General features: G+C 34.7%; 10 protein-coding genes and 1 non-coding gene across 13 annotated transcripts; 4 read left to right on the forward strand and 7 right to left on the reverse strand.

The window, feature by feature from the left end:
* The first annotated feature begins 6,856 nt into the window (after positions 1-6,856).
* Positions 6,857-9,826, forward strand: LOC118063295 (lipid phosphate phosphatase epsilon 2, chloroplastic). The gene is made up of 4 exons (XM_035077309.2): positions 6,857-7,404; positions 8,165-8,390; positions 8,930-9,003; positions 9,414-9,826. The coding sequence occupies exons 1-4, from the start codon at positions 7,090-7,092 to the stop codon at positions 9,636-9,638; spliced, it is 840 nt and encodes a 279-aa protein (XP_034933200.1). The 5' UTR covers positions 6,857-7,089; the 3' UTR covers positions 9,639-9,826.
* Positions 9,827-10,520: 694 nt separating this feature from the next.
* LOC118063294 (putative pentatricopeptide repeat-containing protein At3g47840) lies at positions 10,521-14,289 on the reverse strand. The gene has a single exon (XM_035077308.2). It carries the CDS (start codon positions 13,782-13,784, stop codon positions 11,643-11,645), a length of 2,142 nt encoding a protein of 713 aa, XP_034933199.1. The 5' UTR covers positions 13,785-14,289; the 3' UTR covers positions 10,521-11,642.
* A 221-nt stretch (positions 14,290-14,510) lies between these two features.
* LOC118063340 (DEAD-box ATP-dependent RNA helicase 16) lies at positions 14,511-21,329 on the reverse strand. The gene is made up of 14 exons (XM_035077362.2): positions 20,995-21,329; positions 20,667-20,918; positions 20,457-20,585; positions 20,039-20,139; positions 19,719-19,833; positions 18,697-18,828; positions 17,803-17,868; positions 17,461-17,640; positions 16,410-16,505; positions 16,047-16,184; positions 15,385-15,467; positions 15,142-15,179; positions 14,832-15,046; positions 14,511-14,728 (listed from the first exon to the last, which is right to left on the reverse strand). The coding sequence occupies exons 1-14, from the start codon at positions 21,217-21,219 to the stop codon at positions 14,639-14,641; spliced, it is 1,860 nt and encodes a 619-aa protein (XP_034933253.1). The 5' UTR covers positions 21,220-21,329; the 3' UTR covers positions 14,511-14,638.
* A 778-nt stretch (positions 21,330-22,107) lies between these two features.
* On the forward strand, positions 22,108-26,346 carry LOC118063302 (GTPase ERA-like, chloroplastic). Its single transcript, XM_035077316.2, has 9 exons — positions 22,108-22,604; positions 22,691-22,836; positions 23,558-23,698; positions 23,773-23,886; positions 24,443-24,568; positions 25,055-25,153; positions 25,264-25,365; positions 25,599-25,679; positions 25,999-26,346. Exons 1-9 carry the CDS (start codon positions 22,262-22,264, stop codon positions 26,083-26,085), a joined length of 1,239 nt encoding a protein of 412 aa, XP_034933207.1. The 5' UTR covers positions 22,108-22,261; the 3' UTR covers positions 26,086-26,346.
* A 4,595-nt stretch (positions 26,347-30,941) lies between these two features.
* Positions 30,942-33,445, forward strand: LOC118063069 (mannan endo-1,4-beta-mannosidase 7). Its single transcript, XM_035076976.2, has 5 exons — positions 30,942-31,419; positions 31,516-31,710; positions 32,054-32,176; positions 32,318-32,520; positions 32,797-33,445. The coding sequence occupies exons 1-5, from the start codon at positions 31,096-31,098 to the stop codon at positions 33,257-33,259; spliced, it is 1,308 nt and encodes a 435-aa protein (XP_034932867.1). The 5' UTR covers positions 30,942-31,095; the 3' UTR covers positions 33,260-33,445.
* Positions 33,446-33,732: 287 nt separating this feature from the next.
* Positions 33,733-37,306, reverse strand: LOC118063068 (uncharacterized). 2 transcript variants are annotated; one of them, XM_035076974.2, is made up of 4 exons: positions 37,012-37,306; positions 35,629-36,469; positions 34,665-35,108; positions 33,733-34,145 (listed from the first exon to the last, which is right to left on the reverse strand). In XM_035076974.2, exons 2-4 carry the CDS (start codon positions 36,458-36,460, stop codon positions 33,976-33,978), a joined length of 1,446 nt encoding a protein of 481 aa, XP_034932865.1. In that variant the 5' UTR covers positions 36,461-36,469; positions 37,012-37,306; the 3' UTR covers positions 33,733-33,975. The 2 variants fall into 2 exon arrangements, with proteins under 2 accessions (XP_034932865.1, XP_034932864.1); XM_035076973.2 differs by having other exon boundaries at positions 35,629-36,464; positions 37,012-37,305.
* A 4,805-nt stretch (positions 37,307-42,111) lies between these two features.
* On the reverse strand, positions 42,112-42,510 carry LOC118063353 (uncharacterized). Its single transcript, XM_035077375.1, has one exon. It carries the CDS (start codon positions 42,508-42,510, stop codon positions 42,112-42,114), a length of 399 nt encoding a protein of 132 aa, XP_034933266.1.
* A 7,213-nt stretch (positions 42,511-49,723) lies between these two features.
* Positions 49,724-50,389, reverse strand: LOC118063344 (uncharacterized). The gene has a single exon (XM_035077367.2). It carries the CDS (start codon positions 50,285-50,287, stop codon positions 49,964-49,966), a length of 324 nt encoding a protein of 107 aa, XP_034933258.1. The 5' UTR covers positions 50,288-50,389; the 3' UTR covers positions 49,724-49,963.
* Positions 50,390-52,314: 1,925 nt separating this feature from the next.
* LOC118063343 (pentatricopeptide repeat-containing protein At5g66500, mitochondrial) lies at positions 52,315-54,833 on the reverse strand. Its single transcript, XM_035077365.2, has one exon. It carries the CDS (start codon positions 54,549-54,551, stop codon positions 52,944-52,946), a length of 1,608 nt encoding a protein of 535 aa, XP_034933256.1. The 5' UTR covers positions 54,552-54,833; the 3' UTR covers positions 52,315-52,943.
* A 248-nt stretch (positions 54,834-55,081) lies between these two features.
* TRNAL-CAA (transfer RNA leucine (anticodon CAA)) lies at positions 55,082-55,165 on the forward strand. Its single transcript has one exon. It is a non-coding gene; the product is annotated as a tRNA-Leu (tRNA).
* A 6,149-nt stretch (positions 55,166-61,314) lies between these two features.
* Positions 61,315-67,896, reverse strand: LOC118063291 (uncharacterized). Of its 2 annotated transcripts, XM_035077305.2 has the most exons (8): positions 67,362-67,896; positions 65,598-66,639; positions 63,059-65,534; positions 62,853-62,950; positions 62,701-62,766; positions 62,525-62,614; positions 61,996-62,172; positions 61,315-61,553 (listed from the first exon to the last, which is right to left on the reverse strand). In XM_035077305.2, exons 1-8 carry the CDS (start codon positions 67,745-67,747, stop codon positions 61,518-61,520), a joined length of 4,371 nt encoding a protein of 1,456 aa, XP_034933196.1. In that variant the 5' UTR covers positions 67,748-67,896; the 3' UTR covers positions 61,315-61,517. The 2 variants fall into 2 exon arrangements, with proteins under 2 accessions (XP_034933196.1, XP_034933194.1); XM_035077303.2 differs by having other exon boundaries at positions 63,059-66,639.
* Positions 67,897-69,300: the final 1,404 nt, after the last annotated feature.

A 69,300-nucleotide genomic window follows, 5' to 3' on the forward strand; every position in this document is an offset into this window, starting at 1 on the left:
AAATTCAAAACAATGTACAATCCAAGAATGAAATATATATATTTAAAAAAAAAAAGGACTAAAAAAAAGCAGAATGCTATTGTGGTTCACAGAATTTTATGAGTGTGTGCATGGTATATTTGCTATGCATTTATTTTGTTAGTTAATGATATTTATGCAATCTGTGTCATTCTTGCGAGTCTTGGTTTAGTAATGTATATATATAGAATGAATTTGATTTATAAACCATTTTTAGGATCTAAAATATATGGTTATAAGAGCCTTTCCGAGATTGAATTGTTCAAGGTTCGAGTAGTTGGTGGAGGGTCTGGATATGTATTAACCTAATTTTTATTTTAAAAAAAAAATTCTAACAGTATTATTTTGATAAAAAAAAAATTAATTTTTTTACTGACAATATCAAGGATAAGCCTCAAGTCAGTTGATTTGTCAAATTAAATTTTAGGCGGTGGGTTGCAAGGTTATTTGACAAGTCCGATCTCGAGTGTCTTTATAAACCTCCAATCAAAAATAGATAAATTTAAGTTAAATAAAGTAATTATTAATTAAAAAATAATAAATTATAAAAAAAAATCTTATCAATTGAGATGGATATTTTTAGAAGATTAATTTAAAATTTTAAAAAGATAAAGTAATAAAATAGTATGTGAAATATTAGTTAACGATAAATCATGAAAATTCCCGAACTAGGTAAAATATAATAATTTAAAGGGGAAAATTTTTGTAAATTGTATAATATTATGTGTAAAATAGAAGAAAATATTAAATAAATCAATGCATGATTATTTGCATAAAAAATGTCGAATTTTAATGTAATTCTCGCGCACAATCATGATATTGGGACTAAAAATGGTAAAAAAGTTTAGAATATTTTTTTTATGATAATTATAAATATGAATCTTCAAAGAATTAGTCTAAAATCTAAGATAATTTAAGTGAATTATATGGTATGTGAAATTCAGATTTTTAATGTAAAATTTTTAATTATTCAGTTTTACAATATTTAAATGTATCTCTCAATCCAACCGTTGAATTGGACTTACATTTTACGCGAGTGTCTTAAAATATTTGTTTTATCTTACCTTAAAATTTAAGATCAATCAACGTTTGTAAAGGTTTTAAAAATAAAAATACGGTGTCAAGTCAATGCAATAAATTGAAATTTAAGAGGTAAAAGTTTGGGATATAAATAATTATTAACTCATGAAATCTAATGTAACTATGCTTGCTGTTAGTGTTCATTAAAAAGAGAGAAAGAGGCTTTTTCTCATGTCTTTCTTTAAAAATAATTTGAGAAATTTTTTGAAATTGTTAGATTAAGCTAGTAAATAGGTTTGTTAGGTAAAAAAAATATATTTAGACGGAAATTAAAAAATTTGGTTGAAAAAGAGGAATTTAAAAGACAAGTATTAATGATGAAGAAAAAATAATAATTGAAGCATTAAATTCAACACAAACACTGTTGTACAAAAACCTTGGATTTCTAATATCCACTCATTTGCGTGTTTTACAAAGATAGTACGGATTTAAACACTTGTATAATGGCGAAAGTCCTCGGAAAAAGACGTACGAGATAAAAAAAACACCCTTCTATCATGTCAGCATTAAAGTTTGATGAACAATTCAATAAACAAAACTTGCAAGTTATTACGCCGGTTTATTTTTGTATTTTAAAAAAAATTAATGTTTTTAAATTAATATATATTTTAATATTTTTAAATTATTTTAATGTATTAATATTAAAAATAATTTTTAAATAATAAAAAAATATTAATTTAATTTATTTTTAAATAAAAAACAACATTAACTATATTTTCAAACATCATGAACGTTTTAATTGAAAGCTTTTACTATGTGCTCCAAATGCCTGATGGCTCTGGGTTCAACAATTATTTTATAATTTTATAATTTTTTTTAATTTTAAATTACTTTTTTTTATATTTTTAAATATTTTTGATGTATTGATGTTAATAATAAAATTTAAAAAGTAAAAAATATTATTTTAATATATTTATAAATAAAAAAAACATTTTAAAATGCACACATAGCACGTAAACAGCTAAACAATCTACGCCAACGTGTGGTCTGTGTCAAACAGCATCTATCAAGAACATGCCTCCTTTTCTCTTTCAAAAAAACAGAAAGAAAGAAAGAAAAAAAAGATTACCAAGAGTAAATAATGTGCGCCTGAACATGATAAGATGCAGTCGAGGGCTTTTCACGTGAGCTGTGTCCCATTCGTATATCTTGCTTACCACATTTTCAGTGGTCCATCTCCTTTTGATTGATTCAACACTATTTCCATACCCAACGGTGTGTCTTACTGTTGCCCCTTTCAAACCCTTCTTTGAGCTGCCCCTGTTCATGGCAATGGAAGATTTAATAGGGACAGTGGGTAGCTAGCAGTGGTAGTTAGGGGGTTTGGTTGGGATCATGGAACACTGTTTCTCTTCATAAATTTGAGACAAAAGCCTTGGCTCTTGTTTCTTAGTAGATAATTCTTTAGCTGAGTTCCAACGAATGAGATTATACCCTAGTCCTTTATGTTTTGAAACATGTAACTTAGTACTAATTAAACTCTTCTTGCTGATCTTCGTCTTGTTAAAACGTTAATTGGCTAGTTTTTTCTTAATTGAGAAATCTGGGTTCTTGAGAAAAATTAACCAACATATATATATAGTGGGGTCTTAGAGAGAAATCAACTGATGTTTTACGGCCAACAAGAAAAGGTTAATGGATGCTGTCATAATGTTTTAAAATATGAAGGACTAGGTTACAATTGCGTTAAAGATTCAAGAACAATTCACTCCTTCGTTTTTGTCAAGAAAAAAGAAGAAGAAGCATTCAAAGCTGCCATAGAATGGAAGCAGGCACCTTGCGTGCACAAAAACTTAAGCATCACGTGGCTCTGAAACCCAGTGTACGGTGAAGCTTTGACAGGGTTAAAATAGTATCTTAGAGAGTCCCTAGGCCCAGTTACCTGGTCAAGTAATCGTAAATAAATGAACTAGCTATTTTAAATTCCTTATTCTGAAAGAGGACGTGTTTCTGCAGCAAGGAAGGGGGCTGAGAAGAAGGAGAGCTTGTGTCTGTCAGACGAGAGATTTCGAACTACTACATAAATACTGGCTTAAAAGCTGGATTCCAAAATCAATAAATTTACGTTCTTTTGTGTGAGCATGAATTGCTATTGCCACTGTTGCTAGCATGTCTAAAGGAACAAAAAGAAGATGGCCATGGATAATTAGATATCGATTAGAAGGAGTAGGGTTTAAGCCACGTAAACCAAACCTTTACACATAAGTGATGATCCCTGGAGATAGTAATGTATCAAAGAAATGAAGGTATACATTGAAGCGTCGAACACACTTCACATCCTTTTGAAGGAAGATCGTATTGTTCCAAGGTAGGACACACTTGCTGTAGCAAACTCCTGTATATCAAGAAGCTCTAGCTAATTGTATATGCATTAAAACGGATCCAAAAGAACCACAGATTTTTATTTTCAGAAAAAGAAAAAAGAAAAAACCATTCTTGCATTTAACAGCTCTAGACCAATCCATTAATTCCAAGTTCATTTTTCAACTGGATCTGTAATTAAATCATCCTGTGAGACACAGGGTGCCACAGAAAATTGCGTGTGTTCCTTCCCTGTGATTTTATTTTTCTAATTTAATAAGAGGGTTGATGGGTTTTGGATCAATCTTATATGTTAAACAAATCCAGCTTGCGAGGCATTAAGACCGCACAAATTGCGATTTGCATGTGTTGCTTCTGCTTCTCTAAAAGCTCCAGACAAAACAGGATTTGTTAATGTTAATGACCAAATTTCCCAGGCATTAACAGACGGCCAGGTGTTGACCGTTGCCAGAGGGTGAATGTTTTTGAAACAGGAAGAAGTTCCAAAGAATACATATGTCTCTCCATGGGCCGCGGACCTCTGTCTTCCTCTGTACTTTGAGATCGAGTTTGACAGTCTGATGGACACTTCTTTAGCGTGTATTTCTCCCAGATACAAAACAACATCATTTTCTCCTTTACATCTGCTCCCTCCACAGAGCACATCTCCTGCAATTTGACTAATTATTTTCATCAATTTCCAATACCTTGCGTCATTACCTGAGATTACAGTTAAACATTGCGAGAAATAAAATAAGAAAGTATATGATAATATTTATTTTTCAATTAATGATAAGAAAAATAGATCTCTAGTGCGATTAGCTATGGTGATTTTAGTGGTCTCTCAATATATCCAAGGCTCTGCAGTTTGCAGTTTGAACTTTTCTGCTCAAAACACAGCCAAACGTTGCAGTTGGAATTTGGAAGGCAAGATTTTTTTTATGCCAGAACGCTAAAGCAACAGCAACTATATGTGTATCCATGCTTTTAAAGTGTTTGTAGTTATTGTTTTTTAAAGTATATTTTTTTAATATATTAAAATAATACTTTTTATTATTTTTTAAATTTTATTTTTAACATTAATAAAATAGAATTTTTTAAGAATAAAAAATTCTAAAATTTAACAAACACGCGGCACAGCTAGTAAACATAGGCTCGTGACTTATCTGAACTCTACACTTAAAATGCAGAAGTTGCAGGGAAGCTCCAATAATCTTACTTTAGTAATGCATACACATAATAATAGAGTAACTTTTATATTTTAAATAACTAAATAAATATAGATTGTTTCTTATTAATAAGAAAATACATTTTCAACTATACATATTAATCAAATATTTTTTTTTTAATATTAACAAAAATTAAAAGCGGATGTGAATTTAATGTTCATTTTCAACTATACAACTATATATTCACTTTTGTAATGCTTTTTTTTTTTAGTTTTATTTTTAATATTGAGTTTGTTAAAATTAAATTTTATAATTTTTTTTTATAAAGTTATTTTAATCTCATAATATGGAATGTAAGTTAATCTAAAGTTGACTCATGTAATTTTTTTTTTTATCCTTTAATATCATGTTGATTTAAGAATTGAGTTTTATAATTTGTTTTAATTTTATTTTTATGAGGTTATCTAAGTCTTATACTCCGGTTACAGATGTAGAAGGTTAACTCGGCTTGATTGAGATTTAAGTTTCAGAATTTGTTTTAATTTATTTTCTATAAGGTTGTACTGGTTTCATGACCCGAGTCACAAGATTGACAAGTTAACTTAAGTTGTCTCGGGTAATTTATTTATATATTTTTTAATTAATTATTTTTAATTTTATCATTTAATATTTGATTGATTTAAAATTGAGTTTTATAATTTATTGCGATTTGTTTTATGTAAGGGCTCCATTTTGTTCCATATAAATTCTGCCAACTTGGCTTTATTCTTCTTCTCTTTTTGTGTTAAAATTTTAATAATAAGAGGTGTTTTCTATATAATTTACATTATCCCAGAAGCATGAAAAGGAAGAAATAAACAATTAAGACTAAAAGGTGACAAAAAAAGGGTAGTGTAGTGCTGGGAAATTGTTTCCATGGAATCTGCTTAAAGCTGCGTGCTTCTGGCATGGAATATGATTTTCAACATCATGTCTTCGAAAGGGATTTTGATTCAAAGCAAGTAGTTTCTTTCTTGTTCTTCTCCCGAGAGAACATAATCATACTTTTCTTGCCCATAGAGAATATGTGTAAAAAGAATAATTAACTCATTGCACAACTTTGTTGATTCTTTTAAATTTTTAGTGATTTGATTGAACTTGATTTAAATTTGTTCGAGTAACTCTAATTATATATATATATATATATAATCACAAATATTATTTTAATAAAAACAATGTATTTAAGTTGATTTAAGAGTTGTATTTAAAAAAAAAATATTTTTTTTAAATTAATATTTTATATTTTTTAATCATACTAATATAAAAAATAATTAAAAAATAATTTTAAAAAACAACAGTAAATATACATGCAAACACCCTTTAACAACCTAATAACCCATGTTTTTTAAATCATGTAAAATAATAGTGGCCCCCAGTCAAGATTATCACACGTTGTCAACCCCACCGAAGTACATGATAACACAGAACACGATATCTTTAGCATCATACACAATACTCTTTAATCTAACGATAGATTATAAAAGAGAAAAAAAGAGATATATTTTAAATTATTATTTTTAGAAAGATAAAAAAAATAATTTATTATTTATTAAAAAGAAAATAGTAGCCATCAAGATAAAAAAAATTAAGTATAAATTTAACAAAAATTAATTTGATTGCATCTGTAATAAGAATGCCAAAGTTATATATTTCATTTTTAACAACATTTATCAATTGTTATCTATTTACATTACAACACATTGTTTTGGTATTTTAAAATTGAAAAAGTCCAATAAAAAAATTAGTGTCTTAATTTTTAAAATAAAAAAGCCTTATTCTCTTTTTTTGTGAAGATATTTTTTAATAAAAAAAGTCTTATTTTCATTTTTTATGATGTTTTTCTATTAAAACATAGTTATTTTTTCACATTTGATAACGATCTTAAATTCATTTAATACAAAATAATTGCATGGCTCTCTCATCATACATTTAAAAAAATGGAATTCAATGATAAAAGATCGTTTGAAAAGAGATTTAGCTTTAATTACTCCGTTAACTAATATGAAAATACATTTTAAATAAATAAAAAAATCCACATAATGTATTTATTTTTTTTAAAAAAGTTCTTAAACTTATAAAATTATTGATTTGGCATTTTCCTTTTTAAAGTTTTTAAGCGATTTTAATATAGTGATCTTAAAAATAACAAAACAAGAAGAAAAATCACTAATTAATTTAATCTTTGCAAAAACACATACTAATTAGAGTAGTAAATTAAAAAAAAAAAAAAAAAAAAAAAGGCATTTCAATCCCTTGTTGGAAAATCCATGGCTACAAATCCTCTTTGGATGCTAAACCTGACAATTCATGGCCGAAAACAGATACCCAAACCAACTATTTATTAACAACCAGTAGATCTTAAATTCCACATGTACACTACTTGCTTGATCCTGCAATATAAAATTCCAAGAAATGGTCCTCTCTACTTCCACTACTATGTTTGCTTCCAAGCTCTGGTTCTCTGCCATTATCTCTCACAAAAATGATGTCAACTCCTGCTATTCTCCACAAACCCACTTTCAAATCCTTGCTTTTTAGTCCTTTTAAGCTTAATCAAGCGAAACCCATCTCGTTCCATCGGTTTCCTGCTTCAAAATCTGATTTTTTTAGTTCAAAGAATAAAGCTTTGTCAAAGAACATGACTGAATTGGTCAGAATGTCTGCCTTTGGAGGTGGTAATGGTAGTGACAGTGAAGAAAGTACAGGGTTGTTTCAGCGAGAAGCTGTTATTGATGGGCTTAACGAGTTTCAAAGTGGGCTGTTGGCTGATGGACTTGAAGCCTCTCTCAACCGCCTGGTTTGTGTTTTTCTCTTTGTTTTAGTTGCCTATTTTTAGTGCTTTTATTCTTTGTAATCTAAGTTGTGTTTTTTTTTTTCTTCTTCTTGATTTTACGGGTCTTTTTTATAGTAACTATGATTTAACATGTCGACTAATTGGAAATGAAAGCATCAAATTTAGTTACTTTCAACAGCATTTGATGTAAGGCTATTACAATCAAAGATCAATCTGCTTGTCTTTCTAATTTCAGTTACTGTCTGTCTGCATTTCCTTCTTTATTGGTCAAGACTTGTGAAAATGGACACAAATTGCACTTCCTTTTTTGTCTGGTTTGAAGTGAGACTTGTGCCCAAAACAGCTGAAGTTGTGGAGTTGATGTTGCAATTGAAAGATGTGATTAATTCAAGGAAGATTGGTTCCTGTTCCTAATTCTCTACTGGAGCATTTGCATTGAGAACGCAATTTTTTGGCAATCATGGCATGAAGTTATTACAAAATCTTCTTGGCTGGATGGTGTTTAGCATTAGGAATCCTCTATAGCTGCTGTATACCAGATTTATGTTACTTCATATCTTTGTTATATTTATATGAGGTTCAATTCAAGGAAGTGGCTATTTTTATAATTTCAAGCATCTAGCACCACATTTGACTACCACTGCCATTCCAATTTGTTTTGTTATTGTCATATTCTGCAATATTCCTCTGTCAGTATTTGAATTTTGGCATTCGAATGTAACAAATCCTCATGATGTTAGTCGTACATTTGTTGTTGGTACAGAGCAAATGGCTTGTAGCTGCTGTATTCGGTGCTGTCATTCTTTGGAGGCATGATGCAGAAGCCATATGGGCTGTTTTGGGGTCCGTTGTAAACTCAATCCTCTCTGTAATCCTTAAACGAATATTCAACCAAGAGAGACCCGATTCCACATTGAGGTCTGACCCTGGGATGCCATCTTCACATGGACAATCCATCTTCTTCACTGTGGTGTTTGCTATTCTGTCAGGTAAGGTCCCCTCTTTACTTGACATGTTTGCTATTTATCATGCAACTGACTATTTTAGATCAGCAATTGCAAAATCTAACTGAAGAAGCTTCATGATAACTCCATCAATGATGATGGCATGCAGTGTCGTATTTTTGTTCTCCTCAAATACAAAGGATGATCTGGGTTAGTTCACCTCAGTTTTAGATAACACCAGGAAGCCATGTAGAATGTGCTTGTATAGATACTTGGATAATTAATGATTGATTGGTTAACAAGTCTTTTCTCTTAGGACATAGAATAGATCTATGTAGTTGTGACAAGGGAAGTAAATGAAATGATATCTTATCTCCCCATCAACGTGAGCCTAATCTCATCTCTTACAAAATGGAGCGACTTTCAGTAATCTATATACTCTCTCTTCTTACGATGTGGCTACTTACTGTTACAGATGTTTTTTGCATGTCTGTGTTTTTGGTCTTAATGAATTCTCCTTGGTGAATTGTCAATGTACTGATTTCATTGCTGACATGCATTGCTTGTTCTGTGTGCTGTTGCAGTTGTGGAATGGCTAGGAGTGAATGGATTTTCATTGATCCTCGGTGCACTTATCCTGGCATTTGGCACATATCTTGTAAGTATCATGTTAACCCCCTCATAATACAGTCAAATTCAGCACGTGACAAAAATTTGGTCTCACTTTAGAGTTCATAAAAAACAATCAACAATGTAGAAACCTAGTGGCTTGCAAATTAGGAAAATCACTGCTGATTATGTGAAGCCTGTGAACTAGTGCAAGGTACTTAGTATGCTTTCCAAAGCCATTCAAAGACCAAATAATAGGGTATAGAGGTTGGAGCTTATGACAATTGTAGATTTTTTAACTTTTTGCCTATGATTTGGTAAGAATTTATAAAATCTATGTGGTAATGACCCCCATTGGTTGAGCAAGTGAAATGCCTTGGTCAAAGAAGAGATGGAGCATAGTAAATAAACCAAAATGGACAGATTTCTAATTTTTATCTATCATCATCTGTTTTGTAGACATGGTTGCGGGTCTCACAAGGACTTCATACAATCAGCCAAGTTGCGGCTGGTGCTGCTGTAGGATTCATTTTCTCCATTTTTTGGTTCTGGTCATGGGATGCATTTGTGCTTAAGGCATTTATTTCCTCTCTTCCGGTTCGCATAATTGTTATTATAGCAGCTGCTGCATCCTGCCTGGGTTTTCTTGTATATGTTATCCGTTATTGGTTCAGAGATGAATGATGAATTTTTAAATAGTTGAATATGATTACACAATTTACAAGCAATTCATTCGGAGCAAATCAGAATATCAAAACCTGAAATAGGGCTTTATGCAGAAAATTTAGAGTCTTTCAATGCTGTTGTCCACTTGTAGTGAAGGAACCTTCATGAACCAACTTTGAAAGCAAAGAGGTTGCTTTATTCTTCAATTTTTTTTTCTCTATTTTCAGTATATTAGATGTGTTTGTATGCTACTACACACTATACAAAACGTCCACTCACCATGATTTTGCACCTTCAACTTTTTATTAAGCTAGGTTTTGCGGAAAGATCCTTGATGTGCATAACCACCATGTTGTTTCAACTTAGAGGTGTTTATAAGTGTGATATTGATAATTTTTTGAAGTGATTTTTATTTGGAAATGTAGTAAAACAATAATTTTTTTATTTTTTTAAATTATTTTTAATAACTAGAAATGATTTGAAAATACTAAAAAAATAATTAATTTAAAGTAAAAAATAAATAATTTTTTTTTTTAAAAAAATAAAAATAAAAAACAAAGATGTTCTTGTTAAACAGTCTCAATACAAAAAGAGAGCGGAGGCTAAAAGAAAAGGAAGAATAGAGTTCCCATCTCGACGGGAAAAGGATAGATAGCAACTCAAAAGAGAGATGCTTGAATGAAAGGAATTCATAGGGCTGACCTCAATTGTTTTGGAACTAGGGTTATGTTGACTTGTCTTGGCATCTCGGAGTTTGGCATTATCTAACCACCCATGAGGAAAAAGATTTTTTTTTTTTTTTGGTAGACATAGTTGAACACGAAGGAGTGCACTGTGCACATAATCAAGAACAGGTGCTTCAAAATATCTAAAGCAAAATCAGTGACCATCCAAGAACTATTAAAAAAAATGAATACTTTCCACATGATTTAGATGAAATGAAATCTGAATCTGACTAGTGGAAAGAAAGCAAATCATAGCCTCCCATTTCATTAATCACTATAAGACTTTAAAGTGCACGTGTGTTAGAATAGTTTCCCTGACATTGCTCTGAAGAAATTTCACGCACAACGATCTTACTCTGCTGTAAATTTTAAAATGATCAGGAAACCCTGCACATCATTTATTCAATAACATCAATCTTCTTGTTTCACTTCAAAAGCTTGTTGGAGTACTGGAAGGACATTTACTTTGAAAACTTGGGACATCTTGATATTAATGTTGTTAGACAAAAAGGGTCAAGGAAAATACCATCGACAAAAACTAGTTCCACAAGAAGGTTAGCATTTTGAACCTTCAATTTGCTGTTGTAACACTACCATCTTCCCTTTTAGGTGGGATAGGTTATCACCACAAGGTCCACAGCAAATGAGAACATGGCCTTCAGAAACAGTTGGATTGAAACTGGAATGCTCTTGTCCAGAATGCAAATAAACTCTTCACGCAAGATCATGGGCAGGAGATGGGATTTTTCTGAAATTGAAAGACTCCTTCCCTTAAAGTGCAAGGTATAAATGATAGAAGCATGCCCTCATATTCCACTGACCCAATTTTTGGTGGATCAGCCTATGACTATTCTTCAGCTTGGCAGATTCATTTGTAAGCTTTAAGCTGCAGGAAATGATAGTGATGAATTTGAAAATTAGGTCTCTCTGCTATGTGCCGAAATCAGGATCATTTCCAGGAGTTTCTGCATAAAATTCCACTTTATCAGTTGATCGACTTATGGCTTCTGTTCAGTTTCGCAGCAGGATCATTTGTAACTTTAATCTGCCATAAAATATAGCAATCCCAGGACATGCCACCCCATAACAAGATGCATCTGCTTTCTGCACTTCTACTTCAGTTCATCCTTCAATTGATTTACTTTTTGAAGACAAAATCAGATTCCATTTATTGTTTTTGATTTGTATCAACACTCTGCAACATCCTCGCCATTGTTAAGGATCTGCAGCTCCTAAAGAAGTGATTAAAATGATTTAACAGACCAATAAAATCTGCATTGTTATAATGAAGTATGGTTCACCTTTGAGATTCCTGAACTTCATTAAGAAGAAAATCCATTTCCTGCATACGCATTTCTGCTTGGGATGCTAGTAAATCCAACACATCATATATATATTCACCCTCTGGATGAGTCCGATCACCAGACACAAATGCAGAAACTCGATCCTTAACCTTAATCCAAGACCATCCTGGTTCCTTAACTACCCCCTTTGATTTCATCATCTTCCTCACTTCTGCTGCTTCTTTCCACTTTCCTTTGGCAGCATACATGTTAGCCAGGGTAATGTGTGTCACTGCACAATTTGGATCTAATTGAAGAATTTTTTCCGCTGCACGTTTTCCACAATCCACATCACCATGGATTCTGCATGCTCTAAGAAGAGTAGACCAAACAACATCATCACGTTGAAATGGCATGCTTTGGATCATGCTCTCTGCATCATTTAATCGCCCAGCTCGGCATAGGAGATCAATCATGCATCCATAGTGATCTTTTGAGGGACAAATCTGGTGGACCTTGCTCAAAGAATTGAAGTAGTGGAAACCAAGATCAACCAGTCCAGCATGACTGCACGCAGCAAGAACCGCAATAAAGGTCACAGAATCTGGCCTCAATCCAACCTTGGGAAGCTTCTTGAACAAATCAATGGCTTCCTGGCTGTATCCATGTTCAGCATATCCATTAATCATGGCTGTCCATGATACAATATTATTATATTCTGCCTCGTCAAATATTTTTGAAGCTTCCTTTATGCTCCCACATTTTGAATACATATTGATGAGAGCACTTTGTACCATGGTGTTCTGTTCTAATCCAACGCACAAGACATGAGCATGGAGTTGCTTCCCTTGCTCTAGAATTGCCATATTTCCACAAACACTCAGCACACTTGCAAAAGCAAACTCATTCGGTCTTGGCCCTTCCCTTCTCATCCATGATAGATAATCAAATGCTTCTTCTCCACAGCCCCCTTGAGCATACCCTGAAATCATAGTACTCCACGAAATAATATCTCTTCTAGACAACCCTTGAAACACAGTTGAAGCCAAATCTAGCTGCCAGCATTTCGAATACATGGCCATAATTGAATTGGCCACAGACAAAGAATCCACTAGACCTAGACGTATAACATGTGCATGCAATTGTTCACCCCATTCAATTCTTCCAAGAGTAGCACAACCAGAAATGACAGCTGCAAAAGTGAACTCATTAGGACTTACATCTGTTTCTCGCATTCTTCTAAATGCTTTAATAGCATTTTCCTCCTGACCTATCTGCACATTCGACATTATAATCGTCGTCCACGAAACCACATCCCTTTGTGTCATGCTTTCAAACAACCGCAAACCATAATCCAATTTCCCACACTTATTATACACTGTAGCAAGAGTGTTAGCCACAAAAGACACTACAATAAAACCTTTCTTCAATGTTTGACAATGAATCTCCCTCCCATAATTCAAAGCACCAGAATCAGCACATGCCTTTAACGCACTAGAAAACGTGTAGGTATCACACCCTACCTTTTGTATCCACATATCAGAGAAATAAGCCAAAGCCTCCTTATTATAACCGGCACGAACAAGCCCAGCTATGATAGCAGTCCAAGATACTACATTCCTCAAAGGCATCTCTTTAAACACAAAACAACCTTCTTCAACTTTACCAATTTTCATGTACATATCCACAAGTGCACTCCCTACAAAAACTGAGGTAACAAAATCAGTTTTAACCGAATACCCATGTAATGACTCACCAAAGCTCACACTCATATTAAGCCCACAAGCTTTGAGTGCAAGACTAAGAATAAAGGGATCCATGTGGAGAACCGGCTCAACCCACATTTTAGAAAACAAAGACAAGGCTTCTGTCGTGTTCATACCATTGACATAACCAGAAATTATAGTAGTCCATGAAATTTCGTCTCTTTGAAGCATTTTATCAAACAGTTGACGTGCATTGTTTAAATGACCTGTTTTCACTAGATTCTTCAAAACTAAGTTGATTTCTTGCATGTTTAAGTGATTTTCGATCTGGGTTTTCGGGGGTGAGGCTTCTGGTTTTGGATACGAGACGACGAGGTATCTGTAATCTGTGCAAACCATGGTTGATACTGCACATAGTCTTCTAACATGAGACCGGACTGAGAGAAGCATGTTTCTTTCAAGGAAAAGAAGTAGCCGTGCCAAGCACCAGACTAGCCCGCGTTTAATTACTAGTAGTTAATATTTAACGTCAGATATTATAGTATTAAAATAATATTTTTTATTTTTTAAAATTTATTTTTAATATCAATATATTAAAATAATTTAAAAATATATAAAAAAATTAATTTTAAAAAACAAATAAAATCTTTAACAACCGATTTGAGCCGTCTTCTCACTCCTTTAATTCCGAGAGTGAACCTGCACTCGCGGGTACAAATTAACTTGTATTCAGACTTGATAGGCCCCTGAGCCTTGTATGTGTGGGAGAAATCACTGCTTTGATCTCCTCACAGCAACTAAAAACTACACTTTGTGTTATTACCTCTTCCTGATTTTGATTATATATATATATATATATATATATATATATTTTAAAAAATAACTTTCATTACGTTCCTGAAAAGACAGTACCGTAATCATTTATAAATATATTTTAAAAAAAAACAATGTTCATCTCTTGTGAGCGGTATTTCATTAATTTGTTTATATTTTAAAAAATATTAACATACGGTTATAAAAAATAATCTAAAAAATATAAATAATTATTTTAATATATTTATAAATAAAAAACAATTTAAAACAGAACTATGATGATAATGCTGCTGGATTGGATTCAAATCAGGTGTTAAGCACGCCTCAAGCTTGTTTATGGCAATAAATTGCACAGCAGACGGCGAAAACGAATAAACATGGCCACCTGTATATAGATTTAGGGCATTCGGAAATTGAAAGAAACAAAATTTCCTGTATAACTAGTCATTCATACAAAATTGCATGGTCAAGGCCTGAGAGACGGGATTTTTTTAGAGATTTTTTTTCTTCTTGTGTTTATGAGTATCATCCCCGTCTTTTCCTTCTCTCTTCATTCCACCTTTGCGACCTCTCCTCGGCCCCTGAAACCAAAATAAAGCATTATAAGCTTAGCATTTCCAACCACTACTTAATTTGACTTTGAAATGAACCAAGGATTCATGGTTGAAGATGAACGTAATTTACCTCAGCAGAGAAAGACTTGAGGGGGTCTTTGTTTTTTCTGAAGTTTCTCTTCGGTCCTTGGCGGCGAGCAGAGTTGTTATTTCCCATTGCAGCTCTCGTAAGCTTCACCATCTTGCTTGCTTCCTTGGTTGTTGCATCCAATAAGTAGTCAGGCACATCAGAAAGATGTGGAGCAGGGGGCTTCTTGCTCAGAACTTTGTCATGTTTTAGAAGATCTGTTCCAATACAAATTCAGAGCTAAGAACTTCGACAAGTAGTGAAGTGAGGGAAGCAGGACAGTCAAAATAGACAAAATTAGTAAGTGCATCACCTAAATCCCTTGGATTGACTTCAAAATGAGCCTTCAACCTGCACAAGAAAACATAAATTGAAAATGAAAGGTCAATGCTCGCATACAAGTTCAACAGATGTTTCATAACAACTAAAAATCTCGGAAAGATGAAGGGATCTCATGGGATAGAACACAAAAGTCGATTATATCAACAATCTGTGACATAGGAAGAGAAAAGTTGAAAATGAGCAAGAAATTGGACAGAGGAAAGCATATACTCACTTTTCAGAGTTAAGAATTTCATTTCTCAAATCCTGAGCGCGTGCTTCTCTGACAGCAATTTTTGTCACACTCTTTGCTGTGTCCTGCAAAATTAATCTCTACCCATTAATTATGACCTTTGCTTCTTTTGGATGTAATTTGTCCAAATTTGAACCGACAGGAACACCAGTTTAAAAAGGAGACCAAATCACAGGAAGCAACTATGATCACCAAGACTTCACCTAGATTTCACATGCACCATTCATTGAAGAATCTAGGGAGATCACAAGAAGATAAAAATAAATAAATAAATAAATAAAAGCATACCCTTCTATTGGTATGCTTTGTAAGGAGGAAAAAAATGAGGAAAAAGCTATTCTGAAAGATAGAGTGAGACATCCAAGAGAACTAAAACACCCATGCGCTTCTTCTTTTTTTGGCTACAAGGGAGATGCTGGAACCTGAGACCACTTAGGGGGAGGGGAATAGATGCCAGTCATTGGCCTCAAATGGACTTCAGCATACACCTACCACAGCTTGACCGAAAAAAAAAAAAAAAAAGCACTACAACAACACCATCCTCTTCTTAGTGGACATCACATGAACAACGAAAACTCAGTCTTGTATCTTTTATGATCCAAAATAGAAGTAATGTGATTAAGTGAGGGAATCAAAACAATCACCTCGGCCCTGTACCGTAAAGACTCCACTGCATTCTTTGTGAGCAAAGGATATGGAGAAATAACATTCGATTCATTGTTTTCATCATCCCCTAAAAAGGATTTTATTTCTTCGAGAATTTCCATCTCATCTGGAGAAACCTATCAGCAGATCAAGAATCAGAATGGCTAAGTATTGGAAAAGCCATATATATATATATATATATATATATATATAGTTTCCTATCAACAAACAGAGGAGAGAATAAGAAAACAAAAACATAACTTATTCATCTATACAAAACGATTACTATATCTTATGCATGGACAGGTCTAAAGTCATTCTACTCAGATTTCAATAAATCTTAATCCTCTGCGTCAACTCACCAGAGAAACAGAAGCACCAGTACTGTAAGCTCTTCCAGTACGTCCAATTCGATGTACATATCCGGCAGCACTTAGAGGCATATCATAATTTATAACCTGAAATGAGAGAAGGGGGTGGGGGCAAGAAAAGGCCCCCACATATTAATAAAAGCACACCCAGAAATATAAAAAGGAAAGGAATGTTGGTTGAACACAATATTTAGCTATAATAATTAAACCATATACAATGAAAATAATGCAGATCACCCCTATACATAACTAAAACAGCAAAAAACTAGCATAAGAAACATAGAACACAAAAATGATCTTTATGGTGATAAAATAATAGTCAATAGTTTCTAGCATAACCTAAATCATACACTCCTGTGATGCCACAATGGGCTAACTATTAGAAAAGTAGTTTGTAGAAATTGGCCATAATGTCAACTAACTATTAAATTCAAAATTTGGCATTTTAGGACATTGAGTATATGATTGGGAGTCCAATCCAATAAGCATGAGTAGATGACCTCATTAGTTTAAAGCAAATTATAGACCCCAGATTCTCTTCCTCCCATTCTTTCAAATGATTTGATTAAAAGAACACAGAAACTCGATCTGAAAATATGTTATTGCTAAAAAAATATGCAGTATTTTAAATCAAGACTAACACAAAATGATGAAGGGAGAATAGAAACCATCACAACTTTTAATTTAAACTAAAAATGATTTTATACATCAGGTGAAAGCAACCAAAAGATGGTTAATCTGTTTGCTAACTTGATAGGAATGTTCATTCAAACCCCCTGTGACATGATGATATTTGCAAAGATGAAAACATACAAACATTGTAGCCCAAGTCATCAGATTTCCATAGCATCTCAGACACAAAAAAGTACAAATTTCAAACATGAGAATCTATAAATGAACCTCTTAAGTCTATTTTCTAAACAGATCATCTTCCAAAATAGATCAAACAGCACAGATACAACAGTCCAATAGAATATAATACTACAGCCTGCAGAACTGCATTAACAAAGCCTATCCAAAAAAAAAAAAATCATTAGCTTACCGTGTGTACATTTTTGAAGTCAATTCCCCTCACCACTCCAAATTCTGAGTCCAACTTTTGCTTGGCATGCTTTTTTGATTTTCTTGTCTCAGTAAGACTTCCCTCGTTGGCTTTTTCCTTCTCTTTTGTTTCTCTGTCATCCGTTGCAATCAAATAATCAAAAAGCCCAGCATTGAATTCCTGAAAACAAGCCGCATAGGAAGCAAAATGAGCTACTTTTAAAAACAATAACCAAAATTTTGGTCATAAAACCCATACTTGGAACCTTCAAACCTCAAACCATCATAAACCTTGGCTTCCTATTTGTGTTTTAAATTTTCAGAAATTGTGAACCTAACATACCTCTAGGATATGGAGACGAGAATTCTGCGGCAACTCAGCATTTAAAACAGCAGACTTTATTCCAAACTGTGGAAAAATAACCAAGGACATCAATGATTGGATGAAGATACTAAACCAAGAGCATTACAAGAAGTAACACAACTACATTAGAACAGCATGTGGAGATTAATAGTTCCACCCAATGGGAGCAATAGTGAAAATAAAAACAAGTAATAAACAAAATTCGATGCCTAGCCTTCATTAGTCTTTCAACTACATAAGGCAAATGGCATCAGAACTTTTAAGACATAGCAACGTTGAAACACCGCCCCCCCCCCAAAAAAAAAAAAAAATAAATAAATAAAAAACATAAATACGGATTTCAATTAATTTTGATGTAGAGCTTCCAATCACCCATGCATGTCATATTGAGACACAGATCCAATATTGATAAAGATAAAGATTGCAGAGGATTGGTTATATAATATTGCAAAAATGGTAACAGAGATGCAATTAAGAATACACAATCAATGATAAATGAGATTGCATTTCATCCTACTAAATTAGCCAAAATCAACAGCAAATTACATCTCGATTATTTTTTATGTAGAGCTTCCAATTACTGATGCACTTCTAATATTGAGACACAGATCCAAAATTGATAAAGGTAAAGATTGTACAGGGTTGGTAATATAACATTGCAAAACAAATGGTAGACTATATCCCAGGTCAAAGCTTTTTGACTACACAAAGTCCAACACTTCACATCATAGGTGCAGCACCTCACCCATACAATATCCAATATCTCAACAAAGAGACAAGTTCCTATGTATCAGAAGCAATTATTTTCAAAATCAATGATGAATTAAAATAATTCAATGGATGCCCAGTAAAGTAGTCAGAGACTGAGAATACCTTCTCTAAAAACAATTTCAATCTGAAACTCATATCAATGGCATTAGTAAATATCAAAACTTTTTTCTGAACCAGATCCAGCTTCAAAAGAGCAAGAACATGAACTAACTTGTCACGATCACCACATGAAACCTGAAAAAGATATGAAAGAGTTGTAAAGCTTATCAATACCCTTGTTCAACCATATATTAAGAGGCTCAGATGATTGATAAAGATAAGAAACACTAAAAGTCCATAAGACAAACCCATAGGAATCATAACCAGAAGTTTTGCTTTGACAGATTCTGATATCTACAAGATGACAGTAATGTCAATGCGATACCTGACAAGACACATGTAACTACATGTGCTCCACCATTACCTAGGTTTTGGACCTAAACTGACAAGTTTGGTGGCAAATGTGATATATATTACCTAGGTTTCTGTGCCAGTGGCTGAATGCTGAGAACTAAGGGTCGTTTAATAGGTGGAGAAGGCATTTAATATACGGGGAATTTTGGGTTTTATGCTAAATGACAAGATGATTAAGGGCTGATTATGATGAGAACTAGAGGGAACTTGTTTGAATCTTAAAAATCCCCCTCTTCCCCTCCCTCAATAAAACCTTGTGCGATGGTAGAATCCCATTCTTGAATGGGGAGCGGTAGTTTATGCTTTGCTTTCTATTAATTACTAGAGGCAAGCCAGTGGTAGTGTGTATATTTTTTATTCTCTTTATATTCCAATCTTCTTTTAGCTGGTTCCCAAGGATTACAGAGGGATTTCAGTTTAAGGTCAATTATGTTATTGTCAGTCTCAAAGCCAAATATAACCAAAGTTCCATCTGGCGCTGCCTAAAGAGGAACAAAAATTCCATCTGAAAGTTGTTTTTATCTTATAGATGCTTTAGTCTCCCAACAATAAAATAAATAAGGGTGCAAAATAATTCACAAAAAATATACATAGGTCACATCAGAAAAAAAAAAACTCAAATGGAGCAATCTCTTCTCATATCCTCCAGAAAAGGCTATAGAATTCCTTACCCAAAATTGCTGAACATTTTTGGGGATAACTTCATCCTTGACACCTTCAACTTCCGGCAAGGTCAAAACATATGGATTATGCAGAACAAGCTTCTTCAGTTTGTCGACATCAGCACTGAAACAACAAATGCCAAAATAGAATACATGAAATCTCTCAATCGAAGAGTAAGGAGCATACAGACTTCATTTTATCAATATGAACTTCGATTGGGTAACAAAGATGAAAGGAAGAAAGTTTCGAGACTTGCTAAAGTATAAATTGAGGGTACCAAACAAAACATAAGTAAAAGGAGGGAGGGAGAGTGCCATAATCAACACACCTTGATGTCGCAGACATAAGAAGGCATTGACAACGCCTTGGGACAAGAGCAGTAAGAGCTTTGAGATCTTCTTCATAGCCAAATGACAACAAGAGATCTGCCTGAAAATAAATAGATATTAACGAATCATTCAAGGAAACATATAGCAGATGTCTTTTTTAAGAGATTGATAACTTGGTATCTGAAGGTCCATCCATAAGAAGGTAGAAGAAACTGTAGAAGTCTAAATTGCACACACATAGCAAATGTACTCGATCAATATCAATAGACATGTGCTGTCATTTTCATCAAAATCCCATTATTTTAACAAATGCAATCTAGTTGAATCCATACGATCTATTATCATCAGAAATCCCAACTTCCATCTATCATGAATGAATTACAATGATAAGCATCATCACAAACACCAAGTTCTCACCTCATCAAGAACAAGAATTTCAAGTGAGTCATTAATAGATTCCGATTTTAGTACACCAACTGACAAGGACTTGGCTACACAAGAAGGAGTAGACACCAAAATATCGGGCGGTCCAGCCAACGCGTTCCGCTGCAAGCATGCAAGCTAGCAGTCAACCAATTATGCTGAATATCACTAAAAATTAAACATGTAACTTTTTAATTAACCAACCAAATCAGAAGCAGGCATGTTGCTAGTCAACTGAACAGCTTTCAATTGAGCTTTAGAGGAATCAATCAGCGACGAAACCTCCTTATAAACCTGTTGACATAACTCTCCACTTGGAACCAGAATAAATGCTGAAGGTGAAAGCTTTTTTCGACTCGAATCAGCCGTACTGAGAAGCTTCTGAAGCAAAGGAAGCAAGTAGGCTAATGTCTTCCCTGACCCTGTTTTCGCCCGGGCAACCACGTCTTTCCCTTGCTAATGATATTCAAAACAATTAATTACAAAAATGAATAAATAAATAAATAAAAGTTAAAAAGAAAAAGAAACTGACAAGAATTAGAGGAATAGCGACGCGCTGAATTGGAGTGGGCTCCGCAATGCTAATTTCTTTCTTGTTTAGGGCTCGAATTAGCCTAGGGTCTAACCCTAACTCTTCAAAGCTCCGTGCTTCGTCTTCTTCTTCTTCTACTACATCCGGTTCCTCGTTTGATTGTATTTCTTGTTTATGTTTGCTCTCTTTTTCCTTTTTCTCTTTAGTTTTATCGGCCTTCACCATTTTTAAGTTTACGCAGACAGATGGAGGGGAGGAATATTAGGGTTTTTGAGGAGGAAGAAGGGTAGAAGGGTTTTAGAATTGTGGGTCGGGTTTTATTTAATTGAACTAATCAACTAAGGCCCGTTTTTAATAAACATCAAAACTGATCCTTTTAAGGGTCCAATTTCCTTCAAATATAATATGTTTGCTTGTTATTTAAATTATTTAAAAAAAAAACTTTTAAATTATTTCTTATATTATTTTTTTAGGATAATTTTGATATTTCGATTTTAAAAATAAAAAAAAACTTATTTTAATATATTTTTAATTAAAAAATAATATCATAAAGATATCATGTATTACATTACTAAATATATATGAAACAAGTTGTATTTATTTTTTTAAAAAAAACAAGGGTAGTTGTTACTTGAGATTGATTTGGGATAAATCCAACCATAGTTTGGTAATTTAAATTAGCCTCATATTTAAAAAAATATAAAAATATATTATTTAAAAAAAATAAAAAAATCATCAGATTTTTACCGAATTTAAACTAAGTTATGAATTAATATAAGTTTTTAACCATATTACATTGTATCAAATATTATTTTTATTTTTTATAAAACCGGACCAAGCATAACCATAAAATGACTGTTCCTAAATTAATTTATTTGGCCGGTTTAATAACTAAGTATAACTTGCAACTTGCAAGAGTATACAAAGTACAAACGTGCAGTCAAAGGTTTTTATTAAAAAAAAAAAAAAAACAATAACCCGACATTCTAACCGGGCAGGGATTGTAACAATGGGCCCGCATCCAATCTAAACTGTCGTTCTGGGAGGCCCAGCCCACATATTTCCTTTTTCATTCTTATAGTGAAACGACATAGCACGAGAAACAATTGGAAATAATGATGGAAGCGCGCAATACAAAACGACGACGGATGGTTGTTATCCAGTAGTAGCAGTAGCAGTAGCAGTTGAAAGAGAAGGTGGAAGAAGAGGAGGAGGAGGAGGAGGAGAGGAAACATTGAAAGAAGAAAAGCTCGGCTTCAAAAAAGGAATGGAGCTAGTAGCTTTAAACCTCTCTACAAAAATTCCAACACAAAAACCAACCTTCCTCTCTACAACATCAAAGAGTCTTCTCTTTCGCAATTATCATTACCAGTTACGAAGAAGAGCAAGTAATCAATTTCGATTTCAAGCCAGGAATAAACAGCAACAAAAACTCTTGATAAGTCAAATAGATTCGGAAAGTGAGCTGGAATTCGACAGCGATGAAGACGAGATGTCGTCTGGTTTGTTATCACTAAGCGTGAAACCAGACAGGAACATGGCTTTGCTTGACGATTACGAGATTGAAGAACTTGCCTTTCATGATTCCTCCAATTCTAATCATCGTAGCGGTCAGTCAGTTACTGAATTTCTTTTTTATTATTATTAAAATAAAACAAAATTTGGGTAAAAGGATGGAAGGATTGTGGTGATGTAGGGTACGTGGCAGTGGTAGGGAAACCGAATGTAGGAAAGAGCACGCTTTCGAATCAAATGATAGGACAAAAGTTGTCGATTGTTACTGATAAACCTCAGACTACTAGACATCGCATTCTTGGTATTTGTTCCGCTCCAGATTACCAGGTTTCCTATTTTTCTTTTTCTTTTTATTTTTCTTTTTTTGGGTGTCTGTGTTTTGTATCGTGTTATTTGGTTGTGTAATGTTGAATACTTGCGGAACCATTGTCAGAAAATTGAAACCCAGAATTCCCAAAGCTGTTTGAGTTAATTTCCTCTTACAGAGTGGGGCATTAGAGTAGAAAGTTGTGATTTTTAGATTTTAAATATGATTTTATTCTTCTCTGTGTCTTACTTCGTTCTGCAACTATTGCCTATTGGATTTGGTTGTTTGTTGTGTTTTGCACGATATAATGACAATTTTGCCAGCAGGATAGGTAAAATCATCTTTCATGAATTGATGTTGAGTGTTGAACAATTTTTCCTAGGGTAATGTTGCGTTGGTTAATGCCTTTTAGCTTGTGCATGTTATAATGAGAAGCTTGCGTTCCTCCTTGTTGGAAGACATGGTGAATGGTCTTTAGATATGTAGGAAAACGATTTGTAAGAAAACCAGAACCATTGAAAGAAAATTTGAAATCTCTAGGCTAAGCATTTGAATGCCTGGGTTGTTTTAGATATGAGCTAATCATATTTTTCTTATAAATTGTAAGAAATATTGTAATGATGCTTTTTTTCACTGTTTAGGTTACCGCTTTAGACAAAAAAAAAAAAAATCAATGATACTTAAATACATGATTGCTTAGTTGCTCAATGTGGATCTCCTGACCGAAAGGTTTGCTTGCAGATGATACTTTATGATACACCAGGAGTTATCGAGAAGAAAATGCACAAGTTGGATTCTATGATGATGAAGAATGTTAGGAGTGCTGCCATCAATGCTGACTGCGTGCTAGTTATCGTTGATGCTTGCAGAGCACCTGAAAAGGTATGCTAATTGTTTGTGCAATTATTTGCAGTTCTTTCTTTCTGTTTTTCTTCTAAATTCCATTTCTTGATTAGATTGATGAAATGCTGGAAGAAGGTGTGGGAAACCTCAAAGACAATGTGCCCACTTTACTTGTATTGAACAAGAAAGACTTGATCAAACCTGGTGAAATTGCAAAGAAACTTGAGGTTAGATCTTTTTGATTGATACTTATTTTGGCATGATAAGTTGTCTTCATTATTTATGTTTGATAATTATCTTTCTTTCTTTCTTTCTTTCTTTCTGGTTTATGACTTTTGATCATTATTACGCCAATTATAAGATAATTTGCCAAGTAATGTAATTAAGAGATAAAGGGTAGATCAAACTTGTCCTGAGGTGTCACCTATTCTTCTATATCTGTGATTGCACTTACCTACATTTAGATTCTTCTGACGTTGATAAAATATCCTGTCCATTAACACAAGAAAATCATAAGTTAAATGTATGGTCAGCCGATGCATTGGCTGTAAATATGAATCAAAAGTTAAATCTTACATGTATTTTGGTGGTCGATATCATATGATTGTAATGATTTGTGCTAAATGCAATAGTGCTTATGATAGCAAATTGTCAGTGTCATGTTGGATGTTCTATGGTCTTGTCTTGCCAGAGGAATATCTACTTTACTAAAAAATGGTATTTTATGTTTTCTATGCTTCTTTAAATAACTCTGATCCCTAAACAGATTTCACTTTTTTGCAGTGGTATGAGAAATTTACAGGTGTTGATGAGGTCATACCTGTGAGTGCCAAATTTGGTCAAGGAGTGGAAGATATCAAGGAATGGATACTTTCAAAACTTCCCATGGGGCCAGCTTATTATCCAAAGGTACATTGAACTGAACTACATGTTTCTTTTCTCCCCTTTTTTCTCAGAGTAATTTTTTTTTCTGAGTAAACGTATACGTAGTCTCTGGAGGTAGTTAGTGGTCTACTGTGGGTATTCCACCTTAAGTTAATCATTTGAAGTTAACGACATGAATGAAACAGTATATTATCTTGAGTGCCTGGTCCGCTAGTGGTTAATTAATTACAAAGTATGAGAAAGCAAACCAAGAAACTTAACTTCCATTTTTGCCATGCATTACACCTAAAAGAAGCCAGCAGTAAGTAATTCTGTCGAACTTCCATTATTTGAGTCTTCTCATTGGTGCCACTGACATGGTAAGACATTGCCTTGTTTATTCTTGTCTTATCTGTTTGTGATTGCAAATGATATAAGCAATAGTGCCATCTGTGGTTGGCTTTGGATTGTTTTCCTTATTTTCCTATTATGTTTTCACACATAAGGCTGTTTTTGCTTTGACATTCTCAGGACATTGTTAGTGAGCACCCAGAAAGATTCTTCGTAGCTGAAATTGTAAGAGAAAAGATCTTTATGCAATTCCGCAATGAGGTTCCTTATGCATGTCAGGTAAACAATGGTGTCCCAAGGTTGGCTTATAGCTTCTGCTCCCCAACCCACCAAAACCAGATTTAGTTGATGAATAACGATGAAGGTTGGTTTCTCTGTGTACCCTGTAGGTCAATGTGGTCAGCTATAAAGCTAGGCCAACAGCCAAAGATTTTATTCAAGTGGAGATTGTTGTGGAGAAGAACACACAGAAGATCATTATCATTGGAAAAGTAAGCTGGCCTTTTAGTTATGGAATGGATCATGAAATGGCAAGCTGTTTTCAAGTGCATGTATGATTGTATATTAATGAGATCTCAAGAAGCTATTGCTTGACTTTGTATATCAGAGATTCAATCCAAAGATTAAGTGTGTGTTCCTGTAAACACGCATGTGCATAACATTTTGTGTGGTTCTTTTTTTTTTTTTTTTTTGGTCTCAATTCAAGTGCACTTAACCACTGCAGGAAGGGAAGGCTTTGAAATTACTTGCCACAGCTGCTCGGCTGGACATTGAGGATTTCCTTCAGAAGAAAGTATATCTTGAGGTAAAGAGTTGCTCAGTAACAACTTCATAATCATCAGTCATATATCGTTACTTGGCCACTGTCTTGTTGATTGTTTAGTTTACCTTTACATGTTTCTGTGCCAGACATGTAAAAATAAACATTGACACTGTTCCCTTCCCTCCAAATATGAGGGTAAATACAGAAAAAACAAATACTAATTTCCAATGTGAGTACATACCTGAAAGCTAACTCTGTTTACCGAAATGTATGTTCTTATTCCATATTGCATTTTCAAACTTCAGTGTTTTGAGATTTTTATCTTATAATTTACCAAATGCATGACTCATTTTTTAAACAGATAGAAGTGAAAGTAAAAGAGAATTGGCGGCAAGATGAAGGGCTTTTGAAGTACTATGGCTATGGTGGGCAAATCAGCGCATTATAGCATGAAGTTTTTATCAATTTGTCTGCATTCAACCGGTGCAAGTGAAGCTGCCACACCATTGTAAAATTGTTACATAGTTTTCATTTCATTTTTCCATTTGCTTTGATTTTTTTCCAGTTAATAGAAGCCTTGTCGATCCTCTCAGTAGTTAGGACAGCTATTGTTGTAACTTGTAACCTTCGCTGGAAAATTTTGTCCGTCCATGGGCGTTGCTCTGCCCCATTCTCTCTGCGTGAGCGAAAAACACCAGCCATTTCTTCTTGTTGCTAGTCAAGTTTGAGACAGTAGCTTCAAAGGGGGCACGGCTATAGATCTCGGGCCAAATGGTTTGACCTCATGGGTGACGCCCTTTAGAATTGAAGCATCCAATCTACGAGAAAGGGTGTGGGTCTTTCCCCTCTAGGGTTAGAAAATACTAGATTTTTTAGGTTTTCTATAAAGATTATTTTTTAGGTTGAATCATTTTTTAAACTATAAAAAGTCAAAGTCAAAATTTGATGCATACCACCTGAAATATTTAAATGATATTGATGTATTTAAAAAAAAAATTAGACAATACATTGAATTGATTCAAATTAATTATGGTTAATTTATGAAACTGCCATTCGAGGTATAAGATTAACCCTTAGATCTAAACTAAACATTGTTTTGCTTTTAAGAATGTTTTAGTAATTTAATTGTACAGCAAAGTTATAAAAAGAAGGTAGTTGCCCTGACTAATTCTGACTAATTCAAAATGTCTAATACACGGTAAATAAGGGCGAGTGTGAGATTTTTTAAAGGACAAAATGGTAAATTTATTGTTTCAATTCATAACAATTGATCCAATGAATCTTTTAAACATAGGTTTTTAAATTCACAACTCATGAAACATAGACTTGGATTTAGTTAAAATTAAATTAGCCAACAATTTTTTTAAAATTATTATTGATATTAATTAAAATACCAAAATTTCCCTTAAGATCAAATGATTGTAATGAAAAATAATAATAATATGAGCAAGCTTTAAAAAATTTTATTTTAAGGGCAATAAAGTAATTGCATCATTTTTTGAAAAGTAAATTTATTTTTTAAAAAAAAACCTGACCCAAGTTAACTGTTGTTTTACTTTTAAAGGTATTCTAGTAATTTAACTATTCAACAAAGTTATAAAAAGTATTACCTTGATCAATTAAAAAATGTTTAATTCACAATAATTGAAGGAGGGTAAATGTTAAAAATTTTTTAAGGACAAAATAATAAATTTATTGTTTCAATCCATAGTAATTGGCCTAGATGAATCTTTTAAATATGAGTTAATTTTTTAAATTTACAACCTGTAAAATCATAAACTTGGATTCAATTAAGAAGCTTAATTATTAACCAATTTAATATTATAGGATGAAATTAAAAAAAAATCTCAATTTAAAAATAACAATAAAAAAAATGAGTATCAAATATGAAAGGAAAAAAAAAAAGAAGGCTAGTGAAATTGAAAAAAAAAATTAAAAAACCATCTAAAAAAAACAGCAATAAAAAGAACATATACCAAATTTGATAGACTAAAAAATTAAAGGAGAATTAAATTTTTTTAAAAAAATTTAATTTTAAAAAATTAGTTAAAATAAAACAAATAGGAGTTAAAAAAAAAAAAAAAAAAGACGGACCAAATCCAAAGAAAACAAACTTAAAAGGTTGATTTGTAAATCTAGAGGGTTAGATGTGGATTTACAGGAGGAGGAAACAAAATAAAAGGAAAGAGGTTGTTAGCGTTGAATAGAATATATGTTAATCATATGGACTAACTAAAAAGAAAAAAGATGTTAAGATGAATCGAATGACATGAAAAATAATGGTTTTGATCACCGGAGTCACACGCATTACTGAAAAACAATAAAATAATTGAACGAAGCAACACAGAAATTAATAGCTTTTTTGAAAAAAAACCAAATAATTATTAAAAAAACCATTAGGAAATTATAAATAAGCTCATGCAGTCAAATTTTGAGAATCTTAATTTAAAGAGCAATAAAATCATTACATTGAGCTTGAAAAGTGAAACATAAAAAAGAACCCATGGATCATTGTTAAGTGTTTTTTTTTTTTTTAAGATGAATCAAGTAATTTAATCATGAAAAGACCACCCGATGTTCCTGATTAATCACTGGTAAACCCAGTAAAAAGGCTCATTCACTCGATAAAGCTAGTTAATTGATTTTCCTGGTTAAGAACAAAGATATAATTTGACTGTTTCAATAATCAAGAGTGAATTATTTAGTAGGATTGGGTTCTGTTAATGCAAACAAGTGATCAAGGACCCAAATGTCCTTCTAGATGCTTCACATGCTGCTGGTAAATCCCAGAGCTGTAGTTTTCAGTGCACGGCCAGACTTCACATGCCACGTGTCTTCAGACAGGTTAGATCTCTTGAAACCCTAATTAACCTGTCGGCTCCCAAGTCCCAAGTGACGAGATTCGACACCACAAAACTAAAATGATGTCTTTCGATAAACAGTAATGCACCTGTCACTTAGCAGAATCTGATAATGACACCATCGATCGTCTTCCTACCTCTTTATTTTGTCTTAGATTTGGTGTGATTGGGTTTGTCCCACCATTGATGATCCATGTTCCTGCGCACAAGCTTGGATTGTGCTTGGATCGTATAAAAAGTTGATATCTTGACAGGGACCACAAGGAAGAGTGGTAAGATTATGAATTCTATTTTATACCTCTTGTCTCTCCTCTCCTCCTTCTCTCTCTCTCTCTCTCTCAACAAAACACCCTAATTTGAGGAGTCGAGTTGATGTCGGCTACTTAAAGCCAATTCCATCTTTTCATTGAATTTTTCTTATTTTTATTCCTATATATGAGAGATTTTTCTCCCACTTTTGTTAATTTTTACTATCAAAACTTTTTTTTTTTGAAAAAAAGAAGAAGACATAATTATTAATTACCCTTTTAAATTAGAGTTATATCCTGTTATTCTAAAGGAATTGACATTTATTGGCAATGCTGGGAGGCGGCCAAAATTTACCATCGATGAGGCCTAATAGTGCATCTCTTTCCTCGGTTGTCTATAAGAGCAAGATATTTGTCTACATGATGAATTGACGGGTGTTGCTTAAAGGATAATAACTCACCAAAATTGTGAAGATTTTTATCATATTTCTTCAGCATATATTAAAAAATAATATACTTTCTATCCATTTGATATTATCATATATTAAAAAAAATAAAAATAAATGGTAGGACCATGAAGGGGGAAGGCACTACAACTCACATGGGTTCAACAATGAAATCCATGAACTTGTGACGCGTTGGTGGGTAAGATGGAGACGTTAAGAGCATCAAATTTCTGAAGGTGACCTTTCTCTATTAAGATTTAAAGGTAATTACTGGTGATTTAAAAATTTACTAGATCAATTATTTTAGTATTATTTTGATTACCGGAATAAAAATAATATTTTATGGTATAAATATTTTTTATAAATCTTACCAAGTTAATTATAAGAGTTATGTCTTTCTATATATATATATATATATATATATATATATATAGAAAAAAAGTTATTTTTTTTTTCTAATACCTCTTCTAAATATTTAAGCTACATTTATTTTTTTATGAACAGGTCAGACCTAATCCAATACCCAAGACGGTTTTTCTGCTGGCTAAAGCTACATGAACACATGCATGCATGTGTTTCTGTATTTGTTCTATTCAATGAGCATGGTGAATGATTGGCCTGTCATGCGATGCCCTTCGTGAAAAGCTCTCTCTCAGAGACCATCATGGCTACTGAAGTATTGATCAAAAGGCTACTGGGTTCATCTTTGTTGCTTGTTGAAATTGAATGGCTGCTATATCGCCTGCTCTTAGAAGATGACAGAGGGTTATCTAGTACTTGGTCTGGTTTTGCTAAGTTTACCAGATGTGTACGGGCATGGACCATGGTTTTGTTGGGTGGGTTCTGGACATTGAACCACCCATGATACGAGCAAACCCGTCGTAGTTACAGCAAAGAGGTGGCAACATAAGAAAAAAGCAAATAGAAATCTTTAATCCTTAATTAACTTAACTTATGAAGTTATATATTTATTTTCTAGATCGGTTTTTTATAAATTTTAAAATTATTAGAATTTCTATAATTATTAACAGGATTTATAGTATTAATTAAAATATACAAACTAAACTTAATTTATATATAAAAAAAAAAAAAAGAGAGAGAAATGCAAAATAGGCCATGGGGTTAAAGAACTAACCAGCTATTATGCTTAAAGAAAGATGCCAAATGCTTTATTAAAGGAAAGAAAGACAAATGCAACACTAGAACTTTCAGCAAGGAATTTCAAACAGGAAGAAATTTGGGGCATCTTTTAAAAAAAATAAAAACAATGCATCAAACGGTTGTGATAAGACTAGAATCAACGTAGCTTCTTCTTGATATTTCATATCTGCTATATTCGCATATTGAACCTAGCCCGGCTTGACGAGGCCATTTAGAATTTGATGTAAGCTAGTTTTATAAAAAAAAATAAAAAGAACTGATTTGTTATTTGGTAAAAATTTATTTTTTTTTAATAAATTAAAATAATATTATTCTAATTTTTTAAATAAATATTTCTATCTGATTCAAACTCGAGTTCATTAATATCAAACAATTTAGGTGATTGCTATGCTTTATGCCATGAAAATGGCCGTGATTTATGGGGACTATGACAATGTGTTTGTAATGTATGGAAAAAGAGATGGTGGTGGGGACTCCAAAGGGATAAAAGAATTTTACCTTGGAGGCTTGGAGGAAAGATATTGGATTGGTGGCCTTTCAAGGTTCTGTTTTACATGGCGGAAAAAAAAGGAAAAAAAAGCTTTGTCTGTTTCTCTATCGACAGTTGCTTGTAGCGTTTTGATAATCTTGCAGTTTGTAAAGGACAAAACTTCTCTCAGCTTCAAACAGCAACCCTCCCTCCCCATTAGGCTTAAGATTCCTTCTGATAGAGTCAGTGTGTGTGTGAGAGAGGGAGAGAGAGATGAGGCATTTGACTTTGGTTCTTTTGCTAGCCATTTTGATCCATCAAGGATGTCTTCATTTCCATGTTGAAGCTGGAGATGGTTTCATTAGAGCTAGAGGAGTGCAGTTCTTGTTGAATGGTAGCCCTTACTATGCAAATGGCTTCAATGCTTACTGGTTGATGTATACAGCTTCTGATCCATCCCAGAGATCAAAAGTTTCAGCTGCATTTCGTGAAGCAGCAAGCCATGGTCTCACTGTGGCCAGAACCTGGGCTTTTAGTGATGGTGGTTACAGTCCTCTACAGTACTCCCCTGGTTCCTACAATGAACAAATGTTTAAGGTCCTTGAATCTTTGTTCTTTTTAGCTTTGCCTGTTCTTTAAATCTTCAAAACTCACAAACTTGCTTATCTATTTTTCTTTTGACAATCTGTAAAGGGGTTGGATTTTGTTATAGCTGAGGCTAGAAGATATGGGATCAAGCTCATTCTAAGCTTGGCTAACAACTATGATAGCTTTGGAGGGAAGAAACAGTATGTGAACTGGGCTAGAAGTCGAGGGCAGCATCTGACATCTGATGATGATTTCTTTAGACACCCTGTTGTCAAGGGTTACTACAAGAACCATATCAAGGCAAGAGTCTTTTCTCTCTGGTATAATAACTATATGCATATGAATTCCTCTTTCTTTTTTGTGTCTTCTCCCCCTGGTAGGCATACATGGCATGGATTTCTTCAAACTTGTATAGCAGACTAAAGAATCAGAAACTGTGAGCTGTAGAACATGCAACTTGCCCTGCGTTCTCGTCATGATTTATCTCTGATATCTTCTTTCAATATTTCACTCCAGTTTGTATAGTGTTCTATGACATAATTAACTTAGTCATAAAGAAGCATTTCTGGACTTTTCCTGTTTGAGACACGATGCATACATATCAAGTCAATATTAACTTATCTATGACCTTTTGTTTTTGCAGACCGTTCTTTATAGATATAACAGCTTTACTGGAATTCACTACAAAGATGATCCAGCAATCATGGCATGGGAGCTTATGAATGAGCCTAGATGCACATCTGATCCTTCTGGAAGGACTATTCAGGTTTATTTACCTCCCTTCTTCTTGTTGTCTTTTCTTTATTTCTTTCCTATCCCTGGATGGATCTAACCTCAATTACCTTGTAGTTGCGCACTTCAACCAATCTTCTTAACTGTTGCTGGCTTCGGTGCTTGTTTGATATAGGCCTGGATAACAGAAATGGCTTCCTTTGTGAAGTCAATTGACAGGAATCACTTACTGGAAGCTGGTTTAGAAGGATTTTATGGACCTTCAACGCCACGGAGGAACAGACTCAATCCTGGTTTGAAGATAGGAACAGACTTCATCGCAAATAACCGCATCCCCGGAATTGATTTTGCAACAGCCCATGCATATCCTGATCAATGGTAACTTGCAATCTAATAAAAACTTCAGAATCTGCTATACTCAAGAGAACCAATTAGCATTACAACAGAGATCTGTCCTTCTAGATTGAATCCTTGTGTAGCCAATACTTGTTAAAAGTTGAGCAGCCGCTACTAAATGGATAGATGCCACTGGGTTGATCATATTTGTAGCTATCCACAGAAACCCATGGTGACCGAGCTATTGAGTTACTGTAACAGAACCATGCCTCAATTACCTTGTTGATTGTTTCTTACATGCTCTTGATGCTTGAACAGGTTATCCAGCTCTAGTGATCAATCCCAACTTTCTTTTTTGAACAACTGGCTCGACACTCACATACAAGATGCGCAAAACATTCTTCGAAAACCAATACTCATTGCAGAATTTGGAAAATCTTGGAAAGACCCTGGTTTCAGCACATACCAGAGAGACCTAGTGTTCAATACCGTGTACTACAAGATATATTCATCAGCTAGAAGAGGAGGAGCAGCCGCAGGAGGCCTGTTTTGGCAACTTTTAACTGAAGGAATGGGCAATTTTCGAGACGGGTATGAAATAGTCCTGGGGCAACCTTCCTCAACTGCAAATGTTATAGCTCAGCAGGCACACAAGCTTCATCAAATTCGAAAGATATTTCAGAGAATGAGAAATGTGGAGAGGTGGAAGAGGGCAAGGGCCGCCAGAGCTAGGAGGGGTCGTTGGCAGGGTGGAAATAAAGGCAAGCGTATTGGAAACTGAAAGCATTATGATTTTAATACGTGGAAGCTAGTGCTGTGAAAACTGATGTCCCATGGTAGAAGCTGTTGTGTTTTGAGTGTAATGAGTGAGATTCTGGGGAAATGGTTTCTCTCTTAGAGATGAATGGTGTTCGTCCAGGAGCGTAGCCAAGTCAAATATAATATACACGAGATCAACTTCTCAGTATCTGTACTTGAGTTTGAGACCTCCTCGTGAAAGTAAATTCAGGCGAGTTTCCACAACACTAGCTTGACCTAGGTTGTGACAACCATGTTTCAACTTATCAATTCCCTTGACCTTACTTTCATTGCTGCGGAAACTTGCAGAGGGATACAAGAACTTGAATACAGAACAAAGTAAAATCAACGATGATATTGGCCCCTCCCTAGATAGAAAGCTCTCTTTCTAACATTTTGGAAATGTTAAGGACTAAAACTGTATGGTGTTCGTGCATGTATCGGCACCGCCTTAGGTTCACAAAAAAAGGCTAGAAATATGATTCCAGATGATCATTTACCCAAACAAAATTTAATCACCTCCCAGATTGCCAGTAAGGCAGCAATGAATTAGTATGATGGTAACCCAGCAATCTCAGCAGGCAGGAAAATTGCTAGGAACAAAAGCAAGACGTTGATATTCAAAAGACGGCATATACAACATTTTATTCTCCTCTTCAGTGACACGACATCGGAGTCTACTGATTGGTCAGATGCTCATCAATTAGTTGTATCATCATGCTCTGGAGAATGAGAATCACTGGAAGAAGATGATCCACTCATTGCTGGGAGATATGACCATGCCAAGCCAAGAGTGATTGCAGCAGCAATCGAGCCCCAAACCCACTTCTGCCTCCTTTTCCTTATCTGCCTATTACGCCGTGCCGTTTCTGCAAGTTTAGAAGCCAAAAAAATTAGAAGAACAAGAATCCAGCAATACATAAAATGGGGCTCAAATTAGGGCTGGTAACTGGAACCTTAACCAACGCTATGAATTGGGCATGCTTACAACAGGAGATCTCAACAATTCTCTTAATTCACACTTGTTCAAAAGTTCCCCACTCAAGGCATTTAGAAAGAATGCAAGAACTGATGTTTTCAAACCAACCCAAACTTGCCAATTAAATTGAACTACTGAAAACCAGTTAGGCCACTGGGTCTACATGCAAACTTGCCAATCAAATTGAACTACTGAAAACCAGTACCATCCTTCTAGGAGTACACCAGATTTCTCAACTTTATTTTTTTGGGCCCAATAACTTGAAAGGGTTTAGAGCATCAGCATGAAGCAGCATACATTAAAAATTAGAAATGCAGCTAAGTTTTTTTTTATTCCACAAGCAACACCAGTTAAAAATAAATGAGCAAGCTGGCTAGCAAAACCTTTGCACATTTAACAAGAATCTCACCTATAACTTCTTGGTTCCACTGAGACAGTTCTCGATTCACAGCCTCGTAATAATGAAGTCGGTCCAACAATCGAGCAATTTCAAAGTTCTTTGCTTCAACCTGAGCTTCCATCTCTATCTCAGCCTCAGCTTTTGCAATGCCCCTTCCTATAGATTCTGATACAAACCGAGCAAGATAGATCTGCTGGCAAATCTCCTCTACAGGATTCACATCTGATGGCTGATCACTCTCTGGCACATCAACAGGACAAGCAGGGAGGGAAAGCCCTACCAGAGCTAATTCTTGTCTGATCCTCTGCCACTGGCTTCGCATATTATCCAAAGCCTCCTCTGTTTGCTTCCGCTTCTCTATCTCCATCAACAAACTCAATCTCATTTCACGCAATTCAGCTCCATTGTGGTGAGGAGAAGGAGAAGGCTGTTGCCCACTCTCAGAGGATAGCTCTAGCGATAGTAAAAGGAAAAACACAAAAGTAAGCTTCTGCATTCTTTTATGACTATATTACTTACAATTTGTCACACTACTACTTTTGCTAAGAGAATAATAGTCTTGGGAAATGATAATGCTTGAATTCATCATTTTAAACAGCTGCTTATTTTGTATCCATATGGGTCAACAAACAACGAATGAGAAACTCACCATTCAGAAGCAAAATATGTGGTAAAAGGATGCCAGACTAAAGACGAGATGACAAACAATATAATGTATGCCAATAACAAAAGAAAAGACACAGCACACCATATAGAAAATGTAACAGGAGCAATGACTCCCCCAGCATCATAGCTGCAAAAAGCTATGAGATACTTCTTAAATGTGGCAGATTAAAAGCAGATGCCAAACTATATGATGCAAGGACATAAAAAAAAAAAAAGATGAACAAGCAACTATAACTATTCTAACAACCACATGATCTACTAAAGTAAAAAAATCACAGAATGATGCACGATATGAACACCCAAGTACCTTCCCAAGCATCATAAAACTCTCCTGCTGGCAAAGCTGCAGTAAGCTTCATAGAACTCTCAACTGCAGTGGTGTCCTCAACATCAGTGTTACTAGTATAACTCATGGAGTCCTGTGGATCAAAGAAATCATCACTGTCCCCATTTCTCTCCACATTCTGCTCAATCGGCTTCAACATATCCTTTTCCATGGCCAAGTCCTTCCTCGTATCACCAGTCCCAAGTTGCACACTACTGCTCCCTATTTCACCACCATGGCTTCCATTAACACGGCCCACTTCGATAGGACAATCACGGACACCATTCACAACATCCTCTTTACCAGGACACCCGTTTACATCATTCACGAGCTCAGCTTCAACAGAACTAGGGATGAAAAAAGTAACTGAATGCCCATTACTCGAATCAACAACCTCATTTTCCCCATTATTCACATTCCCGTTCACCTCAACTTTCTCCAATTTCTTCTTCCAAGAAGCTACATCATCCTCCGAAAAGCTCTTCGAAAGGCGTGGCCCACGTCTCTTGTGATTAATAATATAAGGCGAAGGAGGAAACGAAGTTGGTGAATCAGGAAGTGGGGTCGATTCAGGAGTCGCATACAGTCCAGGCGATCTTTGAGGACGATTACCTTTCCTCTCTATCACCGATGTGCTATTCCTCCTCTCCAGGTTTGAATTGGGTAAAGGTGGCTTCAATTCTGGTGGAGGAGGCTTCGGTTTCGGCTTCGGAACTGGGTACTTGTTGTTTGAACTAGGAACTGACATGTCGACGGATTTCGATGCTCCAGTTTCTAACAACCTATCCAAAGCTATTGCAGTAAAATGTGGCATCCTTCTACACTACCACAACAACAGCATCAAATGAAGAATTAAATTCAGTAACAAGAAATTTAGAGATTAAACAACTTAGTTAACAACAAACCAATTCCAAATAAAATCCATAATAGAAACTGAATAGCTAATAATAAAAGTTAAATTTGGTTATTAAGGGGAAATTAGTGGAAATTAAACAGAATTAGCTTAGAATGATTATAAAATCACAAAAATAAACTACAAATTCAACAAAAACTCAAGCTTTTGACACAATTACTTAACTAAACTATACAATCAAATCAAGAAACCCCCCCCAAAAAAAAAAAAGAACCTAATGCTTCATTTCTAGCTTAAATAAGATTTCTAGATTACAAAAACTTAAAAAAAAAGAAATCCCACCCAGCTTTTGAGCTAAGCTACACAATCAAAGCAAGTGAACCCCGATTTTGATATCAAATAGAAAACCAAAACGATACTGTTCGGTAGCTGAAAAACGGCTGACGCAAATCTTAACATCAACTTTTGCACACGGAGAGAGAAAGAGAAAAGAAATACAGCTAAAAAATTACCTTGATAGCGAAGGAGATGAAGGAGAGGAGACGCCTAAATATAAATAAAAAAATAAATAATGAGCTGATAATATTAACAGAGAAATGAAGGATCAGGGGAAGACTGGATGAAGATTATTTGGTATAGAAGAGCGAGGGAGGGAAGGAGAGAGAGAGAGAGAAAAACGACATGATATTGGAAGGAGTAGCACTATATGGTGGTGTCGTGTCGTAGATTGAAATTCACGACTCTTCCCTCCCTGTCATCTGCCAACAAGGGGAAAATAAAGAAGCCGCTTGGTGTCCAAGTTTTTTGGGTTTTTTTTTTTTTTTTTTTAAATGAATTGGCCTTTTCGGGTATAAAATATCTCTATCGATCTCCCTAGGGCACACGTAATTGCCCACGTTTTGTGAAGGGTTTTTTTTCAACTTTGCAAAGTTCAGATTAGTCCCCCAATTATAACCTATTTTTCTATTTAGTTGTTTTAATATATTTTCTCTCAATTAGTCCCCAAATATCTCTATGTTTTTTTTTTCCCTCTAGCGTCCTATGAGGAATAAGGCCTTGCCTATTTTGAATTGGGTTGGATGTAATAATCTAGCCAAATCACTACTATTTTTTTTTTTTAGAATGGCTTTGACTTTGTAATCTTTAAAATATGTTTTTTCGAATATCCAATGTGTAAAGAATATTATAATTTTAGATTTAATGATATGTATGTATAAATATCAAAATAATATTATTATTTAACTAACCAATAAAGTAAGAAGTTGAGTGATTATTAATGAAAGATTTAAAAAACTTTCACATCCAAATTGAGTTTATTGCATAAATTATTAAATCATAAACCTGAATCATCATCGATTTAATTAAACCATAATCAATTTTAATAGTCTTTTTATTTAAATTTTTACAAATATTTAGTGAAAAAATCCTAGCTTCTTATGAAATTGCATGGTCATTTAAGCATAATAAACCCATTGTAGATATGGATGGAAGAATCAACTGGTAATTTTCTGTACTCTTAGGGATTTAATTGAGATTAAAAATAATCTGAAGGCTCAATTGAAATTTATCATATAGTAGGAGGGCTAATTTGGAGAGAGCCTTTTGTTGCGTTGTTGACATGTTATTGATAGAAAAAAAATTCAAAGTCCTTTTTTTGGGTACTGACTGCTGGTAGAAACGGTCAAATAAGAGCGTTTGACTATGACAACGAGGACAATGTTTGGTGTCTGAGATAAATGTTCGACCAGCTGGTCCTACTCCTGATAAAAGTGTTTGGAGATGTCGTATTAGGGTTACGATTCGATAAGTTGATGTCGTTTTTGTATGGATGGTAATAACTCGGGAGCTCTCTCATCTAGCTGCCTTTGCTTTTGGGCCACAGGCCCACAGCCATATCAATCACGTATTGTTTCTCCATGTCAGCATGTCCGAACACCAAAGGAATGGCTATGGAAGATTACTGGTCCACATCATGGGAACAAAAGCCAACCACGAAGATTCCGAATCTAAGGACAGGAAATTGCCATGCCTCATAAACACTATATAATTTTAAATTTCCAGAAGCACACGTTTTGGATTGGGGTTTCATGCCCTCTGTCCTTTCCTTTCTGGTGAATTTTCCTTTTCTTTATATGTTCATGAAGATTAGTGGTTGATACCCACCAGTCTTGATTCTTGTCATCGTTGTTCTTTATGGTTAGACGAAGTTTCTATCAGCAGGAGATTACAACAAAAACACACCAACCATAGATTATTTCACCATCAAAATATGCAAGATTGAAATTATTCGCTTAATGCTAGTTATTAAACAATTTAATCGGTGTTCAGTTGATTTAGTGACGGAAGACTCAAAATCTAATCTTAAAGATGTTTTTTTTTTTAAATTATTTTGGACATGGATTAGTTAATTTTTTTTTAATTAATGTGAGTATTAGAATCAGTTTTGCGCTTATCTTGACTAATTTCACGAGCTCTAAAATTAATGACCATATAAATCTTCGGTAATTTTGAGATTTATAGAACTTAAACAAGTAATAGCTCTAGGAAATAAATCTAGAACTTATCTATATTTATTAGAATTGAATTTAGTTAAATTTCAATAAATTTGGTCGGTTAATTACAATAATTTTTTTGTAAAAAAAGTAAAATAATTAACCCAGTAATTCACAGCTTAAGAAGACAATCCAATAATGTAGCCCGTTAAAACTTAGGTCGGTTGTAATACAATTTATATATAGGTTTGTTACTTTCTAGCAATTGCATGATTTCAGTTCTATTTTCGAAGATGAGAAATTGTGTAAAATGTTATTATAATCTCTGTGTTGTTAGTAAAATATCCTTTTTACATCTGTACATAATGTCTTAGTCTTTTTTTTAATTTCTCATAACAGTCAATTTAATTCAAGTTCTTCCACTGTTCTCTTTTCACTATCAATTTTTAATTTTAATAAAATAATATAATGCCTTCTGTACAAGAATGTTTTTGTATTTTATATTTTATAGAATATTTGAATTACTGCATTGACCTTATCATTTGAATTTTTTAGCCTTGGCTTTAGAGACTTGGTTGTCATTTCACTTATGGTTTGTTTGTTGATATTGTTTAATCCTAAAGATATTTTCAGTTTTTGCATAAAAAAATGGAAAAGCTACTAGCGCTTGCCTTGCACGCATCAGTTGTATTTTGACAGCTCGAGCGACTCGCTCTGACAATTGTAGTCATGATTCTATCGTATCATTTGATTTGTCTTAACGTCCTCTTCATTTTCATGTAGCACGTGTATGGTAGTCTAACATTGTTTGGTCTGAAATGACTTTTTTTCTTTTTTCTTTTCTTTTCTTTCTTAGATTGCATGTTGAAAATTCATATCAGCTCTTCAATTTATTTTTTATTTTGACTTCATCCTTCTCTTATCTGTAATTGTTTTATTTACATTGATTGTTTCTGGTTGAATTTTATTTTTGTTTTCATCCTTAGTCATTTGATCTTTTTAAATTTGTTTTCAAATTTTGTCCTCATTTTCTTGATTGATTTGTTTTTTTTTTTCAATTCCACCCCCAAGCCTTTATTTTAATTTATTTTTTATGTCAATTCTGATTCCAATTCTTTTAATTGCTATTTTTAATCATTTTCTTAATAGATTTGTTTCTTCACAATTATATCCCTAAACATTTAATTTTATTTATTTTTTTATGTCGAATTTAGTCTTAATTCTCTTAACTTGATTTTTTTTTCATTTAATTTTTAATTTCATCTCTAAATATTTTTTTTTTATGTTTGACTCTTTTTTCTCCAGTTTTTCTTTAGTTAAGGTAGCATTTGTTTGATAATTCAAATAAGCTTGGGTGTGACTTTTCTTCCTTTTTTTTGTTGTGTTTTTATGATTTATTTACTATTATCGGTTTTTTTTGTAAATATTTAAATTATCAATTTAACTAATAACTTGAAGCTTGAATTTTCTTTAACCTATCACTTCTTTTACATTAAAAAAAAGTGTTTGACCTGCAGTAACACACAAACAACATGTCTTATTGACTATAAAAGATTTCAGTTTTTATTCTGGAAGTGATTTCCCAAACCAAACTCATTGGCCATTTGAGACATCTATAGTATCATGAAAGTGAAAGCGCTGTCAAAAACTTATTCACCCAAAATCTTTGAATGGAGACTAGTTAACTTAATTGTCTCATTTAAGCCAATACATTGGATGTATTTAAACATTGTTTGTTTTTTGTCTGTTTTCGTGTTTGAATATATTTTAAAAATATATTTAGCTTGAAAAAATATTAAATTTAATATTTTTTTCATGTATTTTTTTAATGATTTTAATATATTGATATTAAAAATAAAATAAATATATATATATATAAATTATTTTAATATATTTTTAAGTAAAAAATATTTTTACTTAGTCCAAATATTGTCTTGCTGATTATTATTAACGAATCAATTTAATCTAAAAATTTAAATTATTATTAAATAACATATTATAAGTAATATTATATGATATGATTTATGTTATTGATTTATCTAGCAGAAATTAACGGTTACAAAGTTGACATGCATACAAGTTTTTTTTTTTTTTTAATTATATTGGTGGCTCCTATCAATAATCATACGAGCATCCAATACTTTTCAATTGAAGTCGACATTACAAAGATTCTGCTTTGCATCCATGTTATGCTCTGCTCATATCTCGTCAAATGTTTTGCACACCCTTTAAAAGTTCTATAGCATTAATTTTTTTTTTTTTTTTACTTTGGATGTCCAGATCAGTTTCAGTATATATTGATTAATCTCACGGATCCTGAAGTTAATGACCATGTAAGTTTCTAATGACTCTAGAATTTATGAAACTCAAACTAGTGATTTTTAAAAAACAAACTTAAAATCTGACTAGTTGAGCTACACCTCAGAGTTATTCTATAGCATTAATTAATCAGCTAATTCTTGCTCTTTGTTGACAATTCATCACCGTCAATTTGGTAATCAAGACTTTTAATCTTCAAGAAATTAATCTTAACATTATAAAATAATTAGGGAATAACTGGAAATCTGATTCCAAGTAATAAACTTGTTTGACATTTTTCCTGGGTTTGTTTTTGTACCAAACAGAGCCAAAGCCTAAAACAAGAGTAAGAAAACTGAAGAGTGTATTATATAGTAATCCCTCTAGTTTTGAGAAATGAATTAATCGGTCGCCCTTATTTCAAAAACTAGTTATTTTAATTACCGTTTAATTTAATACTACTTTATTCTAAAAAATATCTTCTTTTCTCATCAATCTTTCAATAATATCTATTTATTCTTTCCTTTTTATATTTTTAAAAGCAAAAAAATGGAATAGGATGAACCGGAAATGAACATAAACTGAACAAGAAGATTAAGTAATTAGTTTTAAAATAAAAGGACTAATTAATCTCTTTATTAAAAACTAAAGGGACTTGTTTATAATTCACTTAAAACTAAAAGGGACACAATTAACAATTATACAAGCAAGTAAAGTAAGTGCATCCTATCCAAAAAATCCATTGAAATATGAAAAATATACTCCATAATACATTTTTATTTTGCATTAATTTGTAACATACCATATATAGGGATATATGATTCATACCCATACCCCTCCTTCCTTCACATACTGTAAGTACCTAGCAAATTCCGGCCTCGCCGTAGGTTTCTTCTTTCTTCCTGCACCGTCACAGAGACTGAACAATGGGTGGCTCTTACTATCCTTTCTTCTGCTGGGCTTCACCGAAGAAACATTCTGAGGGGCCACCTCTGGTCGACCTAGCGTGCTTAACTTCGGTGAACCAGAAACTTCATGAGCCGGCAAGCTTTCAGATGTCTCCAACTCTCCGGCCAACAGACTTGTGGTATCAGGCTCCTTGTCTAGCCTTCCATACCTGTTTGGATTTCTTTGTTTATTTAATGCCCTAAGCATGGCTTGAGGATGATGGTGGAAGTAATCTGACCTGCAGGGTTTCAGGGAGATGTATATGGAAAACATGGCCACTTGTTATTACGTACCCAATTTTGTTGGTTTTCTCAATTTTTTCTTTGTTTATTATCGCAAAGACCTCGTCTCTCGCCTCTCTTTTGTGGACACGGCAAGTTTTAATTTTTTAATTAGTTGTTACTTGTAAGTATTTCTTAATTACAAATCAAGCTCTCCTTTATCGGTTATTTATTTATATATGCCATCATGGCACTTTTTTTAATCGGGTTTAGTTCGTGATATAAAATGAAGTCTTTGATTTCTCTACATTAATTAACGGTTTCATTTGGGAATATTTTCAAGAAACTTCTTTTCATAAGATTTTAATTTAAAATATCACGTGAGAAGTAGACTTACTCTTGAAACAATGCTCAAAATATTGCAAGGTCCAACATTTGACCAAGCAGTGGGATATATAAAGTGCTTGGCTCTTTGGATAGAGGAAGTGTTTTTTTTTTTTTTTGTCTTATTTTTGGTAATAATAATATAGGAAGTGTATTGTCTTAATCATACGTTGGCGTGGCTCCATAGTGTTTCTCTAGAACAAAGGAGAGAGTGGAATGGGTCTTTCGATGGGTAATTTTGATGTTAATGATGCTAGGTGACGTGAGATGTGATGAGAAAAAGTTAGAGCCTGTCAATGAGCAACTTTGCAAAAACTGGATTTAAAAATAAATAAATTAATTAATTAATAAAATCAATATGATATTAGTTTAATAAAAAAAAATCTAATTCAAAATAAAACTTGATTTTATTCAAGTTTTGAATTAATGAATAAAACAATGTTAAATTAAAAAAATAAATAAAGAACACAAAGAGCATTGAAACCCAACCCGCGAAACCCAAGTCAAGTCTAGATATGGTTAAAACAAAAACATATACATATTAGAAATTATGTAATGAACAATAATCTAGCATTTATTCACTTTGATTATCCCTTAAATATTATAATTTTATCAAAATAGGTTTTGGTTCAAAACCAAAATCCTATGATTAAATTCCATAAAAAAAATTATTATTGATGTAAAGAAGCCCTAAATTATTTACTAATAAGACATAAAGAAGGGTTAAGTATAAAGAAATGGATCAAAATTGGTTTGAATCAAAGGCCTAAGAGAGTGTTCTTTTCAAGAACACGAAGAAAATGTTCAGACCTAACCCATCAACATGAAACCCAAATCAGATCAGATATGGTCAAACAAAAGGCACATATATGTTGGAAATCATGAAATAATCAATAATCTAACATTTATTCACTTTATTAGCACTTAAATATCATGATTTTGTCAAAATAGATTTCGATTCAAAATCGAAACCCTCCGATTAAATTCCATCAAAAACTTGTTATTGATACAAATAAACTCTAAATTATTTATAAGCAAACATAAAAAAGGTTATTTGCAAAGAAATAGACCAAAAAAGATTTGAATCAAAGCTCTAAGATAATGTTCTTTCCAAGAATACGAAGAACATGCCTAGAAACCCAGTAACAAACCCAACACTGTCAACCCCCCCTCCAAATTGGCATTCTCAACCTCTAAAACATGTTTTGTTTATCCCAATAAGTCACACTATCATAAACAAACATGTTTGAATTACAAAAACAAACAAATAACATCAAAATCAAGCATAAAATATCAAATTCAAAAACTGTCAATTTAAAACAGGTTACATATTAATACAATATTGATTCAAAATTGATTTTTCAAACTCATTTTGGTCATAAACAGACCTAACAAACCCAAAATAAACATTCTTACTTTAATATGCATTGCTTAAGTTAAACAAAAACTAAAACAACACTATATATATATAACAACTTAAACATTAGCTTTATTATATTAAAAAAACATTAGAAAACTTCAAAAGAATTTCAATAAATAAATAAAAAACACAACAAAAATATGAATATAACATCACTTGTTAAGCATTCTAAACCTTTTTTTTATGCTTGTAAACATAAATATAAAACAAAACAAAATTAAAGAACACCTTAAACAGACAACAAGGGCCTACTTTTAGATAAAATAATGTACATAAAATAACTATTCTCTTTCTGTTTTTTTTTTTTTTGAAAGTTTTGTCTTTCATAAAAATACTATCATTTCAAAGCTTGAGAAATTTTTGTGTTACACCCTTAAACTTTTACATTTAGGTTTATATTAATATTTTTCTATTTTTTCTTCTTATTTTTCCAGATTTTTTTTATTTATATGGGACTTCAAAATGGATAAGAATAAGGGGAAGGGACTTCATTCTGAGAAGTTGAGAGAGAGAGAGAGTCAGCGCTCTCTCTCCATTTAGATTTAAGTTATGTTGTCATAAAAAGAGAATTTGAGTAGGTTCTCTAGTTCACAGGCCTTACTTGACAGTGTCGTTGGAAAATGTGTTTAAAATATAGTTATTAGCATATTGAAAGTCAAATTAAATGTGGAGTACTCCACTCATTTTTAGTGGTAAAACATTGTTAAAATTTTATCTTTACTATAAGCTTTTTAATATAAAATATTAACATGATTGAAATAAATTATAAGTGAAAAATCAATCATAAAGAATTATTGTTTCACATGTTTTAATTCTTATAATTATTCAGAAAATATATTATATGACTAGGATGCATGTGCGGACCTTAATTTTTATATCATCTATAAGTTTAATATGTTTAGCTTAATTTTGTCATGAGAACAAACCGTGATCTAATTAATTGCATGATTATAACATAAACAGTGGATGACTCTTGGAACCTTTCTGCTGCTGCTAGGCTTCGCAGGAGAAATATTTTGAAGGGCCAATTCTGGTCACAGCTTTCATGGCTTTGATGAACCAAAAACACTAGCTGGCAAGCCTTTAGCCCTCTTCAACCTCCCATCCAATACACAGACTTATGTTAACAGGCTCATCAACTAACCTTCCATAATCGCCATGGTTTCTGCATCTGCTCAATGCTCCCAGCATGGCTTGATGCTGATAGAAGTAATTTTTTTTTTTTTTTTTGGATTCAAGAAAACCCTACCCTCTAGAAAGCGTATTTTCTGATTGTCCCAAACTCTTACAAGAGATGCATGTCCTGACTCGAACTCGAGCAGATTTCAAATTTTTTACCATTACGCTAGGCACCCTGGGAACTGATAGAAGTAAAATGCTCAAAGCCCATAAAGATAACATCATGAACTTCGAGTGTACATATGGAAGAAGGATGAAAAAGAACCAGTCAGAAGCAATCAGCTACCTTTTGTACGTTTCGTGTATGAAAGGTTATTGCAGATCTGGCTTGTGAAGAAACGGCTCTCTGTCTTTCCAGAATTTTTTAAGTGCAAGTCGTCTTCTCTCTAACCACCACCATGAAGAAAACTTCTTCAAAGTTCATAGGTGAGATGGTGACCTGTGCATACAAAATAATCAATTGTTCTTTATAAGCAAAGGCTTGTGTGGTTGGAGGTTTTGGAAATTTTGTTTTCCCAAAATAACTAGCGAAAATTTTAGAGAGGTGGTACAGGTTGAGAAGGAAGTTTTGTTAATGATATTGTTTTAATTTTTTAGATTTAAAATGAAGTTTTTTTAAAAAAAAAAAAATTTATAGAGATTTAATCAAACTGATTAACTTTATTAAATTATATATATCAATTTCAAGTTGAATTTTTACCGGATTCTAAACTGATCCACTGGGTCAAACATTGATACAATAATTAATAATATTTTTAAGATTGTTGTAGATGTTGTTTCCAAAATAATTTTTATATGAAAATATATTAAAATAATAATTTTTTTATTTAATATTAACATATTAAAATAATTAAAAAACACAAAAAATTAATTTAAAACTAAAAGTTTTTTTCAAAAGTATGGTATAAAAAAATAGAAAAGGGTGTCTATAAGCATGTTAATGGTTGCTTTTCAAAGTATATTTTTGTTTTAAAAATATATTAAAATAATATTTTTTTATTTTTTTAAAATTATTTTTTTTATCAGAAAATTAAAATAATGTAAAAATACTAAAAAAATAAAAACAATTTAATTTTTTTTAATAAATAAACATTTTTAAAATATAAAAACAAATATATTCTAATTACTCGAGTAAAAGGACGGATAAGCAACAAGTCCGGATGGGCGAGTGGTCTGAGGCGCCAGGCTCGAGTTCTGGTCTTCGAGAGAGGGCGTGGATTTAAACCCCATTCTGACATTTTTCTATTATTCACATGACTAAAAGCAGCTTTTCAGTGGTGAGAAATCGTATGAGCTCGGATGATTATAAAGCCCAATGCACCCACATTCACGCACAAGCTGCTTATCTGACCCCATTTTTTGTTGCCCATGGTGAGCAGTTCCCTCTAAAAGCTCTGCTTACTAGCTTCTGGTCATCAAAGATGCAACAATTTTTTTTTGGTTTGGAGGAAGCCCTACCCTAAAAATATATTTTATAAGTTTAGATAAGTAATTAAAATTCTAGCTGTTTCAGAATTTTACAAAAAATATATACTCTAACTTGAATTTAAAACCTATTATGCAGATCTCATGTTCTTTGCCATGACACGCGATGGTGGGAGAAAGCAGAAGTGATGTTAGCGTTATGATACTTTTTACCAATTCATCAATCATTACATGGAAGCAAACCTTCATCACTACTACACCCTTGCTGATCACTGAAATAGTTTTCCTCGAGATCCTCTTTTGCCATGCTTGCCCCTGCTATCATTATGTTTCCCATCAAACTTGACATGCACACTCTTGAAGCCTTTTTACATGCTCTTCTGTTCCTTTCTCAACTTTTATCCAATAATTAAGGTGGTTGCAGGAAATTAAACTCACTGAGAGTGATTGAGATGAACATCTTGAAGCCTTTTTTCCTAAACATTTAATTTTAATCAGCGAAGATTTTAAGAGATTGTAATTAGGTTCCGAACAGCTACCTGGTCTTGCCTGAAAACAACAACGATCAACCTCTCCCTCTGCTAATTTGTTCACCTCCGTGACTGTGGACATGTTACTATTAAATGGGGCCAAGCCTTCAAGGCTGTCTCCCTCGTATGCAATCTTGTTACATCAACTGTGAATAAGTAATGGCACAGATATGATAAGCTCAGGCTACCGCTCGTCTGAGTTGGAACTTGCTCCAAGCCTCCTGAAAATAAACCAGCAATAAAATGATAAGAATACAGATATTAGCAAGAATCTCCATGGTCAAAGACCTAGCTGCCTCAACCTGATGGCAGAACAAAACTATGGTTTGAATGGAATGCATGCTGTATCTTTGACTCGTGAAAAGAGCTATCGACAGGTTTTTAAGCACTACAGGCTACAGAACACTGATGACCATTTAGTGAGCGTTGAAAGCAGCCTCAACAGATGGGGGTGAGTGAAGCAGAGTAATTCTAACCTAACGAGGAGTAAGAGTCTTAGGCATAGAAAGCCTACACAGGGGTTCATATGAGTGATCTTTCTAGAAAAAGTTAAAAGTCAAAAGCTGCTTATCATATGATGATAATCAAATTCATTTTCTCTTGGGTCTTTATATGCTAGTCAGTCAATTTCAGGAGAATTGTTGAAAAAGAAGATTTTAACATCGTATTTATATATTATATTTACCATTTATGGTAAATATGAAATTGATTAATCATTCTTTGTTCTTTGTATCTTGTTAGATTTATTGATTCTGCAAATTCAATAAAATATTAAGAATTTGATTCTTATTAATCTTGAATTGATTATGTTATTCTGAATCTTCTGAGCTTCATCGTTTTTGCAATTCAGATGGAGGAACTAGTCAAGTTTTTATCGGCAGGAGATTACATTATAAAACTACACCGCCCTCAGGTTTAATTTAACCTATTTGAAAAACAAGCTTCACCTGCCAAGAAGTTCAGCAGAAAGACTTTCGTGACTGTTTCTTGGGCACAATCGGTTGATTTTTTCTTTCAGGCGATCCCAATTCCTCGATTATAAGTTGAAAATATATTTCATTTTTTTTTAATTTCAAATTGATTTGCCAAACCCTCGAGCTGTTTTGCTTGGTGTGATGGATTCGAGCCCATGGAGCTGCAGAAAAGAAATTTAGTGGTTTGCCGGCTGAAAGGAATTGACCATCAGAAAAACCCAGCTCTAATCACCGTACAAGGCTGATTTGTCCATTTTTTTCTTCTGGTTGTGATGGAATTATTCCGCCTTGAGGCTGCAGCATCTTCCTTTTCTCTCAACTTCTTTTAGAGGATGCAAAAAGCCTTATTGCAAATGGAAAACGAAACACAAGAAGAATTTCAAGAAAGACAAAATGTTGCCTAAAAGGGTTATTACCTCTAATTCGTATTTTATTTTTTAATATGTTTCTCTAATCTTATCTCTCTTTTTTTTCAAGAAGTTTATAACTCTTCAAGTTAAAAATCAATTTTTAGAGGTAGAAAAATAACACTAATGAAATTAAACCAGACAATATTTTTCAAACCTAATTTAAGAATCTTTCAGATCTCGATTGATTATAATTAATGGATTCTTTTATAAAAAATTATATCTATAAAATCATCTAGCAAAATTAAGTTTAATTTAATATTCAAATCTAAAATTATGTGGGTTTTTCCTGTCATGTTATTTATCTGGTTAGAGCATGTTTTTTTTTTACTAATAAAATATTAGTTTAACAGTTAAGATATTGTTATATTCATATAAAAATAAAAACACAAATTTGATTTTTAGAAAACATATTTATTGAGAAGGGTAGCTACGAACCCCGAATAAAACTAATATTATTTTTTGAAAGAGTGTAAGGGATATCCAAATAAAAAGAAAAGAAAAAAAGAGCATGCTTTCTTTTGAGTCGAACTCTGTCCCATCATTCTATAAACGAGTCTATCAAGCTTTTTGCATGATCTTTAGTGAGAAATCTACAATTGACTTTTCTACATGATCTGCCGGTGGCGGATTCACAACTGATTGTTCAGAACTATCAATTCTTCTTTGATATCTCCAGATTAACGGATAAGACAATTGAGCATCAAATCCTCCTTCCATTGAAATCCTAGCTCCATAGATTCTTCTTTGATTTGAAGTTTGTTAGTCTAGATGTACTGTTTATCGTGAAGGGATAAGAAGAACAGAAATACAAGGCCCTAGCACAATAACATAATTCATATGGCAGGTTGTAGTCGATAGTTTGAAGCTATACTCGCAATTGATTCTCAACTCGCTTGCCAGAGACGAGAACGATTGGACAGCTAAAACAATATAGTAGATTCAATGAACACAAAGCAAGAACTTTCAATAATTCAATTCTAATTCTGTGAAATCAAATGGATCGTACAAAAAGTGAAAAGATTTGTCATATTTGGCATTGCCAAATTTCAGATTGTTAAAAGCATTGTTTGCTTAGAATAATACACTTCTTTGAGCTAAATAAAAGAAAGCTGATCGAACAGCACTGCCTTTTCTTGCTTCAATGTTGATGAATCTATGGCCATGCATATATATATTTGAGAGATCAGAGCCATATCCCTCCTTCCTTCACATACTGCAAGTACCTAGCAAATTCCGGCCTAGCCGTAGGCTTCTTCTTTCTACGATTATTGAAGAGACTAAACAGTGGATGACTCTTGCTAACCTTTCTGCTACTAGGCTTCGCCGGAGAAATATTTTGAAGGGCCAGTTCTGGTCCCAACTGTCGTGACTTTGATGAGCCAAAAACACTAGCTGGTACGCTTTTAGCCCTCTTCAACTTCCCATCCAATAGACTTATGTTAACAGGCTCCTCGACTAACCTTTCATAACCTCCATGGTTCCTGCATGTGCTCAATGCTCTCAACATGGCTTGATGCTAATACAAGTAATATGCTCAATGGTCTGGGAGATAACATGAACCTGGACTGTGTGTGTATATATGGAAGAATCGGTGTGGTTGGTGTCTTGGTGAGCACTACTTTGTGGACGAAAATGAACAAGTCAAAAGCAATGACCTACTAATTTAAGATGTTTGGCCACGTGTTTGTTGCTTGATTAGTGAGAAATGCTATGAACAGTCGCTGATAAAGTTGATGTGGGTGGATCCTGTCCGTCCATATGGTGAGGTTTACACGAAATGAATAGACAGGATTTGCTGATGCATGCATGAGCGACTGTGCATAGCATTTTTGTAAACCAGTTGGTCTTTGTTTGGTGAGCTCTTTGTTCTTTTTTTATGTTTTTAGTGTGTGAAAGGTTATCGCAGCTCTGACTTTTGTCAAGAAACGGCTGCTTGGCTCTGTCTGTCTAAGACTTTTTCAAGTGCAAGTGTCTCCATTCCAACCACAAGCAAGAAGAAAATTCCAAAGCTCACAGGCGAGATAGTGACCTCGTGCGTCAAAAAACTCAACTCTTCTTTTTGAGCAATAGATTATGTCGGTGGCGGATTTGGAAACGTTGTCAGTGATATTGGTGTTTTTAGCTCCAACATGCATGTAAGAACAAGGAAGGTTCATAGAAAGCTCTCTAATAAGGAGGCGTCGAGGCCAATTGCAAGAAAAACCTTTGTAAAAGAACGTGGCAATTAATGCTGAGTGGGTGGCGGATGGAAGTCTTCTTCCTCGTTAAACGATGACTGATCAACAAAGCAACCCAGACAGGGACAATTAATGCTGAGTTTAAAGGACGGCGGCAAGCTGCGGAAACTGGAAACAAAAGACAGAAATGATGAACTAAACTAATTAAACAGATCCCAAAACTGACAAAACAGTATAAATTGTTTGTGATTGTGATTTTAATTATTTTTTAAAGTATTTTTTATTAAAATTAAAAAAAATATATTAATTTAAAATACAAAAAACACATGTAATGTAATCAAAAATCTTCTGAAGCATCTTTGAATGACGTTTCTTCAAAAAGGGAATCCATTTCTCCTCCTGCGGAGTTACAGGCGTTGTTCAGTGGCACAAAACAATTTTCCTTTTTTCTTGTTAGTTTCTTTTCTTTTTCTGGTTTTCTTCTCCAATAGAAAATTAGAAAACATGTTCATTTCTTGAAATTTCAGAAAATCTTTCTAACATAATATTCATGTTATATTGTTTTCCATTTTGGAGAAAATAGGCAAAATAGAAATCATGTTTAAATTAAACATTTCTCTATGATATTCTTTACATTTTGACATGTATAGATATTTTTTTATAATTATTTTTAGAGAAGAGATACAAGATAAACATAATAAATGAGTTTTTTTATTTTTTTTATTTTTAATATTAATGTATTAAAATTATTTAAAAAAATACTAAAAAATCGATTTTAATTTTTTTCCAAGTCAAGCACATTTTTAAAACGCAGTGAATTTAAGAAAACATCAGATGTTTTCCAACTTGAGGCACAATGACGGAAAAACCGAAATGTTTTTTTTTTTTTTCTTTTTTCTTTTTTCTAATTTGTAAAAATAAATCATTTGAACACAAATTTCTTTTTCCATATTTCGTTTTATATTTTTCTTGAAAATATGGAGTATTACTCCATTACTGAACACACCCATTAATCCTGTCATTCACGGCTTTTTGAACTAAGTACACAAATGAGTACCAAGCAATACACATAACCCTGAATTTTTTTTTCCAAGCAGAAACTCTTAAACCAATAGAACTTATCACCTTAGCTACCAACTTGCTTGTTAATGCCACGCAGCTTTATTGCAGAACATGTAAAGAATAGATCACCTCTGACCTCATTTTAGATTTCATATCATACAAGAAGTACTAAACACCCTGCCCATCTTAACTTGGTTGCATTATTCTCCTTATTTCATATTCAAATTATAATTATTTCTTACATCATTTCGAACCAGACACCAAGACAAGTCGGATTTTGAAATATTTGACGGAAAAGTCAAGTATTTCCTCTCAAGGCCAATTTTTTATCATTTTGCCTACCACTTATTAACAAACTTGGTACCCAGTCTCGTTAAAAGTAGTTGACACCCTCTCCTTTCATATAGTCAAATTAGAACAGTATCAGTAAGAGCAAAAACAACCAACCTCGTTGCCAGGAATCTCTGTTTATGGAAAATGGATGACGAATGAGATCTGTCATATATTTGCCTTCAGAATGGTTCACAAGAAGTAAGTATTTGATAGGCCCCAATAAACTGTAATTAGCCCTGAGAGGAATTCGGCTCTACTTTGTGTATTCTAGTTAGCCAGGTGCTCAACAAGTCTGGAGGCTACTTGTTTCAAAAATACTGTTTTGGAAATGAGAAACTAATTTTCCGAACCTGCACTGTTATCTCAAAACTCCAAAAACGAGACCAGTCAAGTAATTAACCAGATGCATCTGATCACTTCTATGAATTGCTTTAATGGAAATCTTCCACGTAGAAATAGAATAATGGAAAAGCCAGACCTGAGAGTGGTGCACTTTCTGAGTCTTCTTGATGATAACAGTCTGCTCTTTGATCAAAATCAAGAAGTTCAAACCATCCCTTTTCTGCTCTAATTTGTAGTTAAGTGGCAATTTCATGCAACATCTAACCAGCTACTACCTAATACTTTAGTCAGTCCTTTCTTCCTCATATTGTTTCTCAAGCTCTCCACAACATCCCACCTTTCAATGGATGCATAGAACTTTGAAACCAGCACATGAATGCCATCATTATTTGGTTCTAATTCCAAGAGATGCTTTGCAGCAAACTCACCCCTAGATACATCCAGGTTAAGACAACAAGCATTCACTAGTGCTGCCCACACTGCAGCTGTAGGCCCTATACCCTTTTTAACCATATCATGAAAAAGGCACCATGCATCTTCTATTTGGCCAGCACGACCTAAGATATCTATGACGCAGGAATAATGCTCCTGGCTTGGATCCAGACCATATTTCTCCCTTGCAGAATTAAAAAGTTCTTGGCCTTCTTTGACTAGTCCTGAATGCCCACATGCTGATAGAACAGCAAGAAGTGTCAAAGAATTTGGCAAGACTCTACTTCCTTCTTGCCCCATCTCTTTAAACAGCTTGAGTGCTTCATCCCCATGACCATGCCTTCCATATGCATCTATCATGCTAGTCCAAGAAACAACAGTTTTATGACAGATCCCGTCAAATAATGATCTGGATTTCAAAATTCTCCCACATTTTGCATACATATCTAATAACACATTGCACACTTGAGTATTTTCAGTAAATCCAAATCGCAGTGCCACGCAATGAATCTGCATCCCAATCCACAAATCTGAATTATCAGAGCAAGCAGAAAGAGCAGTAGTAAGTGCAACCGCATTTGGCCTCATAGTACTCATCACTAAAAACGCCTCCTCGTATCTCCTATGCTTGACACACCCAGCAATCAAAGAATTGCGCAAAACCTCATCTTTCCTGCAACTCAAACAAGAAAAAACTTTCATAGCTTCGCTAATATACCCCACATTAGAGTAAAAATCAATAAGAGCAGTGCCTAAAACCACCAAATCTCGACCCATCACAATGACCAAGCCATGAACTTGCTTACCTTGTCGAAAAGCCTTAATAAAGGCACAAGCCTTAAGCACAGAACACAGTGTAAATTCAGTTATCTCCACACTCTCCCTCCTCATTGCTCTAAAAACACCAAGCGCTTCCTTAGCAAGACCATGCCTTAAAAAACTCGAAACCAAAGCATTCCAAGTCACAACGTCCCGGAATTCCATTTCTTCAAAGACCTTAACTGACTCACCCAAGCACCCATATTTTGAATACATATCCATTACTGCAGTTTTTGTTATAGTTCCCAAATCCGTGCCTGTCTTAATCATTAAAGCATGGACTAGTCTGCCACACTTCGTGTCAGGCAAACCCGAGCATGCACGGAGAACCGGCGTAAAGGTGTAAGCATCAAGGTCAAGAAATGCAGAATGAATGCGAGAGAAGAGATCCCATGTGGCAAGAAAGTTTCCATCGCGAGAATAGGAGGCGAGTTGAGAGTTGAGGGAGTAGAGGTCTCTGTGAGGCAATTCATCGAACAGGTTGACGGTATGAAAGTAGGTTGTCGCGGTTGCTTTCGAATAACCGTTAATGGGTGTTCTGGCGGAGAAGTTAGGGTAACAAAAGAAACGGTAACAAATGGACAGCGACTGGGGTTTAGGAGGCATCAAATATGAAGAGGGAGTGATTATTTCTTTATTAACAAATGCGGGGAAGAAATGGCTTGTGAAAGTGGACGGCGCCTCATGTATTTATTTTGGTTTTAGCTTTCTGTTTTTTGGTTGAGTTAATTAAATCAAAATTGTTTTGAAAAGAAAAGGGAAAAAAAAGGGGGGTTAATCGGGTAAAATTCGATAAATTTCACACTAGTTCAAGCTAAATTTAATAATTATAATCATCGTATTATACAGGTATACATGTAGAGCATTTATAAATTTTTTTATCTAATATAATATATGCATACATCAACGTTAACATAACACACATACATATATATTATTTTTTTTTATTGTTTTGTTAAATAATAAATAATAGTTATAGAATAAATATCTATGCAGATAACTGAAAACTAATAAATAAAAAAAGTAATTTTCTGCGTTTTGACAACTTCACTCGCAGGTTCTTAACGCGGGATATGCATGATGAAAAAAGAGTGTAATTAATACAATAACTAAATAGAAGGACAGAGAAGCATCACGTCAGGATGGCCGAGTGGTCTAAGGCGCCAGACTCAAGTTCTGGTCTTCGAGAGAGGGCGTGGGTTCAAATCCCACTTCTGACATTTTTCCACTTTCATATTATTATCAGTAGTGAGAAATTGTTTGAGCTCTGTGATCACTTCCGTGGAAAAATAGTGTTTTTAAACCTTGTCAACATAACTCATCGATCTAGGATTTATCCTGTGCTGAGTTTTATTTCAACTGCCTAAAAATTGATCAAATACTCGGTAAAAACTAACTAAGACTTGTTTTTTTACAAGAAAAAAAGCATAATTTTAATTTTTTTTAAAAAAAAACTTAAAATATTATAAATTAATCCAAGTTAATCTATTTGATTTATTTGTTTTTTTATAATATGGGTGATGAGGTTTGATCTATACTTAAAAAAAGCGTCACTAACTTCTTCACCATCATATTAGTGTGTATTTAACTTGGAGGTGTGATTAGTTTTTTTTCAAAGATAAAGCACAAATCACGACTTACAAAATAAAAAATATAATATATATATTTTTTTTTTATGTGGGGTTTTTAAAACATTATCTCTAACTCAAAGCCTAACACAGCCGAAAAAGCAGAAATGCAGCTAGTGTTATGATGCGATTTTACCAACTCTTGTTAAAGGCCCGATTCATTAATAATTACATGGAACTTGGAAGCAACCTCGATCACTACTACACCTTTGCTGATCACTGAAATGGTGTTCCTCCTCAAGATCCTCAGTTGCCATGCATGCCACCATCATCATGTTTTCCATCAAACATAACATGCTTACTCTCTTTTTAGTCATCGACGCTTGATCTTATGTTCCTTTTCTCAACTTTTATCCAATTATTAAGGTGGTTGCAGGAAATGAAATTCATTTAGAGTGATTGTAAGATACCACTCAGTAACAATAATTGAATAGCTACTTCGAAGGAGCTAAATCCTCCTGATACTCTGTTTTTGCTGAAATTATGCTTGCCTTCTTATTAATTCTCATAGCTTAAATAGTAAAACAATTACTGAAATTAAATGACGATTAACAACCCATAATTAATACTATTCTATAACAGACGTAACTCCCAATTAATTACTTCATAACAGTTCTTTTTCCCAAGACCCCGATCAGGTCATCCTCCTTCATCAAAGTTAAATAATGACTGTGTAACCGAAGGCCACGTCCTAACAGTCCCATGACAATCCCTCCTCCATCAGAAGACCTTGCCCTCAAGGTCAGGGAAGTCTCTTTGCAGCTTATGAAATTCAACCCAGGAGGCGTCATTGACTTCCAGCCCTTTCCATTTAACCAACAGCTCGCTGACAGCCCGCCCATTCTTCTTTTTGAGGCGTCGCTGCAAAATTTCTTCAGGCTCCGCTTGTGGACCACCCCCAACAGTTAATGGAGGAATAGTAGTCGCCAGCATATTTCGAGCACCAAGCTTTTTCTTCAAAACTGAAACATGAAACACGGGGTGAAGGAGGGAGGTGGAGGGAAGGTTCAAACGATAAGCAACACCACCAATCCGTTCTATTATCTGATAAGGTCCATAAAATCTGGGAGAAAGCTTGAGATTTTTGCGCTGCACAACTGAATGCTGTTTATATGGTTGTAGACGAAGGAAGACCCAGTCTCCTACTTCAAAATGTCGTTCAGTACGTTTTAAATCTGCAAAATGCTTCATCCTCTCTTGAGCCACCTGTAGGTTCCCACGTAATAGGCGCAAGATCTGATCACGGCTCTTCAGAGTGTCTTCCACAGACTGAACTGCAGCTGTCCCTGGCGAATGAGCCAACAAAGGTGGGGGTGGGTATCCGTAAACTACCTCAAATGGTGAGAGTTTAGTAGAAGCATGAATGTTGGTATTATACCACCATTCTGCAAGAGGCAACCAGCGTGACCATTCCTTAGGCTTATCCCCAGAAAAACACCGTAAATACTGCTCCACACATTTATTCACAATCTCTGTTTGACCATCCGTTTGGGGGATGATAAGCCGATGAAAATTTGAGCTCAGTCCCATGCAATTTTGAACAACTCCTTCCAAAATAGGCTAGTGAACACAGGGTCTCTATCACTGACAATAGATGTAGGCATTCCATGTAGTTTAAAAAATATTGGCAATAAAAATCTGTGCAATTTTAGTAGCTGTATAAGGGTGCGCAACTGAGATAAAATGCGCATACTTACTCAATCTATCAACCACCACCAAAATCACACTGAAACCCATTAGAAAGAGGCAACCCCTCAATAAAGTCTAAGGAGATATCTGCCCAAACCTTTGTAGGAATAGGAAAAGGTTGGAGAAGACCTGCAGGATGGCTGGTCTCATTTTTTGTTGCGTTGGCAAATATCACACTCTTTAATGAACTTTTTTAATGTCAGCCTTCATGCCCATCCAATAAAAATTAGCTCTAGCCCGAGATAGAGTTTTATGGAATCCTGAGTGGCCTGCCTGAGGGCTTCCGTGAGATAAGTGGAGCAACTGATTCTTGAGAACACTAGAATCACTAATATACAGCCTGCCCTTGTAAAATAACAACCCATCTTTCATGTCATATTTGGTCTCATCCAAATTGTGCCCTGCAAAATCAGAAATCAGTTTTTTTAATTTGGGATCCTCTGAATAGGAGTCCCGTAATGTTGAAATCCAGTTATCAGCAGGGAATGACAAGGCAGTCAGCATTGCTAGAACATTGTCAAATTTCCTGGACAAGGCATCAGCGACCAGATTTTCTTTGCCTTTCTTGTATTCCACCAAAAAATCAAAGCCTAACAATTTAGTTAGCCATTTTTGCTGCATGGGTGTCCCTATTTTCTGCTCAAGTAGGTACTTAAGACTTTGATGGTCCGTCTGCACTCGAAAAGTTTGCCCCAAAACATAAGAACGCCACTTCTTGACTGCCAAAACCAAGGCCATGAGCTCCTTTTCATATGTAGATAGATGCAAGGCCTTCCCATGAATAACCTGACTCATAAAAGCAATGGGTCTTTCTTGTTGCATCAAAACAGCACCTACACCACAACCAGAAGCATCACATTGAATAATAAAGGGTTTAGTAAAGTCAGGAAGAATTAAGACAGGGGGGTTGGTTACAGCATTCTTAAGGGCAGTGAAAGCTTCTTTGGCTGTAGGGGTCCACTCAAAGGAATTTTTTCGGAGTAAAGAAGTTAAAGGAGCAGCAATAGAACCATAACCTTTAATGAATTTGCGATAATACCCCGTTAGACCAAGAAATCCCCTTAAAGATTTAAGGGTGGAAGGAAAAGGCCAATTTAACATAGATTCAATTTTTTTAGGATCAGCCCGGACTCCATTTTTAGAGATTAAATGACCAAGATATTCAATCTCCTGACACCCAAAGGAACACTTAGATTTTTTTGCAAAAAGCTGATGATTTTTTAAAATATTCAATACCACTGTTAAATGGTGTTGATGCTCTTCCAAAGTTGTGCTATAAACAAGAATGTCATAAAAAAAAACTAACACGAATTTTCGCAAGAAGGGCTTAAAAATATGATTCATGAGAGATTGAAAAGTGGCTAGAGCATTTGTAAGGCCGAAGGGCATTACGAGAAATTCGTAATGGCCTTCATGAGTGCGGAAAGCAGTTTTTGGGATATCCTTGGGGTTAACTCGAATTTGATGATACCCGGAACGTAAGTCTAATTTACTGAAGATAGTTGCCCCATGCAACTCATCTAGAAGTTCATCCACAATAGGAATAGGAAATTTGGCCTTAATGGTGTCTTTGTTCAAAGCTCTATAATCAACACAAAGACGCCAGCTACCATCCTGTTTACGAACTAAAAGAACTGGAGAAGAAAATGGACTCTGACTAGGACGAATGATACCCGAACTAAGCATGTCATTAACAATCTTTTCAATTTCAGTTTTTTGAAAATAAGGGTAGCGATATGGTCCAACACATACTGGTTTAGCCCCTGGTTGAAGAACAATATTGTGGTTATGGTCACGATTTGGTGGCAGACCAGCGGGTTCACAAAAAACTTCCTGAAATTGGTCAAGTAATTCAACAAAGAAGGGTTCAGTTTCAAGAGTAGAAATGCAAAGTGCATCAGGTGAAAGTAGCTGTAATACCAAACCCCGTTTGTCTTGATTCATAGCCTTTCCAAACTGCTCCCCATTCATCAAGGAAACTTCTGTGGGTGTAATGCCCTGTAAAACATGCCTAGAATCCAAGAGATTAAATTCCATGCGTAATTTAACAAAATCCCATAAAATAGGCCCTAAGATACTGAGCCATTGAACTCCTAACACAATATCACAACCACCCAAAGTCAAAACATAAAAATCTGTGTGATAAGTGTTACCCTGCATGTGGAACGGAATATCCACACATTTCCCTGTACTGCACAAGTTGTCCCCATTGGCTACTTTCACCAAGAGTCCTGTTGTTGCTTGTAAGTGAAGATGCGCTCGTTGTGGAATTGAGGGGTCCATGAAATTATGGGTGCTCCCGGTATCGATGAGGATCACCACAGCACAACCATTAACATATCCCAGAATGCGCATGGTTTTGGGGCTCGGAGAACCTGCCAACGCATGAATGGAAATCTCAGGTGCTGATTCTGAATTTCCCTCACTTCCTCCTGAAAGACTAACAGTTTCTTCTAAAAGTCGAGGCTGCTGAATGAGTTGCAGCTCTTCCCCTTCTGAATCCTCACATTCCATTATAAATAAACGAGCTGATTTGCATTTGTGGCCCGGACCCCACTTTTCATCACAGTTGTAACATAATCCCCTTGCTCTCCTCTCTTTCATTTGTACTGGGGACAAGCGTTGGATTGGAACAAGTGCCTTCATATCTGATGTTGGTGAGTTAGGAAGTGGACGTGGGGACGTAGATCCCAACCGTGAACTCCGCCTGAGAGCAGCCACATTTTCCTCCTGCATTTTTGCCATACCAAAAGCCATTGTGAGGCTAGAGGGATTTAACATACGAACCATGAAACGAATATCCTCTCGTAAGCCACTTAAAAAACAACTGAGCTTGTATGGTTCTACCAACCCTTTAAGTTGATTAGATAAGATCTCAAATTGGGACTTGTAAGCCTCCACAGTTGTCGTTTGTCGTAGCCTTGTAAGAGTCTCCATTGGATCATCCAAAATGGAAGGGCTAAACCTGGTAAGTAAAGATTGTGTGAAGCCATCCCAACTAGTGATGCTACCCGAGGACTCTAAGTCCTGAAACCAAGTGAGAGCTTTACCCTCCATGTGAAAAGAAGCCAAGAGGACTCGATGATGAGGGTTGGTTTGATGATACGTAAAAAATTGATTAGCACGATAAATCCAACCATTGGGTTCTTCACCATTAAACTTAGGAAAGTCAAGACGAATAGCCCGTGTTTGAATGCCACCCTGTTCTTCAAACAAAGGATTTCGCATGTGGGACCTTGCCCCAGGTGAAGTATCCTCTATCTGCTTCCCGTGGGACCTTGACCCAGATGGAGTATCCTCTATCTGCTTCCGATGGGTATGGACCAAGGTGTCCACATTAGCAACCACCAATTGTAATTCGACAAGCCTTCAATTGCCTGTTGCAAGGCTTCTTGATTTTGGTGCTGAATTTCTTGAGTTTGCTTAACTGAAGCCAAGGATTCTACAAGTTGTGAATAACATGTATTATGCCCATCAGCCATGGATTGAACGGCTCTGATACCACTTGTAAGATATCACTCAGTAACAATAATTGAATAGCTACTTCGAAGGAGCTAAATCCTCCTGATACTCTGTTTTTGCTGAAAGTATGCTTGCCTTCTTATTAATTCTCATAGCTTAAATAGTAAAACAATTACTGAAATTAAATGACGATTAACAACCCATAATTAATATTATTCTATAACGGACGTAACTCCCAATTAATTACTTCATAACAGTTCTTTTTCCCCAAGACCCACGATCAGGTCATCCTCCTTCATCAAAGTTAAATAATGACTGTGTAACCGAAGGCCACGTCCTAACAGTCCCATGACAGTGATCGAGATGAACATCTTGAAGCCTTTTTCCGTAAACATTTTAATCAGACAAGATTACAAGAGATTGTAACTAGGTTCCGACCAACTACCTGGTCTGGCCAGAAAACAACAACGATAAACCTCTCCCTCTGCTAATTTGTTAACCTCTGTGACTGGACATGTTAATATTAAATAGGGCCAGGCTGTCTCCTTCGTATGCAATCTTGTTACATGGAAACTTGATTGGATTGCAGGTTTGAAATAGAAATTGGCTACTTTGCATTGAATAATATTTGTTTCTTACCTATTTCCCTTTGAGCATAAATTACATTCTCAAACTGCAAATAGATAATGAAGTATCTGATGGACTCAACGATATTTACCTACATGACGAATGTATTTACAGAATGATTTGTCAATTGCGAGCAAGTAAAGGGCACAGATATGATAAGCTCAGGCTACCGCTCTTCTGAGTTGAACTTGTTCCAAGCCTCCTGAAAATAAACCAGCAATAAAATGATAAGAATACAGATATTAGCAAGAATCTCCATGGTCAAAGGCCTAGCTGCCTCAGCCTGGTGGCAGAACAAAACTATGGTTTGGATGGAATACATACTGTATCTTGACTCGTGAAAAATAGAAAAGCTATCGACAGGTTTTTAAGCACTACAGGATACTGAACACTGATGACCATTTAGTGAGAGAGCTGAATGCAGCCTCAACAGATGGGGATGAGTGAAGCAGAGTAATTCTAACCTAATGAGAAGAGTCTAGGCATATTTCTGTGAAGGCTTTTCCATGGGTGTACCAAAGGCTATTTTCCAACAATAAAAATACAAGAGATGTTGTCTTTAAAATGATTTTGTGATCTTGTCAAGCATATTTTCCAGTTTCAATAATCACTGAAGTTGTTGGAAGTAACGTGCAAACCAGTACCTTCAGAAGATCAAAGACCTTCTCACATATGTACTTCTGCTGAATACTTGCACCCCGTTGCTGTAATTTGTCAGGATGAACACAAAGCGTGGCTTTCCTGTAAGCTTTCTTTACAGCTGCTGAAGTTATTACTTCAGTCAATGGAATTGGCTGCCAGCCGCTGTCAGACCCAAGGATCTGCCACAAAAAAATATTTCAAGTAAAACATTGTACAGGCCAGAATGAAAGAAAACTGAAGAAAGGAGGCCAGAAATCTAAACATCTAGAAAACCTAAAAAAGGAAATGAAGTGAACTAGCTGGTGGAGAGTATTAAACAAGAGAAACTCAACCCAGACACCTTAACAACACAACACCTTCTCGTAGTAATTTGGCTATATAAAATATTTATATTCGTTCAAGTTTTATCTTTATATATTATCCAAAAAAGGGTGTAGCAGCAAAAACTTCAATTAATTACATTTTATAAGCATTAAACGAAACCAGAAGACTTCATCATTCCTAAAATGATGCAAGGCGAATACAACATACATATTGTAAAGTTGACAGCAATGCACGCAAGTTTCCTTCTTTCCCGCTGGACCACCTCTTGACATCAGCATCCAGAGTTTCTGCTAATCTCTGCAAGAAAAATTAGATTGGAATTATATGTGAGATATGCAGAGCAACTCTGAAAGTTCAAAAAAATCTTCGTGAAAAACCATTACATTTCTCTCTGCTTGTTCTCTCTGAGCAAGAAGATCCCGCATATTTTTCTCCGCTAGAGCTTTTGCCTGCCATAAAGAGCCAAAACATTACAGACGAACTCCTTTGATGTAAGCAATTGATTGCTATTTACTCAGTAGGAAGAAGATCATACCGCGCGTTCAGCTGTTCGCCTATGCCTTTCTAACCTTGCTTTACACCTTTGAGGTGACTCACCTTCCACCCCTTCAGATCTCTCCATATAGTAGGAACCTTTTTGTACAGGGATACATGGTTCAGAAGCAATAAAGGATAAAACAAATATGTGCAAAGGTGTGTGAGAAGTTTTGTATAAAATTCCAGTTTAAACAGTGTACATACCATTATATACTGAGGGTGAAGAACTAGGTCCCATTCCACCATTCCTGGAAGAAGCAGAGAATTTATCTGAGACAGATCTTTCTACTCGTTCTCTTGCCTCAAAAGCAGTCCTTTCAGACATTACTTTTCCAAAAGCACGCTCGCGTGCCTCTGCAGCAGCTCTCTCTACTGCAGCACGTTCCCTGAGCCTGGCCTCTAAAGATCTGTTATCAGTTAATGACTTCTCCCTAGCCTCTGCACAGGCCTTCTCTAGCCTTTCACGGGCCTCAGTTATTGCTCTTTCCACAGCAGCCCGTTCTGCCCTGTCACGAGCTTCAAAATGTACCCTTTCACGAGCATCAAGCGCTGCTCTGTCAACAGCCATTCTGTCCTTTTCTCTTTCTTTTTCCCTCTCCCTCTCTTCTTCTAGCTTTCTAAGACGTTCCATTTCCAGCTCCTTTTCTCTTCTCATCCTCTCAACTTCTTTTTCCTCTGATGATAGGGTCTTATTGAGATTCTTCACTTTTCTTTCACTTGTATTAAGCTGCTGAGTTGATCCTGTGGTACTTCCTTTTGCTTCTAAATTAGCTGGCTGAGCAGCTTCTATTTTCCTTCCAGTCTCACCTGATTTTTTGACTGCTCCAGTTGACATGAAATTTTCCTTTCTGTCTTCATGATTCATAGCAACTGCCTGGGGGATATTCTTTCTTCTGTCGCTCCTGTCCTGAGCAAATTCCTTCCCTTGATTTGCAATATCAGATTCTACTTGGGTGGCTTTCTTAGTTTTCTCTATGCTCTTTCGTCCAGTGCCATTTCCAGCTTCCCCTACTTTCCTCGTCTTTTCATCACCATAATCTGACACAGCATCATCTTCCACTACATTATTTTCATGTTCTAAGTTGCCTTGAGCCAAACCAGACACTTTTGTTTTTCCACCAGCCTGTGTGCTCACTGTTTCAACTGCTTCTTCCTTGTCACTGATTTTCAGCTCTGGAGGTACCTTGCCAATTTCTTCATGAGCAATCTCCTCAGTCACTTCTTGTTTTCCATTCTTCCCCTCAGGTTTGCCAGCTAATCTAGTTGATCCAAGGTTCCTATTGACTTCCGTCTTACATGCCTGCTTCACTACCCTGCAGTTCTCACCCATCTCATTTAGTATCCCTGGTTTATAATTCTCAGAGCCATCCTTCAGCTTCACCTCAGTGTTTTCCAAGTTGCAGGTCTCTTTGGATGCATCCTCCATTTCTTCTGATGTGCATGTTCCTAGTTCCCTTACTTCTCCCTCTGGAGTCTCTCTTAACTTGCCACTTTCATCTTGCTCATTTGTCTCTTCTAGTTGCTTTTCAGTTGTTTCCTGTTCTAGAGTGTCTCCAATCCCTTCATTTTCAAAAACCTCTTTACATTTCTTCTCATTTCCTTCTTTTTCATTAGCCTCTCTCTGTTTTTTCTTATTTTCATGCTCAATAGCTTCTTTTAATCTTTTCTCATTCTCTTCTCTTTGACGAGCTTCTTTTAATCTTCTCTCTTTCTCTTCTCTTTGATGAGCTTCTCTCAGCCTCCCCTCATTCTCTCGTATTCTCCTCTCATTCTCTTCCTTCTCAAGAGCTTTGTTTAATCTCTTCTCATTTTCTTCTCTTTCACGAATCCTTCTTTGTCTCCTCTCATTCTCCTCTCTATCAGCAGCCTCTCTTAGTCTCCTCTCATACTCTTCCTTCTCATGAATCTCTTTCAGTCTCCTCTCATTCTCCTCCTTCACCAAAGCCTCTTTCAATCTCCTCTCATTTTCTTCCTGCTCAAGAGCTGCTCTTAATCTCTTCTCCTCTTCTTGTGTTTCATAAGCCTCTCTCTGCTTCTTCTCAGTTTCTTCCCTCACACGAGCCTCCTTTATCATCTTCTCCTTTTCTTTCTGCTCCAATGCCTTCTTCAGCCTTCTCTCATTTTCCAATTGTTCAAGAGCTGCTTTAAGCTTCTTTTCATTTTCTTCCTTCTCAAAAGTGCTCCTTTGTCTCCTTTCACCACCTTCCTTTTTATGAATGAATAGTTTCTCATTCTCCACACTTCTAACAGCCTCTTTCAGCCAAGGCTCTTTCTCCTTGTCCTCTGCAGTCTGCTTAGCTTCATGTTTACTTTGTGCTCGTGGAACCTCTCCCATGAGCTCATGTTTTTGTGACCCGTCAGCTCTAGTTCGTCTCTTATCAGTTTCCAAAGACTGCTTGTCCATTCTAAGTTTCTCCTCATCCTCCACTCTAAGAACCTCTTGAGCTACTTGTACCTTCTTCTCAAGCCCTTTCTCTCTGTGAGTCACTTTAGCAGCTTCTGATCTCCCATTGCTTCCCCCGAGATCACGAGCTGGTTTTGATACTTTAGTGTTCTTGGCATATTCCTCCAGTTCATGATCTCCTGTAACTGCTTGTACTTTCTTGCCATTTTCTAGCTGCTGCTGTGATGCTTCCATGGCTGCCATTTTCACCTTCTGCCCTTCATGGATATTTGTGTTCTGCATAAAAAAGTTATCATTATTTGACAAGTCAATGACTTTTCTGGGTACATTTGTTCTCACCAGTTCAAAAAATTGAGTAGCTTCTTTCCATTCACTGGCTTCATCAATTTTATCGGATCCTTGAGATGACAAGGATTCCCTTCCAAGCTTCTCATCAGAAGACATTTTTGCTGCGTTTCGATGCCTTTTCCCTTCTAAAGAATCTGGCATTTTAACCTTTTTCCTATCATCCATTCCGTTCTCTTCACTTTCACAAGTGCCTTGCACCCCTTCATATTTTGTACTACCAGACACATCAACAATCTTAACCACCCTACCTTCTCTATCCTTTCTGTCATTTTTTGAACCCAATTTTGTATGGTTTTGAAAACCACCCCTCTTCCTGTTCATCAATTCTTTTGCACTTTTCAGCTTGACTTGAGCTTTCTCCATAGCTTCTTTTATAGCAGCAGCAGAGGCAGCAGCAGAGGAACTTGCATCTACCTCTACATCAAAGTAAGGTGGAGAACTGTCACCAGCACTCCCTGAGGAAGCAGCGCTTTGACAGTTTGGAGTTGATTTACAAGAATCTCTCTTTTTGACATCTAATGCAGGCGGTGGTCTAGAAGGTGGTGGCAATTGAGAGGGGTGAGTTTTAAGGCTGACATGAGAAATAGTTACAAACCTCTCATTAGGAAGAGAGCCATTTCTGACATATTCCTTATGAGGTCTGACTTCATTTCCAAAAACTAGATCATCAGCGCTACCATTAGCCGGATGTGACATGGTCTTCCTAAGCTTCTTTGCCCCCAACATTTCCCCAGTGAAATCAATATTGAGATGGCCATCATCACTCACCTGCAGAGGTGGGTGCTCGTCATCTGACTTTGGCGAAGACATGGTTTTATCAACCATAAAAGCATATCCAGGAACATCAAGTGGCTGAGTCACATATGTAATTCCATTTGGCATATCTTTGTTGCTGCTTTGAGTAGCTTTATGATATGATATGTTAAATTCCATGATCCCATCAATGGACTCGTGAGAGTCACCATTCGACAAGCATTGGTTCTTTGTATAATTATCTGAGTTTTCTGATAGATATTCAGGGTCTTCTGGTGTCCTATGAATGAGTAAACAGAAAAACCAAATTCTACTATCAGATTTTATCTTTCTGGGGGATATACCAAATAAGATGCCATCACTTTTTACTCGATAGAAACAACCATACAGAACCCACAAAACAATTCAAGAAATCAAATAAAATAAACAGCCAGCAACCACATCAGCTTGCAACCAAAGCATCAAGATTTTCATGACTTTTCAAAATAAACACAACTCCTAATTTTTCAAAGGGAGCATTCTCCTTGAAGAAGCTTCTAGCTATGCTTACATACACTAAAGGAATGCTCAATTCCATGGAAAAAAGAAACCTCGTATTTTTCAGAAAATAACACAAATTTCTCCTCAGAGCACCTGATCATCCAGCCTTGAACTTCACAAAGCACCAACATATGCGTGATCACACCACGATCTATGATCACTGAAGCTAAAATTTCAAAATTAAACCTCATATAGTTTACCTCATGCTAACTTCCCATATACCGTAATCTCCAATATTACACCTTAAATCGACACGCGCACACGCGCACTATATATATATATCAACTTAGCTTTGAAAAGGCTGAAAAATACTTTTAAAAAAAACAGAATTTACACTGGGAATAAGACACCTAAAAACAAAGAAAAACAATGACTGCGCACATTATTTTTACATTATAGATGAAAACAAAAACCACAGAAAAACTTAAAAAAGCCAACTTTAAGAGCACAAAATAACCATACCAAGCTTCATCAGAGGAAAAGTCGCGGCCGTCAGATTGCTTCATCATCAACTCCTCGAAGGAAACAGCAAAGTCAGAGCCATTAAACCCACCAAAAACCTCATTATAATCAAGCCCAGAACAGCTTCTAACATCAAAGAAAACATCCTCGGCTGCTTCATTATCTACCAGTGGGAGATCAAGCACTGGAATCGAAGAGGAAGCTCCACGTGGCGCGTGAAACCCACCGAATATCTCGCTGTAGTCCTCCACTCGAGGAGACAGGGTAGGGGCTCCTCCAAAACGAGGAGGGCCACCAAATACGTCGTCGTAGACAGTTTTGCTGGGGTTCGTGAAGAGTTTCTTCGAGAGCATGTTTGGGTGCTGAGAATGTGGGAGGTTTTCCATGAAAGTGAAGGGAAGAGAGAGATTGTTTTAGGGTTTTTGAAGAGTGTTTATGGGGTTTGCTTTATTGTTTTTTTTTTTTTGTTCTTTTGCAGTTTCTTGCTCTTTTCTCTGCATTGCATACTGTCAGAGCAGCAAAGCTGACAGGGGAAAGTGAAATCAAAATGAAAAATAACATCGAGAATAGAAAAGCTAGCTGTGAAATGACCAAATTGGACACCGAACATTATTCTGTAATAAAGTTTTCTCATTTTGAAAAAGGAAGAAGGATAGGGTATTAGTATCTTCTTGGTCCTATCCTATCGCTATCATGCCTAGTTCAAGGCCTGAGCTGTGATTCTTTCTATGATACGTGTCATAAGTTTATTAGATAAAATCCTAAATTATTAACTTTGACTTAATAAGATTTAAATTTTTTAGAAAATATCTTTCTAAGTTAATTACCAAAATGTTGTAAGCACTTGGTACGCATGAATATCAGCTATTGAAATCATTAAACCTAGTAAGGTAAAGTTTTGGGTTAAATGGATTTAAATTAATTCAAATTGATAAAAAAATATTTTTTTAATTAAAAAAATAAATAAAACAATATTATTTTATATTTTAAAATAAATTAAATATGAGCTCTTTATATAATTCAAGTTTAATCATATTAATTTTTATATAATACTTTTTAAAACTCAACCCGAGAAACAACCATAGGTTTAAAAGCATTGTAAAATACTATGGTTTGGGTAGCCATGGAATATATATATATATATATGTGTGTGTGTGTATGACAAATAGTTGGTGGTAACTTGTGACTCCATAAAAATCTATTTAAGAAAATATATATATATTTTAAAAGTATTGTAAAATATTTTTATATTTTTTTTATTATTTGGATGTCTTGATATGAAAAATATTATTTAAATATATTTTAAAATAAAAAATATTTTTAAAAAATAATTGTTATAACACTTTCATTAACATATAGCAACACATTAGGACCAGGAAAATCCGGATGTGTCATAATCAATTTTTCTGGCTTGGCTTGATCAGTGATTGGGAATACGACGAGGTTTTGGAGAAATTGTTTTTCATAAATGTTTAACGTATAATTCAAAGATTAATTTAATTTCACTGTATAAAAATGGTGGGGGAGTATGCTAAGTAATAAGACAAAAAGAAAAAAGAAAAAAGAAAAAGAGTCTGGCGCGTGTACTGCTTGCTTGACATGGATTGCTACGACCAATTTGCATGTTATGTCCGTGTCTGATGGGATCGCAGTATCGTTTGAACAGGTGAGTGAGTGAAACTTGCTTGTAACTGCGGTAATTTTAGCTTTTTGTTACGTGTGAAAGTTTATTTTTCTCGGAAAAAAAATATTAAATTTATATTTTTTAATAATTTTTAAGTGTTAATATATATATATATATATATATATATGATTTTGATGTGTTTTCAAGGTAAAACTATTTTTAAAAAGCTTCATTTACCACAATAGTGGATACATACAAAAAATAATGGCTACAAAACTCCATTCTGCATGTTAATTTGATGATTAATAATTTTTT

Source organism: Populus alba, chromosome 7, assembly GCF_005239225.2.
Source record: "Populus alba chromosome 7, ASM523922v2, whole genome shotgun sequence".
NCBI classification, from domain to species: Eukaryota; Viridiplantae; Streptophyta; class Magnoliopsida; order Malpighiales; family Salicaceae; genus Populus; species Populus alba.

Coding starts and splice junctions, on each gene's coding strand:
- LOC118063295 (XM_035077309.2), top strand. CDS start 7,090: ATGATGTCAACTCCTGCTATTCTCCACAAACCCACTTTCAAATCCTTG. Junction 7,405..8,164: donor AAGCCTCTCTCAACCGCCTG/GTTTGTGTTTTT, acceptor TTGTTGGTACAG/AGCAAATGGCTTGTAGCTGC. Junction 9,004..9,413: donor TGGCATTTGGCACATATCTT/GTAAGTATCATG, acceptor TCTGTTTTGTAG/ACATGGTTGCGGGTCTCACA.
- LOC118063294 (XM_035077308.2), bottom strand. CDS start 13,784: ATGCTTCTCTCAGTCCGGTCTCATGTTAGAAGACTATGTGCAGTATCA.
- LOC118063340 (XM_035077362.2), bottom strand. CDS start 21,219: ATGGTGAAGGCCGATAAAACTAAAGAGAAAAAGGAAAAAGAGAGCAAA. Junction 16,185..16,409: donor CTGGTGCTTCTGTTTCTCTG/GTGAGTTGACGC, acceptor ATCTGCTGATAG/GTTTCTCCAGATGAGATGGA. Junction 15,047..15,141: donor AGTCAATCCAAGGGATTTAG/GTGATGCACTTA, acceptor GTATTGGAACAG/ATCTTCTAAAACATGACAAA.
- LOC118063302 (XM_035077316.2), top strand. CDS start 22,262: ATGGAGCTAGTAGCTTTAAACCTCTCTACAAAAATTCCAACACAAAAA. Junction 22,837..23,557: donor GTTCCGCTCCAGATTACCAG/GTTTCCTATTTT, acceptor GTTTGCTTGCAG/ATGATACTTTATGATACACC. Junction 25,366..25,598: donor AGATCATTATCATTGGAAAA/GTAAGCTGGCCT, acceptor TAACCACTGCAG/GAAGGGAAGGCTTTGAAATT.
- LOC118063069 (XM_035076976.2), top strand. CDS start 31,096: ATGAGGCATTTGACTTTGGTTCTTTTGCTAGCCATTTTGATCCATCAA. Junction 31,711..32,053: donor ACTACAAGAACCATATCAAG/GCAAGAGTCTTT, acceptor TTGTTTTTGCAG/ACCGTTCTTTATAGATATAA. Junction 32,177..32,317: donor CTTCTGGAAGGACTATTCAG/GTTTATTTACCT, acceptor TGTTTGATATAG/GCCTGGATAACAGAAATGGC.
- LOC118063068 (XM_035076974.2), bottom strand. CDS start 36,460: ATGCCACATTTTACTGCAATAGCTTTGGATAGGTTGTTAGAAACTGGA. Junction 35,109..35,628: donor GTTTTATGATGCTTGGGAAG/GTACTTGGGTGT, acceptor TACTATCGCTAG/AGCTATCCTCTGAGAGTGGG. Junction 34,146..34,664: donor GTGGAACCAAGAAGTTATAG/GTGAGATTCTTG, acceptor CTAAACTTGCAG/AAACGGCACGGCGTAATAGG.
- LOC118063353 (XM_035077375.1), bottom strand. CDS start 42,510: ATGTTTTCCATATACATCTCCCTGAAACCCTGCAGGTCAGATTACTTC.
- LOC118063344 (XM_035077367.2), bottom strand. CDS start 50,287: ATGTTGAGAGCATTGAGCACATGCAGGAACCATGGAGGTTATGAAAGG.
- LOC118063343 (XM_035077365.2), bottom strand. CDS start 54,551: ATGCCTCCTAAACCCCAGTCGCTGTCCATTTGTTACCGTTTCTTTTGT.
- LOC118063291 (XM_035077303.2), bottom strand. CDS start 67,747: ATGGAAAACCTCCCACATTCTCAGCACCCAAACATGCTCTCGAAGAAA. Junction 66,640..67,361: donor TTTTCCTCTGATGAAGCTTG/GTATGGTTATTT, acceptor ACTCATTCATAG/GACACCAGAAGACCCTGAAT. Junction 62,951..63,058: donor TTCACCCTCAGTATATAATG/GTATGTACACTG, acceptor CTGTACAAAAAG/GTTCCTACTATATGGAGAGA.